At 39.3% G+C, this 72,089-nt stretch overlaps 1 pseudogene across 1 annotated transcript; it reads left to right on the top strand.

Moving 5' to 3' along the window:
• The first annotated feature begins 32,792 nt into the window (after window positions 1–32,792).
• LOC149265705 (phospholipase D alpha 1-like) lies at window positions 32,793–56,523 on the top strand (annotated as a pseudogene). The gene is made up of 4 exons (XR_016260093.1): window positions 32,793–32,941; window positions 53,506–53,605; window positions 53,827–55,713; window positions 55,966–56,523. The product of XR_016260093.1 is annotated as a phospholipase D alpha 1-like (transcript).
• Window positions 56,524–72,089: the final 15,566 nt, after the last annotated feature.

The following is a 72,089-nucleotide window of genomic DNA, read 5'->3' as shown; positions in this document are numbered from 1 at the left end:
GGGCTTCAACCTCCTCCACTTCAACTCCCACATCCTCATCGTCCATCCGGATGTCTTTAATGTCTTCCTCCTCTGGCTCCAAATTTATGGCCTTGCCTTTCTCTTGTGCGGTGGGTTTTGGTGGGTTTCTCCTTAGCAATGTGCACACCAGTATGGAAAATTTCTTGCCCTTTTTATCCTTGGTGGTCTCTTTGGTTGGGGTCGACTTTGGCCTTGGCGTTCTCAGTGATTTAGGGACTTTAGCGACCTTTGGAGTAGCTACTTCTTCCTCCATCTCAACTTCCGGCACTGACTCCTCTACTTTGGTGTCCAAGATTTTTTGGGTGCCAACATAATGCTTTCCAACAGTGATCGCGACGTCTCTAGTAAGTTTGCAAATGTTGTCGTCTCTTTCAAAGCCTCGAAGAATTCTTGGTTCATGTGTGCCTAAGAGCTCAACAGCTCAATTCTAAAAATGCCAAGTGTTTTTCTCTAGACAACCACTTGTAATTTATAGGGCATTTTGAATTCAAATCCGACTGTTTCCCCCAAATTCGGTTCATTAATGCTGCATTGGTGGCATATTTTCAAGGATCTGAGCCATAAATTTCGTCCTAAATGTTGGCAGCTTGCTCCATTTGGCCACACTTCTACCGTCAAATCATGAACAGTGACCTTAACAAACACTTTTCGGCCGACCTACGCGATTTCTCCCTGGGTAGTGCAGCTCCCTTCGCGCTGCCACGAACCCTGTGACACTTCCTTGCTTCACATAGTCCTCAAATCGCACAGTTCTCCAACCCGGGCAATGTAGTTTATAGTTCCACGCCTCCTTCCAGCTACCTGGAGCACTAAGACTATGCTACCTTCATCTAGTCACATGGCTGGATCACCGGTGTATGGCTTCAAGCGACTACCATTCACCTTTCCTAGTAAGGGATCTCCATTCAATTTGATTAGTTGTACCACTCCTCCATTGGTAATTTCCTTAATGACATAGGGCCCTAACCGGTGCATTTTGAATTTCCCTGGAAATTTATCAAATGTACTGTCATATAACAAAACCAGGTCATTTACCTTAAGGGTGCACAGCTTAATGTGTTGATCATGTCATGCTTTTTCGTGCTGCTTTTGAATCTATTGGTGAAATCTAGCGAGAAATCTCTCTTCCTCAAGCTCATCCAACTGTGCGAGCCTTTTCTCCAGGGCTTTGTGATCCGTCATACCCATGAGCATTGCTATGTGCAGACTAGGCACAATATACTCCATAGGCATTACCGCTTCAACACCATAGACAAGCCTAAAGGGGGTTTGTCCAGTCAACTTCTTGCATGTCGTTCGATAAGCCCATAGTACTCCAGGTATGTGTAGGTCCCAATCACTTCACTGAGCATTGAAAACCTTGGTCAACGCGTTCTCCAACACTTTATTGAATGCTTCCATTGTCCCGTTAGCCCGTGGGTGATAAGGCATGATCTTCTATGATATACCTAAAATTCCTCTGTCAGCGCTGTTATAGACATTTTTGTGCCTTGCAGCACCAAGCATGAAATGTCCATAAACCAAGGGCTCCTAAGTCCCTAAAAGTGTTGTTCCAACCCCTAAAGGAACAAGGTCAACAAATTACAGCTTCTCCCAGAAGTTCTCCACCAGAAACTGCTCAGAATCAGTCAAATCAGGATCATTTCAGCTGCTCCACTGGCTAGCTGCGTTGCATAGCACCTAAATACACTAGCTAGGTGCGTTGCAACACACCTAAATGCACTATCAGGGTGCGTTGAGCGAGAAATGACAAATGGCAGTGCCTTTCCGCGAGGTGGAAAGACAATGGAAGCTTCCAGAATCTTCTCCAATGTCACTTGCCTCACTGAATTCGACCAAGGATGAGTAAGAGGCTCTCAGTCTCCAAGTGGAAGCAAGAACTGACAGAGAGAAGACACTAGTCAAATCATAAGCTGACTCATCCTCCTTGCATACATCTATATATGGATCCCTCATCCCAGAGATCCGAAGGCTGGAATTTTGTACATTGCAAATAATTGTTGTTGGTTTTGAGATAGATATCAGAGTATTGGGTGATTTATGCTTTGTTGGAGGTGAAGAAGGGGCTTCTTTGCTGGGAGGTTGATGCTGGATCAGGAATCATCGGTTGTAACTCCTCCTGGATCTTCTTGTTATATCAATAAAAACTATTTGAGTTTCTCCTACATGCTTGTGTATCATTGTTGCTTGTTACATTTGTATGTTTAGCTTAAATCTGATCCTAAGCTTTTTATGAATATAGATCCATGTCTTTGTGTAGTTTTCTTCTTCTGTGATCTTACAGGAACTTGGTGAAGCTGGGCAAGTAAGGGAGCAGGTAGCTGGAAGCTGTCAAGGAAGAGAGGGATTGGATCAAAGGACTAGCGCAAGACACAGGTCGGTTCTTTCTATCCCCCTCTATCTTTAATTCATAAAGGAAATACAAAAGTAGTTTTCTCTGTTTGTTTCTAAGGCAGATGTCACACCTTAGTGGGATAGAGCAGTTCTAAATAGACACTTTTCCCGGTAACAAAATGGCAACTCCACTGGGGAATGATTGTCTAATTAGTTTGTTTGTGTATCTTTTTGTTGTTTGTTTCATAAGCTTATAAGTAGCATTCGAACTGCATTTGCCATAACAAATGCAAAGTAGACATCTGCTACTTCAATCCATTCACTGGATCTGTTTATGATTTGAATAGCTGATTCACAAATGATCTGATTGCCCTTTGTGATAGCTCTTAGACCCTCCTTAGATCTACCCTCTGATTGTGCATTACTGATTGCTTTTACTCGGCCAAAAACCAAAGACTAAACTGCAAACCATGACCCAGAACCCGGATAGAATTCTCGTTTCTGCCCCAGCGCAGGTACTGTGAAGAGTTCCCGCATTTCAGCGCAGTTCCCGAGAGGGAAACCTGCGCTGCAATCCAGTTTCTTTGTGTTACAGGTGCGCTGATCAGACTAGCCCTGTGCAGCTGAGGTTCTTGTGCTTCATTCTTTCCAGTTTTGTCTCTGATTTTTGCAGCCTGTGATCAGTGTATGTGTCTGTTTAAAAACCCCTTTTCCTTGTTGTAATTCCGCTTCCTTTGTACAAAAGAACTGTAGATGTTTTTATGTGTTTGTTGAGTCGTTTACAATTTTCCATTGCAAAAGTAAAATAGTCGTACTGTCGTCCTTTGATTTAGATCTGTCGCAATTGTCGATTTCGATCATAGGAGAAAGTTTGATTGCTGTTGATGGTCGACTATACTTTTACTTTTGCCTTTGGTCTGAATTTATGTTTTTCTAGTGTCAAAAACGAGTGTTTATTTCAAAATCGTAAAGCGTCGTAATCGTCTTTATCTTTTGATTTCGAAAAGAAGCTTGTTTGTGTTTGTCGCTTGAAAGCAAATTCAGATTTGTACATCAACTTTCTTTTTAGCATCAATATTAAGAAAGTCGAAAACAAATACATGCACATGTGCATTTGCATATTGACAGTCTGTTTGGCTTGATTTAGGAAAGTGCATTTACAGTGTGCTCTTTGCTCTTTGTGAAAAGATTGTGTCTTTCTTTTCCCCTAGTAGCTAGGATTTTCATTGCTGAAAAGAGATAAAAGTTTGCTTATCATCTTTAGATTGCATTTTAGGAATTACATCTACATCTCGTGGTGAACCCAAAAGGAAAACTTCATAAGAAAGATCAACTTAAAATAAATTCAATGAATCTAACAACGCTTTGGAACTTAACGCACAACATTTAGAGGTCTAGGCTAGAGACGTATTCCGGCGTCGTAAAGCCTGGTAACTGTTGTCCTCACTGATGGTTGGGTGATTCCTCCACTTTGAGACGATAAGTGCCAGTACGGACTTGTGCTCCCACGTACCGTCGAGTATATATTGGGAGACCCCTATAGGCTTAAATCCTTTATCCATAGGAAGTTGTGTCTGCCGCCCTATCGATCGCAATGCACTGAACACAGCATTCGGGAAGATTGACTGTCGTACCGTAAAAAGTATTCTGCAGTTTTGCGATTGGTTTGGTACTCCCTCTACCTAGATCTCCAGAGCAGTCCCTTTCGTTCCTTTTCAGACTCCTTAACGGAAAAGGTCCATCTAAGCACTTGTCACTTCAGGCTCATTAAAAATCGAAGGAGACTAGAGTCATCTTTTGTTTTTTCTCGACTCTTTAAAACTGAAAAAACAAGTTGTGTCAAAGCGTCTTAAAATTTATTTTAAACGGAATATTCATTACCCCTTTCCTACGTTGATCTTGGGTTGAGAAAATGGAGTCTACCAACCAAGGAATTCCCCTTGGTGGAAATCCTAGTCCCTTCTCCTCTTGGGGAGATGTTGGTGCACCCCATATGGCCACATTGTCACTTCCAGGACTGACAATTGGTTTGCCTATATGGCTCTTCTCAACCTCTGTCGTTCAGAACACCACTATTCCTGAACAGTCGAATCAGCAATTAGACGAGTCCAGAGTTGCCCACCAGCCTTCTACTTCCTCTAATTCTTCCTCTCCTCCTTCCTCTTCACTTGATGGAGTTGGTAAAGCTAAAAGCCAAGTTCCTAAGGAGAAGAAGGAAAAGAAGAAGAAAGAGAAGAAGAAGAAGGAGCCAAAGGCGAATGGGGGAAAACGAGTGTCGTCTAACGAAAATCCACACACTGCACCGACCAGGCCTAAATCGCCATGTGTCATTTGCAAAGGAGACCACTTTCACAGAGATTGTCCCTGCATCCCCGGATACTAAGGGACTGGTCTCCTCGTTTGCACAACCCAGTGTCGTCAACCTCTGATGATCATGTTGAAAGCACACCGTCAACTAGCGAAATTGAAGCCCGAGGACAAAAAGGGAAAGCTAGATTTCCCTGTAAACTGTGCGAAGGCAATCATGCCGTCCACCGTTGTCCCTTCTTAGACGAAGCTAAAAGAGTTTTGGATGATCGTCCGGTTTCACCGTTACGACTTCCTCTTGGATATAAAAAACTCTTGCCGAGTCCGTCACTAGTTGAGAATCCAGCTGGCCCGCTCAGGTGGTCGGCTGAAGCACCTATCATTGAAGATAAACCATCTGGATCCATACCAGACGAAAGTCAAAAGGTCGAGGCGGCAGTTGACCCGGTCTTGCCTTCAGAGGTTTCATCTTCAGATGATACAATCACTGAGGAGAACAAGGATGACACCGTCCAAATTCTCTTCATAAGCACAGACTCCAACGAACATGGGGGCAATTTACCCGTTCCTTTACCGTAGGAAGGAAGTTCGTCAGAGTCGTACCCGGCCGTCTATTCGGTCCCACCTCCAAGCAACCTAGTTGTCTCCTTCGACTGGAATCAACTAGGCAGACCCCGTTTACCAGCAAGCATACCATTCTGAATTATCGTTCAAATATATAGAATGGTTATGGCTGGTACCATCATAGATGAAGGGGCTTCTGTGAGTATCCTTTCCTCGACTGCTTGGAAAGCGCTTGGTTTGCCATCTCTTTTGCCTGAGATGAGAAATCTGACAGGCTTTGATAAAGGAACCAGTCGACCTTTAGGGATCCTTCCCGATGTGCCCATAACATTGAGAGGGAAAACCGTTCGCATGAACGTAATGGTAGTTCAAGGACCCCTAGATTACAATCTACTCCTTGGACGAGACTATATTTATTGCATGGGAGCCATTGTCTCCTCACTCTTTAGAGTAATGTATTTTCTGCACGAAGGAAGAGTGGTCAAGCTCGTGGACCAGCTTTCATTTCCCGGATCATACAGAGAAAATAGTCATATACCATCCCTGAATGGTCTTTTCACGCAAGAAATGTCTCAATCTCCAGTCCGTCCTCCCGATGAGCGCGAGTAATTCGGAGGGATATGACTGAAACCCAGGGGGCATGCATCCTGGTCTGCTTCGGCAGGAAAACTTCGGGTATAGAGTAGGTTTCCGCGGGAGAATATGCCTAGTCTGTACCCCCGTCCGTGAGTGGAAGAGGGGGTTATTCTAGTACATGATTCTCTTGTCAAAGTTATGTGAGTTGGCGAGCGCCGCCACTCGCCTTTGTTTATCTAGGTAGATATCGCTGAAGAATTGTTTTGTTTGCGTTGTGAATAGAACAATCTTTGGGTAACCTGTAAGAGGTAGGCCTCTCTCGGTAAAACAAATGTTTTAACGGACTAAAGAAGGGGTAACCTTGAAACTCTGTTTTATACCTGGGGGCATGCAAACCTTTTGGAATGCAAGCGAAGAGCGACTATTTATTTTTTTAAATTTTTAGGACCTCTAACCCTTTAAACCCATAGGATTGGTCGTTTCCTAACTTGCATAAAGAAAGGATGTGAGGCAAAACTCTAAAAGTTGCCATTTTTATATGAGACATTCTTATCATATGACTGGATTAATCGAGCAGTGTTTACCGCGAGGTTCAAGCTCGTTAAAAAATAAACTCGGACCGAGCAAATGTTTCCACCCGCATTTAAGCTCATTAAAAAATGAACTATTCCCCGGTAAATAACCACCGTGAATGTAGTACTTCAACCATTAAATCCTTGGTCGTGTTTGCACCGTCACCTCCACTTTTCCATTGGCCGATCATTCACCTCCATTTGATTGTTTACCCATTTTGAGGAATAGCTGCGAAGAGTGATTTCACTAGCCATCCTTGTGACACTGCCGTGATTGGAAAATTCCAAACCTTACCTGGAATCAGCTGCTACCCATTTTATCACTCGTTCCTCAAAAGACGAGTCTCCTTTAAGCTCTTTTCAACTGACTCGTAAAATATGAAAAGATTACAGAGTCCTTGGCCTTCCAGCTCGTTAAAGGGACAGGAAGGGCTATCCCTCCTCTAGATTTTAATCTTTTTGGACCTGAGGGATTATTGCACAAAAAGATCGAGCGCTTGTTTTCTTCGGCTCGTTAAAACTATCGAAAATTCATCCCTTCTATATTGTTTTATACTTTTTCGGACTTAAGGGATTAGATGACGAAAAAGGAATTTTGGAGTTACCTTTACGTACCTTTTCAGACTCTCTAAAAATGAAAAGGACCGAGTTATCTTTGTCGTTAAACTCGTTAAAAAGATTAATAGCGACAAACTTGTCTTTAGACGAGAACGAGTTTCACTATCGCTAGGCTCGTTAAAACATAGCGATGGGTTTGCCCGAAGGGCAAATTATAGAACAAGCATATGTTATCCTCCTCAAGCTTGACAAAAATAAAGAGGTACTGGTCAGCAATGACTGGGGAAAAATTGGGAAGAAAACTCAAAGAATATTTATTGGTAGCAAGTCGCTCTTGAACATGACACTTCCACTCCGTGTCCGAGTCGGGTTGGGTTGTTTCATTCACCGGTCACATCACCATGGTCACGCCATACCATCCACATTTGGGGTAAATGCTACCAATCCATCACATAAGTTTCGCCGACATGTTCAAGATAAGTCATCCAGAGAAGTCACCTGTGTCCCATCCACTACCATACATTATACTGCATTCTTTCATGACCGCCATCCTGAACCGTATATCATCAGATTGTTTTCACCTCCATCAAAATCATTTGCTCTGTTCCGTGTCATTGATGTGGGATTCATTAAGGCCCTCCTTTGACGGATCGCTTCTTGTCGACATCAGCTCATTATCCAAGAAGTTGATCTAGGAACACCCCATTCAGTACTTTGAAGCTTGCATGCCTTAATGGCAAGTTTCTCACTTCCGGCGACAGGTTTACATCAATGGCCTTCGACCGAAAGATTTTGCGTGGTGTTCGAGATCCTTACGGAGCCGGGGTATAAAATGGATCCTTTGTCTCTTCGAGTTCAAGAAAGAAATGTTAGGGTCCCCTCCTATCCCCCCTACGCCCCCCCTTTCCTTGAGGGTAATTATCATTATCGGTGATTCCTCTCGCGCCTGTTAACAGTTTACATCATTGACTGGTAATCAAGCGATGTCTTTCCATGTTCGACTTCAGAACATTTCTCACATGGATCGACTTGTACTTCGAGTGAAGATCGAACGAGATTGAAGACCCCGGATCTAGTTTCATCCATCCGGGCTGCGATATATATTCAGGAAAATAAAGACATTAAATGTACAGCATTGCAGCACAGATAATCATCCTATCAAAAGGATGATGGCTCTATCAGAATCATCAGTCTACACTTAGACGATTGTTTGTCCTATGTACATGAAAATGAATTTATAAAGTTGAGCATGGGAATGCCCGCCTCAGCTAGATCATGAAAAACAGTATGAAGATAATGTATTGTATTGTATCTTATTACAGGTCTCCTCCCAGCATTGAAAGAACTTCGGATCCTCATAATAAAGCATTTCACCCGATTAACGGCCTCATACTTTAGGGGGCAATTGTTATAGACATTTTTGTGCCTTGCAGCACCAAGCATGAAATGTCCATAAACCAAGGGCTCCTAAGTCCCTAAAAGTGTTATTCCAACCCCTAAAGGAACAAGGTCAACAAATTACAGCTTCTCCCAGAAGTTCTCCACCAGAAACTGCTCAGAATCAGTCAAATCAGGATCATTTCAGCTGCTCCACTAGCTAGTTGTGTTGCATAGCACCTAAATACACTAGATAGGTGCATTGCAACGCACCTAAATGCACTATCATGGTGCGTTGAGCGGGAAATGACAAATGGCAGTGCCATTCCGCAAGGTGGAAAGACAATGGAAGCTTCCAGAATCTTCTCCAATGACACTTGCCTCACTGAATTCGACCAAGGATGAGTAAGAGGCTCTCAGTCTCCAAGTGGAAGCAAGAACTGACAGAGAGAAGACACTAGTCAAATCATAAGCTGACTCATCCTCCTTGCATACATCTATATATGGATCCCTCATCCCAGAGATCCGGAGGCTGGAATTTTGTACATTGCAAAGAATTGTTGTTGGTTTTGAGATAGATATCATAGTATTGGGTGATTTATGCTTTGTTGGAGGTGAAGAAGGGGCTTCTTTGCTGGGAGGTTGATGCTGGATCAGGAATCATCGGTTGTAACTCCTCCTGGATCTTCTTGTTATATCAATAAAAACTATTTGAGTTTCTCCTACATGCTTGTGTATCATTGATGCTTGTTACATTTGTATGTTTAGCTTAAATCTGATCCTAAGCTTTTTATGAATATAGATCCATGTCTTTGTGTAGTTTTCTTCTTCTGTGATCTTACAGGAACTTGGTGAAGCTGGGCAAGTAAGGGAGCAGGTAGCTGGAAGCTGTCAAGGAAGAGAGGGATTGGATCAAAGGACTAGCACAAGACACAGGTCGGTTCTTTCTATCCCCCTCTATCTTTAATTCATAAAGGAAATACAAAAGTAGTTTTCTCTGTTTGTTTCTAAGGAAGCTGTCACACCTTAGTGGGATAGAGCAGTTCTAAATAGACACTTTTCCCGGTAACAAGCGCGTTGATCGTCTCATTCAGAAAGTGTGTACCACAATCACTAATCAAGATCTTTGGACAGCCAAATCGCATTAGTACATACTCAAAGAGGAACTTTGTAGCAGTCGTGCTTGTGCAACCCTTCACAGGCTGTGCCTCCACCCAACAAGTCAAATACTCCGTCGCGGTGATAATGTACCTTGCCCCTGTCTTTCCCTGGAGTTGAATGGGTCCCACAAAATCTATCGCCCATTTCTCGAAGGGTTGTAATGTCATCTGTGGATTCAGAGGCATCGCATCCCTCCACGATGGTCTGCCAATCCTTTGACACATATGACATGCCTTGTAATATGATTTTGAGTCCTGATGGAGGGTTGGCCACCACAACCCTGCGCGTAGAATCTTCTGCGTGGTCACTCTCCCTGCATAATGTCCTCTCGCGGTGCCCCCATGAGCATCCGTGAGGATGCTGCTTCTTTCAAACTCAGGTACATATTGTCGCAATATCTCATTAGACCCCATTTTGTATAGATGCCCAACAATGACATAGAAATCTATCACGCGCACCACTAACTCATTTTTCTGTTGAACGGTGTATCCCTCCGGGGAGGTTCCTATTGTTAGGAAGTGTATTATATTCTCAAAATGACCCTCTGCGACATGCACTACAAATAGTTGTGCGTCAGGTAATTGCTCCTCCAAATTAGTGGGCTCTTCCCCTGTTTCGATGCACGACAGATGGTCTGGTCTCACGTTCAGTCGTCCAGGCTTCACAATAACTTCAAAATCATATGCTTGGAACAGTAACAGCCACCTGCAGATTCTCCCCCCCGACACAAGCTTATTTACTAGGTACTTCAACACGGAGTGATCTGTATACATCTTAAAATGGCCACCCAGCAAGTAGTGTCTAAACTTCTGGAGCGTGTATACCATGGCTAATCCTTCACGCTCGGTGGTGGAATAGTTCTTCTCTACCTTAAATAACCTTCTACTTGCAAACACGATAGGATGGTCCAAGTCTCCTTCGCTAGCCTGTGTCAGTATTGCTCCCAATGTTATACATGACGCGTCGACATGTACATGAAACTCCTTCTAATCCAGGAAGACTAGGATCGGCGTAGTGACCATCTTTTCTTTCAATACATACAGGCTCTTCTTAGAGTGCTCATTCCAACAGAACGTGACATCCTTCTTTAACAACTTCTCCATAGGCACGATGATCTGGGCATAGCCTTTGATGAAATTTCGATAATAGCCTGTGTGTCTGAGGATAGCGCGCAACTATTTCACACTCCTTGGCGCTTCCAAATTTAGTATCACCATGATCTTCGTGGGGTCTACCATCAGTCCTTGTCTACAAACCACATGACACAGTAGGGTCCCAAAAGGAACACAGAATAGGCATTTCTTCAGATTGAGCACGATTTGGTATCTTCAACAGGTATCCATCATCAGGCGCAAACTTGCTACATGGTGTTTCAACAGCCCAAACATAGTCCAATCATCAAAGTATACTTCTAGTAACTTATGAATAAACTCCTTGAACACGGTAATGATTACGCACGAGAAAATCGCAGACGTATTCTTTAATCCAAATGGCATTACAGTGTACTGGAAACAACCCCACTCAATCGCGAAGGTTGTCTTGCTCTTATCCTCTAGCGCGATTTTGATCTGGTGGTACCCCAAGAACACATCAGTGAAGGAATATGCTTCTTGTCCACCTACATTGTCCAACACTTCATCAATGAATGGAGTCGGGAAAGGATCATGTACGCAAGCATTATTCAACTTTCTAAGATCCACACATATCCTTATTTCATCCTTCTGCTTCTTCTCCTGTACCACCATTGGGCTTACCTAGTCAAATTCTTCCACAAGCTCAATGATGCCTGCCGGGAGCATCTTGTCTATCTCTAAGCGGACCTTCTCCTTATACCTCGGATTGAGATGGTAAGGTATTTGCTTAACTGGCTTCATGTCGGGCTTCAACGTGATCTTCATAACACGTAGGTCCCTGATTATCCCTTTTAGATTTGTAAACTTGGTGGGGAATAAATCCTGGTATTTGCAAAGCAATTCAGCGACCTTATCCATCGTCGCATCATCCCATTAGTCTCCAATCTTCGCGAATTTGGGCTATTCCTCCATATCAATGTGTACTTGTTTTGTTTTCAGCGAAGCAATTATATCAGGATTCTCAATCTGCGGTTCTTCAACCTCGCGGTGGCCTTCTGTTTCAGGGATGTTAATATTTCACGGATCCTCATATTCTTCTTTAGTGGTTACATTATAGAATTCCAGCGCATCACTCAGCTGAGTAGCCCATTCAGGCTGAATCAGGTCCAAAGGATCTTGTGGTATCCTAAAGATTGTTGCTTTCACCTCTTCTAGTGCCTCATCAATACAGTCAAACCCGTCTTCAAAACTGAATGTCATTATGAATCCTTCGTGCAGAATATCCCATTCACCTGTACCATGGTAGAGCTCTGTTTCGACGTACTATTTCATCGGGACGACATCCAGGGTGTGACAGAACAAGTGCACCCATTTAGGCTGGGGCTTCTCTGCATAAGCCTGAGCCCATTTGGCCAAGTGCGCGCGTGAATCATCCTGCCCATCATACCTATCTGTCATTCAGACCATCGGCTTCCAAAAGCGTGTTCTCATCATCCTCCTACATTCATGCCAATCATTAATGCTTCCCTTGTGCATACCCCACCATCTTGCGGGCGTAGCACGCAGTGCCCAGTCCATTACCTGGAAACGCTGCTTTTCTGGTACCTCCCTCTCAAATGCATCCAAAAATATATCTACATCACTCAGGCCATCATAAGTAGGCAGATTTCTTACCTCTGACAACACGCAATGCAATGACCGAGTCATCATGTTACAGCTTAGTGTAGTTACTTCATGTAACCGATTCTGCTAGCGATCTAATTCTTCAATAGAGTTTGAGGTGCAGGAACTCTCGCGATCCCATGTAATTCGTCCATCCGCTGTTGGATTCACCCAATCTTGGTCTCGCACTGTTATCTTATAGATACAGTCCAAATCGTGATCACTCTCATAATCGTGGATTGGTTCAGTATAGCGTGATCCTTCAACAGGATCTAGGGGTACTATTACGTGTAGCGATTTCTTCTGAAAAATCATATTCTGCTTCTTTAGATTGATTACCTCATTCATATCAGTAGCCCAATCAATTCCTAGGAGCACAGGGTAGGGCTTGCTATCATCCACAATTTCTATTACCTCGAAGTTAGCCAGCGCGCTCACACCTTCAATATCTACATTCACCCTCTGCAGCCGCCCCATGGGGATGATCTTTTGCTGGTTCGCCATCCTTAGCTAAATCAGAGACCATTGCAGCGCAAGTCTCCCCATCCATTCCCAAGTCTGCTTCGGTAGGACGTTTGCATCTCACCCCAGGTCCAAAATAACATGATCCATTTCATACTCTCCTATCTGTGCGGTCAGCCTCATCTCCCATCCCCTCCTTGTTTTATGCTTACCAATCTTTCATACTACGCGCAGCTCACCCAGGGTGTTTTCGGCGCATCTATTTATAAGCTCTTGTACCCCCTTCACAACCTTGCTATCAGGCATTAACTTCATACAGGTTTCCAGGAAGGTTGTAAGCATAAAAGGGTCCATCTCCTGATCAGGCTTATCCTTTCTCCTTGAGGTGGAGGCCTCAACGAAGCTCTTTTTCGCTTCCATGAAGGTTTCATGTGTGCACTCCAAATCAAACTCAGCCTCCTTCACTGGAGCTTTGCGAACCCATGTATTGTCTTCAGGTTGTTTCCCCTTGTCATCTCCTGTTGTGATTCCACTCCAGAGCACTATATTCACATTCATATCCTCTTCACGTGGCTCAGATCTCATCATCTACATATTCTGAGTTGACTAAGGTGGTAGTGCCCCTTTGTCATGTATCCTTACTATCAGCGTAGGACAGTCTTCTGTTTCATGATCAAATAGAATACAATATTTTCACAATGGATGTGTTGGGTTAGTGCAATCGCGGGCATAGTGTCTTGGTCCTCTGCAATTGTAGCAGACCAGTTGTCCCCGACCTCTACCAGCTCCTCCTCTACCTCGACCTAATCCGCGCCCCTGAAAGCTTGTCCGTGCCATCCCCACGCTCTGGTCAGGGGGGCGCGTTTCTTCCTGAATCCTATAGGTGGGAGTTCTATCCATCACTAGTTCATAGCTTCTGCAATTACACTCTTCATGCCCTACCGAACTACAGAAGTTGCAGAACAGTTGTGGCGGTGTCTGTACAAAATTCTACAGTAAATGACAGTTATCCGTGGCGTGTTTTCCTACTACCTGACATATAGCGCACCACAATGCAGGCCCCGTGCTTGGTCCTTCCTGAGCTTCTGACCTCAAAGTCATCGGTCCTCCTCCTGCAATATAGTTCGCAAAGACCGAGCAATGGTCTTTGTCATTCCCTTGACCCTTGCTTTTTAGGCACCATACCTCTTTGCACACCTCTGGTTGAACTATTATATCTTGCTTCAAGCTTTGCATCTCAAGGCAAAGATTTTTCAACTGCACTTGGATCTGCTGAACCCCCAGATTTGGATCTTGCATCGGTGTTTCATGCAGTCTCATTACAATCTCCAAGGCCTCTTCCTGAGTTGTTATCTTCTGTTGTGACAGCGTAACCCTTAGGTGTGGTAGGAGCAAAGACACAAACCACTCGCGATGTTGTCTGTCTGTTAAGTTCATGTTAGTTTCGCGGATTTTACACTTCAACCTCTGATCTAATTCCCAAGGTGTCTCACCTAGTTGCATCACGATTTCCTTGAACCCCAGAATCGAATGTGCCTCATATTTAGGCCTACTGAATTCTCTATTTAGTGATGTCTGGATGCCTCCTACTCCAACATTCGGGTTATCATTAGAGTACTTGATATACCAGGTTAGAGCGCGATCCTGCAGAGCACTAACCAAAGTCGCCTCCTTCATGTGATCATCTGTAATGCCCTGAGCTTCCCATACGGCTTTCACGATGAACCAGAACTGGTCCAGGTCCTCATTTCCAAGCCTTTGAACAAAGGCAGCTTCATTGAATTTTCTATACTAAACTACGGTGGAGGTGGAGGTGGTACGGGCGAAGTCACAGGCAATGTTGGTGAAGTTGGAGGGGGGGTGGGTGGAGGTGGAAATCGTGGGAATCCTTGTCATGTTAACTGAATTGCACTTCGTGGAGAAGCTTGTGCTACTCCTTCTTTGTCACCTCATGAAGGCGAAACCAATGGACTATATTTAGGACCCTTTCTTGCTTCGTTTCTGTAAGTTTTTCTGCTTCGCGTAGCTCCAGACATCAAGGTAGCTGCATAACCGGATTTTCACACAATAACATTTTAATCCAGGTATTCAAATATTCAAAGTACTTACCTCGCGGTCCTTTGAAAAAGTGTCGCTCCGCCTCGTTGTTGTTGACTGAGGTATCAACCACAAATTCAGTTACAAATCCTCATATGACGTAATCGAGCCAATGATCGACAGCACGGGCGATCTTATCCTTGGATGCTTCCAATTTTTGTACCAGCTTCGGGGTCCAAACAATAGGAACGTCAAGTTTCCACCTTCCTTGGCTATCTGCTAGCTTCGTGATCCACTCGTATAGCTCAACTGGAAAGGAACATAAGAAGATCTCATGGATCTCTGTATATAGGTACCTATCCATCCATTTTTCCTTTGTCAGTCGCGGGTTTCTGTTTTCCTTTGCCGCGAATTCGTGGATCTTCCTATCCAACCAATCTCCAATCTCTTTCTTAGTTGGATTCTAGTGATATGACATCACACATCTCTTATGCAGATTTTGGTCCTGGTAATGAAACCATTTATTGGCTTGGGGGGGCCTGACCTTGGTTCAGCATTAGTTAGCCAAACAAATCCCTACACTACTGGCTGTTTCAGCATCAACCCGCAGAGTGTGGACCGAGGTCTCACTCGAAGTAGTATGGGGGGATGTTGGAACCAAGTTTTTGCACCTTGAGATTGTTGTGATGTCGGTTTATTCCTTCTATTCCTGCCTTCACGCATGTCACTTAGCTCTAGGGCTTGCCTGACTAACCCTTTATTCCGCCCTTCAGTACCTATGTGAGAAGGTACGATTGACCTTCGCGCAGCCCCAGCCTGTAACTCAGGTACTTTTGCACTACTATGGCAGCGTACCGTGAAGATTCCCAAACTAGTCTAAGTGTCTTACTTATCGTATTAAAGAATCATAGTTAGCACTGTGTAAACAAATGTTCTTACTTGCGTTCACTTAACCAACGTAATTGCATACATTCTCACATCATATAAGCATTATAAATGAAATTCATACACAACATGTCAAGATGCAGTAACCGGAAGCAAAGGCACAGAATGGCAGAATAATTTCCTTTATTGATTTTTTTAAGTAGTTACAGACTCTATCTGCCTTGCGCACACAGCTGCAGGGGTATGTGCACTCAGTTGCGGGCTTCCACCCTAGGCTTCTGCACACTCAGCTGCAAAGCCTCTACCTATGCTACAACCCGAAACTTAGACTTCTTACTTCAGATCTATGACTATATGACTCAAAAAAATTACTCTAAACTACTTAGAGCTTAACTCTTTTTATACAATCCCATGGTCCGTGGACCATGGGTAGATCTCTTACAGCTGACTTTACTTTACAAAAATAAGGGCAGACAACCCTTTATGACTCATGACACCTTCACGTTCCGCGACCACAAAATGCGGAGTCTTTACAAGTTTATTATAAAATTTGACCCAAAACATGGGCTTTTAACCCCAAAACTGTCCTTGGGGGATCCCGTTCCCAACATATGTGAGTGGGTATGCTATGGGAGCAGAGTTGGTGCAAGGAGGAATGTCTTTATGCTAATATTATGAAGTATTTCATGGGTGATTCTCAACCACCCTACCTATGACAAGTAGCTCTATGTCATAGTGCAAGATTTCAAAAAGTGAAAGAACTATCTAATGGGAAAGGAGATAATAATCCACACACATCAATATTTGTTATAGTACCTAAAGCCTAGAGTAAGTTATTAAAAAACCAAGCATTACAAGTTGATGTGGTTTCTACAACAATTTCGCTTAGTGACCAAGTACAAGAAGGGTAGTATAAACAAGTTGGATGACATGCTTTCAAGGCCACCCAGATCAAACATCATAGCTTTGGGAACTCAGAAACACATGGAGCCTTTCACCCATGATGAACATGGAGAGTTATACACAGACGATGAGGATTTTGAGGAGGTGATTCAAAAGTTGTAGAGCCAAAATTGTGTGCACAATGGTGACAGCATAGTTGACTACCATCTCCAAAATGGGTTACTCTATAGGCTAGAAAAGCTATGTTTTCATAAAGGTGAGTTATTGAAAATAAGGAGAGAGGCTCACACCTCCAAGTTTTCAGGGCATTTTGGAATAGGGAAGATAGTTGCCAACTTACAAAGGTATGCTTACTGGTCAAAGATGTAATAAGATGTAGCTAGGCTCATCAGAGGATGTATGTGTTGCCATACCAGCAAGCTCAGTAATAGGAAATAAGGTCTATACCATCTCTTATCTATACCCACTTGTCCTTGGAAAATAAGTTCCATTGAATTTGTGGTAGGTTTACCAACAACCAGGAAAGGACATGACTACCTATTCATGGTAGTTGACAAGTTGATCAACATGTGCGTTCTTATGCCCTATAAAATGACCACTAGCAAGAAATAAGTAGCAAACTTGTTCTTTTGATAGATTGGGGTGCACTTTGGAATCCCGAGGAGCATCGTTTCAGACAAGGACACGATTTTTTAGTGCCTTTTGGATTACATTGTAGGAGAAGATGGAAATGACTTTGAAGAGGTTTATAGCATTCCATCCACAAACAAATGGGAAAATAGAAGTTGTCAATAGGACTTTCGTGTAACTTTTGAGGGGTTACAATCAAAAGCATTTGAAGACTTGATATGAAAATCTAGTGTGTGTGTGTGTGTGTTACTAAGAAATTCACAATTCTACTCGTAAGATTCCATTTGAAACTTGTTTTAGATATTTTCCACCTTCCCCTTTGGATATTGCATATGGTGAGCAAGGAGTGAGGGGAAATATTACAAGGAATGCCTTAAGGGGAAAAATGAAAAAGATTACGCACATCCATCTATAGGTGCAGAAGATTCTACAAAAGTCACAAGAAAAGTACAAGGCCATACTGTTGACGTGGCAAATTTTCGCTATGCCAACAAAGGGAACCAACCTGATCGCAGACCCTGATTAGATCTGCTTTCGTTTGGAATGGCTAGTTCCGACGGGTTTTAAAGGACCCCGTAAACTATTATAGGTGTTGAAAGATTTCTCCCCGGAGGAAGACTTCCATTAAATCAACAAAAGAAACAACTAACCTATATGTATTAGATCCTATCTATACTAATTCTAACTACTTATGCTAGTCCTAACTATTCTAATCTATCCTGCAGGAGCATAACAAAAAGAGATTAAACATCATATATAGATTCCAAGTCCAAATGAATCAATTACTGATGAACAAGGTTGTATTAAAGCTCAATTGCAAACTAATTACTCATACAGAAATATGCATTCCTTTTATACAAATAAAACTTGCAATTGATGTTTAACAAAGTTTCGAATCAACAACCGCTCATGAGTTAACCATGATAACAAATTATATTCGAATAACCAAGACTAGTCACAAACTGTAAGTTATCACTATGAAAAACACACACACGCACACACACACACACATATATATATATCTATGCCAGCAACAACTCCCTGATTTTAAACCTAAAACAAAAGGAAAATGAATCTACAAAAGGCTTCTTCTTGATTCAAACAGTCTTCTTTATTAGCAAAATAAATGAACCCTGTTCTGTCCCAAAAAAAAAAGTCCCCCTCCCATCTCTGGAGGTAATATTTATGCAGAAAAAGACTGACCCTCCGTCTTCCCCCCGACTTTCCACATTCCTCCCCTTTTCAGTATACAAATCAAAATATACAGAAGTAGAACAGTCGGTGAAACCGCTGACATGTCGAGGTCACATTTGCTGGAGCATTCTATTTCCTGTGGGGAATGAATGGATGCCAATGGAAAGGAGAATGACTGCGTGTCATCTCTTCATGATGAAACTCGGGAAAACATTGCTTTCGGAATACATAGGTAACGCATGGAAACCCGACCGTGAACGCCTAAGGCCAGATCTTAAATAGAGTACACCTACATATATATATATATATATATATTCTTCGGATCCACTCATGCATCTTTTACCCAGAGCCATTCTTGATGCTTATGCATCCACTCTTCGACCTCACTTGCCTTCACTTGGTCCTCACCTGCAGAAATAATCAACATCAGCTATGCTTATGAAAATATGATAGAAATGCCTAAAAACACAAATCTTGCCCTCAATAAAACTTTTATAAAATCAAAAGGAACAAGTGTGAAAGAATCGGCCCCTGGTTCAGCCAAGGTTGTGATGCAATCAAGTCGCAATCGCACATCGCAGTGGGCAGTCACATGCAACATCACCCCTGGTCCCGCCGATTGCGATTTGCGATTGGCCGAACCTGAAAATATATGTGTTGCGTTTAATAATCCCAGTGGGTCCGCCATATCACATCGCACTTTATGTATAAACGTTGGGTTTCGCCGATTGCGATTTGCGATTGGGGAGCAGACCCAAAATCATATGTGTTATGCTTAATAGTTATGTCGGGTTCGTTATATCGCATCGTGCCTTATGTATAAGCCTTGGGTTCCGCCGATTGCGATTTGCGATGGAGGAGCGGACAAGCGATTGCGATAAGTGATGTAACAGCGGACCCAAAAGGATATGGACGTGGTTAATTGCAATTGAAGTCCGGAAGGTCATCGCTTATTGGATACAAAAGAGGAATGCGTAGTGCAACCGCGGAAATTGAGAGATTGCGATAGCGATAAAGGCAGGCATCAAGAAATGTATAAAGACCGGAAAAGCGTGGAAAAGGTAAGTTAAATACGCTTGCAAAGTATTACTATTAGAAAATCATTATAATAGAAATAAAGGCACGATAGAAGGTTTATGAGGGTTGAAAAAGTCCCAATGAAAGATATGAATGAAGGGTTGGACTGGGTTATAAATGAATCATGCCACAGCGATTTATTCAAGGGGGCTCTTAACCATTAAGAGTTGAAGATTTGACTCGGCAGAGAGTTAAAATCCCTGGGATAAAAACAGATCAATCAGAGACTTATCATTCAGAGAAATGAAAGATCAAACTTCAAGGGGACCCATTCAGATTTTCCACTAGAGCAGGTTTTAATAGGGTGGTGGTTGTGGCCACAACAAATGGCGAACCATTGGGCGAACCAGTTATCTTTGTTACCAAATAAACTTTGATCCGTAGAACATCAGGGTGTAAATATAAACTTGAAATGTAAATTGTATAGATGGACAGGCATGGGTTCCACTTCAGCATTAATTTCTTTAGGCGGGATAAAGACAAATAACTTCTACTTACTGATAGGGTTTTGACAAGCATTCTCCAATGGTCATATTATGGGATTTATTTACCCTCCTTTACCTATTTTCTCTTTCAAAATACTTTCGAGGCCATCACTAGTTTGTCAATACCTCTTTAGGTGTGTACCTCAGCTCTTTATCGTGCATCAAGCTTGATGAATATATGTAGATATGCTTATATGCACTTTATGTAAGAAATTTTAGTGCTATAGTTTCGTATGATTGAATGGAGTGCAGTCATGGATCATGCCATATTTTTAAACCGCTTAAGAAAGGTTGGGCTTGCTGCGTCAACTGGTACTCTGAGCCCAACAACAGTCCCTACTCCAACCAGCATCCCAAACAACCTGTCCTTCCAGATTGGCACAAGGACTCGACATTTCATTTTCTTTTAAATAAGTCCTTCCAATTTCAAGCACAAGGACTAGAGCACAATTGGATTTGCCACAGGATAAATGACAGTGAGCTTAGCCTATGAAAGGAGGTTGGCTTGTGGATGACAGATATTGGAAATTTTAGTGTGGTGGATGGAACCAATGGAGAATAACTGCAAGCCTCATAGGCAAGTATAGGCTAGGTCTAGGTGGGATTTTTAAAATGCAGCATTCCGCCATGCCAATCCAATCTGTAGTTACACATTTTTCATTTTATAAAGATGTCCCTACATGTTTTGGGTATCTAGGTTATCAACAAAGCCTTCCTAGTTCCCAACATGTGCTAATCAGTGGCTTTGACTCGAATTTCACCACTGATTTTCCAAGTTCTCATAGGCTCACCAAAGGCTCGCTTGATTTGCAAGGTAATAATGAATTCAGGCTCTGTAGACTCATCAACAGGTTAATGAGGGAAGTAAAAAGCTAAAGGTAGTGAATGAGGGAAATCGGAAGAGGGTTATAAAAGGTGAAAACGAGACTGAAAGACCAAAATCAATTGACTAAAAGGGACTGAAATTCAAAACAACAGGAAGATAAACTTTGTGTAGAACAAAAACAGACATGATGAAAATATAACTAAGCTAACAACAAAATAAAATGAATCCTAACCTACTCAAGAGGTAACCACCATGTGGTGGCTACTGGAAGTATCTCTTAAGATGTTGGCCATTAACAGGGAGTTTTTCGGTTTCTCCCTGTAAAGTTTTCAATCTGTAGGTTCCCTGGCCAATTTTTTCCTCAACTTGGAACGGGCCCAACCATAAGTATTGGAATTTCGTGTGCTTACCTTTTGGCTCACTCAACTTTTCCCATTTCAAGACAAGCTCTCCGACTTGGTAATCTTTATCTCCTCCCAGATGGAAATCAAACCATCTCTTCACGATCATTTGGTGATTCTTGAACTTCTTTATGGCATTATCTCTCAATTCCTCCAACCTCACCAGTTGGTTGATCCTTTTTTGAAGTAAGGCTGAAGGGGTCCCTCTTGAGGCTTGGGAGAGTTGTAATGCTCAGGGAAGGGTAGCATTGGGAGGAAAGATGGCTTCCTGTCCATAGATGAGGAAGTATGGGGAGTTTCCTAATGCTACTTTTGGGGTGACCCTATCAGCCCAAAGGGCGTTTGTTAGGGCGTTGTGCCATTTCCTCTGGTTGTCGGCGACAGATTTATGAATTATGCAGATGAGGTTTTTATTTGAGGACTCTGCAGCTCCATTTCCCTGGGGGTAATAGTTTGATGCGTACCTTATGCGAATTGATTTATCGATAGCAAATTCAGTCAATTTTAGTGATGAAAAGTAAGAATCATTATCAAATATGAGAGCATCAAGGATGCCAAACTTGTTTATAAAAAAATTCTCAATAAAAGATATTACCTCATCTTTGTTAACCTTCTGAAGCGAGATGGCTTCGGTCCATCTAGTGAAATAGTCAGCTGCCATGAGTATATACTTATGCTACTGTGAAGAGTTCGGAGTGATCTCACCTATGACATCTAGGCCTCATTGCTGGAACGGGTGGTAAATCATAATGGGCCTGAGGGGAACGACTGGCTTTCTTTCTCCCCCTGCGGTAGTTTGACACACCCTGCACTTCCGAGCGTAGGCATGCGAGTTTCTGAACATTATGGGCCAATAATACCCAGCTCTTAATATTTTGTGGGCAGTGGTCTCTCTGCCATAGTGACCACCTGCTGGGCTGTCGTGCATTTCTTTCAAGACATGATCAACATCATCCTTTTCCAAACACCTCAGCCAAACTCCATCATAATTTTTTTTGTATAATGTGTCATTGACCAAGTGATACTGATTAGATTTTAATTTGAGCACTCTCCTTCACGATGCATCCATGTGCTCAGGACATGATCCTCTTGTTAGATAAAAGTGTATGTTGTAATACCACGACTCAAGGTCCAAAGGGACTTCAAGTGCTTCGTGCTCACTCATCAACATTTCGTTAATCCATCCGGGCTCCTCCCTATATTCTACTTGTGCATCCCACGTGCTTTGCGCTTCTGGTTCTTTCGACACCCCTTCTTTATCTGCCAAATCTTCCGCTGCAAGCTTACACAATCCCCACCCTCGAACTATCTTTGCCAGCTTAATCTCGAGGTCCTATTCTTGAAGAGCGGTTATCCAATTCCCTCTTCGTTCACCCATTTCTTTTTGCACAAAGAGGGCTCTTACAGCATGGTGAGGAATGATTACTTTAGTCCTGGCCTTTAATAAATAAGGGCGGAAATGTTTTACAGCTTTAAAAACCGCACAACCTTGTTTCTCCATGTCTGGGTAGTTCAGTTCTACTCCCTGAAGATTAGAGCTCATAGAAGAAATAGCAACTTCATTTCCATCATCATTTTTTTGGGTGAGGATAGCGGCATATGAAACATCAAAAGCAAAAGTGTACAAAAGGAATTCCTTGTCAAAATTGGGGCTAACCAACGCAAGAACTTCTGCGATGGCCTCCTTAATTCGCTGAAACAAATTCTTAGCTTCATCGCTCCACCTATACGCAGCGTCTTTCTTCATCATTAGCTGAATAGGATGCACTATTTCTGCGAAACCTGAAACAAATTTCCTAATGAAATTAAATTTCTCGAAAAAGGATTGCATTTCCATTTTATTTGTAGGGGGTTGTATTCTCATGATGGTCTCTATTTTTTCAGGATCGATAATAATCCCTTCTTTAGAGAGGATATGACTCAGTAGTTTCCCTTCTGTAACTGCAAAAACGCTCTTCTTGGGATTCAACGATATTTTGTACCTTCGGCATCTTTCAAAAATCTATTTCAGGTGATAAATATGATCTCTTTTGCGATACGAATACACAGTAATGTCATCCATGTAAACCACTATTGATCTGTTAATCAATCCTTGGAAAGCTATGTCCATAGCCCTCTGAAATGTGGCGCCCGCATTAATAAGTCCAAATGGCATTTTATGATATGCGTAAGTGCCCCATTTAGTGTTGAAGGTTGTCTTAAGCTAATCTCCATCTGATACCAATACTTGATTATATACCGAAAACCCATCCAATAGGGACAACATTTTAGACCCAGAAATGCACTAAAGAATGTGTTCCATAGAAGGGACAGGATAGTTATCTTTTTGCGATGCTTTGTTCAGGTTTCCGAAATCGATACATAACCTGATGTCTCCATTTTTCTTTCTTACTGGCATGAGATTGGCTACCCAATGGGTGTGCCTGACAGGAAAAATGATTTTAGTGTCCAGCATTTTGTTTAATTCTTTCTTCACCAACGTTTCCAGGCTAGGATGCATCTTACGAAGCTTTTGTTGGTAGGGCTTAACATCCTTTTCCAAAGGAATTACATGCTGCATAACGCTGGTATCGAAGGTTTTTAAGTCGCCATATGTCCATGCAAAGACATCCTTGTACTCCTTAAATAGCTTAACAAATGCAGATTTTTCTTATGGAGAGCATCCTAGACCCAAATTAACATTTTTTGGGTCTTCTTCGGTTCCAAGGTTGACCGACTCATACTTCATGGATGAGCTATGCGTTTTGTAGTTAGTCAACTTCTTAAATTTATCATGCAGGTCATAAAAATGCTCCATCTTGACAACTAACTTGGGGATTATATTGGGCTGATCATTTTCCTCATCTTCACTCTCATTCATAAGTTTGTCACGCTCTTTTTCATCAATGACTACATTTTTGAATGTTTTGTTGCAATACAAGAACTCAAGGATTTGCTCATCACCTTCGAACACCTGCCAATTCGAGATGTTATCAGGCACATATGGTTTGAAAATCAATTCAACATAATATTTATTCTTGTTTAATCTAAGATTAGGCAAAAGTTTCGCAGCCATACCAACCATCAAATCAATGTTTTGGTTTTGCCCTCGAGGTATGTATGTGATATTAAAAGAATCAAAACTGTCAATTAAGTTTCATACCTCATGTTGGTATCTTACCAGGTGTGGCGAATTGTAGTGTATCCTTTTCCTTACCTGGTCCACAATTATCTGTGAGTCACCAAAAAGTTTAAGATTTTTTACCTTCATATCAATGGCTTTTTTAGGCCCTGTAGCAAGCCTTCATATTCTACCATGTTGCTGGTGCACGCGAACTCCAATTGACTGGCCATCAGATGTTGGTTCCCTTGTGGGTCAATGAGAATTCTCCCAGCAACTACACCTTCAAGGCAGTTAGAGCCATCAAAGTAGAGTCTCCAAAATATAGAATCTAATGATACATAAAATGACTTTCTTCCTGCGAAATTAGTTCTATTATCTACTATATTACAGGGTGGCTCATCAATTGGACTACGGGGGAGGGCTTCCAACTGTGCGTTTGTCGTAGTTTCTTCAACTATCTCTGCACAGAATTCTCCAAAATAGGTTTTGGTGGCACAAATGTCGAAACTATAATTCCCAAGGATAGAGTTAGTAAAAATTACAGATTCATTAGGGTCGTTTAGTTCCATCACCACATACTTCATGTATCTTTTCGATCAACTCTCAGCATATCACCTTTTCCCTTCTGAGGCAACAAGAGATGGGACCAATCAGTTGAGAAATATCCATTCAATTTTGCTGACCAGTCCCTACTAAGCAACATTCCATATGCCTCGGGTATGTCGACTACCACTATGTCAATGACTTGTGTGTATTGTGGTTTGGTAGCCATCTGAATCAGCACATCTTTCAATTCTCCAATTACTTTTAAATTTGTTCTGTCCAGTTGCATAATTTGAGTTCCAATTTTCTCGGGTATTGCATGGTCTTTTAGAAACAGCGTAAGGCATAATAGTGGACGAGGCACTGGAATCTACCAGGCAATTGTATACGTTCATTTTGAAGATTTCAAATTGTGATGAGGAAAGGTGGAGTCATGGATTTTGATTTCCTTCCTATCATGGATGTACTAACATCTTGGGGGATTCAATTCATTTTTGATAGAGTGGCTTCCATGGCCAATAGCGTTTGGGATGTACTGGGGGTACTAATAGGTCTGGACGCCGACTTCTTGGTTTGGCTACTCGGAATGGTGGGGTATTTGCAATTCCATTCATTCACAGCTTTCAAGAGCAGATCTCTTTGCTGCGTTAACTTTAACAAATTGAAGTATGTGATATTAGCTAGAGATTTCTTAAGATCATCCACAATGTTGTAATCAATGTTATAAACAGGGTAGGGCAGAGTAAACATATCGGTTTTTCCATTCTTAGGTGGGAGTTTACCATTTTGAGTCACCTTCGTTGCATTCAGAGATGTATTATCTTTCTCTGGATAGTTTATGACTGGAGTACTCTTGGAATCACCACTAGGTCTACTCTTCTCAACAGGAACTTTGGGAGCGGATGCCTTCAAAGGGAAAACATCTTTCTTTGTCTGGTTTATAGGCTTCATCATGCCCGCAAGTGGACCTTTGCTTCCTGTGTGGATTTCATTAGTGTGGATTTCTGTCGTACTATCTCCTTTGTCGTCATCATTCTCATTTGTATAGAAGTCCCACAGTACATTGATTTGAGATTCCTTGTCCAAGGGATCTTCTACTTGGTATTCTTCCTCATTTTCTTGTTCTAGCTCCAGCTCCACTATAGGTTCTTCTTTGGTAAGGAGTGATCCAATAAGAGCTAGCTCTTCCATATTTAAAATCCCTTCATTGGGTGGAGTAGGCAGCGCAAGTTGGCCATGACCACCTTCTATCTTCTTACGATAGAAAGGTTTGAAGGATTTTCTGTTGTTATAATCTCCTCCATTCCCATTTGTACTCTCTCCAAAATTCCTTTTCATATCGATGACTATGTTCGTCAATTTCTTAATGATCCGATGCAAACCTTCCACATCTGTGGTATCATTTTCTTTGATCTCAGCCACTTTGTCATCACTCCCATTATTCTTCTTGGATGACTGATAGGCTTTGTTTTCTTCAGTTGTATGATGACATGTTGTGAGATTGATCATTTCATGCTCGACTTTTACTGCTTCATCGATAGCACCTTGTAAGGTTTGTGTGTTACTCCTCTTGACCCACATTGCAATAGGGACAGGGAGAGCAGTGATGTAGGATTCCATGAGCACCTCATAGTAGGTCTAGCGTTAGTCGGGATTCTGTTGACCAAAGTGTTGAACCAGATGTTAAAATCCATGACCTTTTCTTTGGACTCCATTTTTAAATGGGATAGTTCTAAAACTAAGGCCGTAGGCATCTTATCATCGCTAAACTTGTCTAAGAAGGCCTGCTGAAAGGCACCCCATGAGGTGATCGATCCTATTCTCAAGCTAAAGTACCATGTGGAGGCCGCACCAATCAGAGTAAAAGGGAATAAGCAACATACTACATCTTCATCAAGTACCCCTAACATGTGCATGGCTAAGAAGAAAGAGTGAATATGGTTATCAACAGTGCCTCCCTGCTCAAGGTCGAATTTAGGCAATACTCTTTATGTGTTCTTGGGTAAGGCATGCTGCTACCCAGTTACCGCTATGGCATCTTGTGCAAGCCAGGGAGGGAGTGCTCTCGGAGGAGGTGGGGGTTGATTCCCTAGAGGAGGCAGTAGAGGCGGATTCCCACCTGAAGGGGGCGGTGGAGGCAGATTCCCACCTGGAGGGGGAACGTTAGCCATATTATGGATATGGAGGTTCTAGTTGAAGGTTTCTTTGAGGCGTTCTTTGTTAGGATTTTCAAATCAGGCCAGGGATTACCTTTAGAGGGGGGATCCTCAGGAATTTCCTCCCAAGGAGTGTTGATACTTTGCAAAGACTCTAGCATAATATCTTCAAGAGAAGGGGCTACCAATGTCTCTTCGCTTATGGGAAAGACCCTTGGCTTTCTTTTAGTTGTCAGAGGTAAAGAGTGAAAGATGGGGAGATGAGAGAGGGAACAAGCATAAGACCAAGTAAGTACTCTAACTGGTTGTTCCTGAGTGACAGGATACTCCCACAGTCTCTCTTCTTTGGGTGACCCAAACACGGGACCTAGAGGGATCTCTGCTTCTTCGAAATGAGGCACTTCCAAATGGGCAGAATGATATTTTTGACCTTTATGATCCATACATTAATATTTTCAAATCCATGCGCGACATTTATAGATGAAATCATGAAAAGTTGTGGATGGCAGTTCAGGCCCTCCTTCTAGCACCAATTTTGTTGACACGACGAATTTTCGCTATGCCAACAAAGGGAACCAACCCGATTGCAGACCCCGATTAGATCTGCTTTCGTTTGGAATGGCTAGTTCCGATGGGTTTTAAAGGACCCGTAAACTGTTATAGGTGTTGAAAGATTGCTCCCCGGAGGAAGAATTCCATTAAATCAACAAAAGAAACAGCTAACCTATATGTATCAGATCCTATCTATATTGATTCTAACTAATTATGCTAGTCCTAACTATTCTAATCTATCCTACATGAGCATAACAAAAAGAGATTAAACATCATATATAGATTCCAAGTCCAAATGAATCAATTACTAAGTTCACTGATGAACAAGGTTGTATTAAAGCTCAATTGCAAACTAATTACTCATACAGAAATACACATTCCTTTTATACAAATAAAACTTGCAACTGATGTTTAACAAGGTTTCGAATCAACAACTGCTCATGAGTTAACCATGATAACAAATTATATTAGAATAACCAAGACTAGTCACAAACTGTATGTTGTCACTATGCAAAACATATATATATGCCAGCAACAACAGCCTGATTATAAACCTAAAACAAAAGGAAAATGAATCTACAAAAGGCTTCTTCTTGATTCAAACAGTCTTCTTTATTAGCAAAATAAATCAACCTTGTTCTGTCCCAAAAAAAATTCCCCCTCCCATCTTTGGAGGTAATATTTATGCAGAAAAACATTGACCCTCCATCTTCCCCCTGACTTTCCACCTTCCTCTCCTTTTCAATATACAAATCAAAATATATAGACGTAGAACGGTCGGTGAAACCGTTGACACGTCGAGGTCACATTTGTTAGAGCGTTCTATTTCCTGGGGGGAATGAATGGATGCCGATGGAAAGGAGAATGACTGCGTGTCATCTCTTCATGATGAAACCTGGGACAACATCACTTTAGGAATACACAGGTAACGCATGGAAGCCCGACTGTGAACGCCTAAGGCCGGATCTTAAATAGAGTACACATGCATATATATATTCTTCAGATCGTCTCATTCATCTTTTACCCGGAGCCATTCTTGATGCTTACGCATCCGCTCTTCGACCTCTTTCCTTCTCTTGGTCCTCGTCTGCAGAAATAATCAACATCAGCTATGCTTATGAAAATATGATAGAAATGCCTAAAAACACAAATATTGCCCTCAATAAAGCTTTTATAAAATCAAAAGGAACAAGTGTGAAAGAATTGGCCCCTGGTTCAGCCAAGGTTACGATGCAATCAAGTCGCAATCGCACATCGCCACAGGCAGTCACATGCAACATCACCCTGGTCCCGCTGATTGCGATTTGCGGTTGGATGGACCCAAAAATATATGTGTTGCGTTTAATAATCTCGGTGGGTTCGCTATATTGCACTGCGCTTTATGTATAAACGTTGGGTTTCGCCGATTGGGATTTGTTATTGGGGAGTAGACCCGAAATCATATGTGTTATGCTTAATAGTCCCGTCGGGTCCGTTGTATCGCATCGAGCCTTATGTATAAGCCCTGGGTTCCGTCGATTGCGATTTGTGATGGAGGAGCGGACAAGCGATTGCGATAAGCGATGTAACAGTGGACTCGAAAGGATATGAACGTGGTTAATTACATTTGAATTCTAGAAGGTCATCACTTATCAGATGAAAAAGAGGAATGCGTAGTGTAACTGTGGAAATTGAGAGATTGTGAGAGCGATAAAGGCAGGCATCGAGAAATGTATAAGGACCGAAAAAGTGCAGAAAAGGTAAGTTAAATATGCTTGCAAAGTATTTCTATTACAAAAGCGTTATAATAGAAATAAAGGCACGATAGAAGGTTTATGAGGGTTGAAAAATTCCTGATGAAAGATATGAATGAAGGGCTAGACTGGGTTATAAATGAATCACGCCGCAGAGATTTATTTAGGGGGTGTCTTAACCATTAAGAGTTGAAGATTTGACTCGGCAGAGAGCTAAAATCCCTCGGATAAAAACAGATCATTCGGAGAAATGAAAGATCAAACTTCTAGGGGACCCATTCAAATTTACCACTAGAGCAGGTTTTGATAGGGTGGTGGTTGTGGCCACAACACATACATGATCAGCACATAACAGAGAAGTCATTCAAAGTGGGAGACAATTATGGTTGTAGTTGAGCAAGGAGAGGCTAAGGAACCTAGTAAGAAAATCAAGGCTTTAGGATGTGGTCACTTTGAGACACTGAAAAAGGTGGTAGATAATGCCTATAGACTTAGTCTACCCCCATATATGCACATTTACTTAGTGGTAGATGTAGAAAATCTAAAACATTATGAACCTTCTATGTTGAATTAGGAAGACGAACAAGTCCTACCTTTTGTAAGGGATTTAACAGCATATGCTTAGGTGGAGTTGATAGAGGAAAAATTTTGCATAAGAGGTATATATTTACAAGACAAAAGTCGCATGATCTTTGGCAAATTGGGTTAAAAGGACAACTTCCAAGCAAATCTAAATGATACTCTAGGGAGAAAGTAGAGAAAAAATTTCATCACCTCATTCAATAAAAGCTTTTGGGGAAACAAACCATCCTAAAATGGGGAGATGTGATCCAAATTGGAGTATTATATTAGTTTCCATCTATCTTCATGCTTTTGGAGTGGGAAAATGGGAGGAATTAGCTCACGAGACCATTTTCATTGGTGGGTCCCGGCTTGGAAAATTGGGATTTTAGACCTTCTAGAGGTAGTTTGTTGCATTTCCTAAAATATATGGGGTAAACAAACTCTTGATTTTGTTATACCCCCTAGTTCTATTCTAAAGTTAGATACATTTCCAATAGCTCAAGAAAGACCCCAAACAAATTTTATATGCAAAATTATGCCATCTGAAAGTTGAGCTTTTTGTTTTTTCCACCATGATTCGAGAGGATGCCACATCATCCTAATTACTCATATAAAATGGGATAACCATGTGAATATGAAGAAGAATAATTTAGAAGGTTAATATTGTAACTCTAGTTAAGAATTGGAGAGTTAAGCTTAACCACTAGTAGCCTATCAGGTTATGTCATAATTGGGCTGCTAGGAGGAAAAGGGGTTCAATTCTATTCTAGTGCATTTTGTTCCATAGTTGAAAAAGGTAGCTAAGAGTGGATAAAGAGAGGGAAGAACAAAGATGGTTTGTGTTATGTAGCAACCCACAAGCCATAGCTCTCACTCCTTTGTATTTGCACCTTTTCCATTTAGAGAAATAGAGAACAAAGCAGCCTCACCTTCTAGCTAGGTTTTCTCCTAAAAGGTTTTCCAAGTCATAACTTGTGTTATATAGTTTGTGAGTGATCGTTTTTATCTATTCTCTATTTTTCACATTTTATATTTTGCATGCATAAGCATAACATAGTAACTTAATAATCCAGAAACCTAAGAAACAATTAACCCTCATAGTATAGATTTCGGATTTCATTAATTTTTTATTAGATTTGTTCTGACAAATTGTCTAGTGGAATATCCATGGAAATTTATGGATTAGGTTGGGTCAAATAAATTTCATGGGTGAGTTTCACAAAAAGATACCATTATCTTAGGATTCTTGGCTGAAGGGTTGTTTCAAGAGAGTGATGTAAGTAGGAGCCCACTATAAATACTCGTTGAATAAGGAGGTATTATCTTGCCACATAAGGGTTTTCAAATGTATCCATTAGGCGAAATTTTGTGATTATTGGTTGGAATAGGTATACATGAAGCTACCATTGGGGGAGCTTCTAAGATTATGTGGGTGACAAATGTACTAGTCTAAAGTGATCTACATGTCTGCACAAGGAAAGAGCTTCATGAAGGGATCCCATAACCATTGTTTAACAGTGTAATTGTGAATGTAAGCTACTCAATCTAAAGTGGAAGCCTTTTTCTATTTTTTTTCTCTAGGGTTCTTGCTATTAATCTTGATAAAATGGAAAACATTGTCTCCAAAAACACCTATAATTGTAGATTTTCTAAGAAGACATCCATGTAGATTCAAAACATATGGGATTACATTTAATGCAATAAAGGTGTTTTCTTCTTGTACAAAATACTCTTAGAGGCTCAATTGAAAGTCCATGTAGAAGATAGAGTGATCATAGTGTAATTGAATGACTTAGATTATGTGTTTAGTAGTTCTTCATGAGTACTTTATAGCTTGAAGTATGTAGCCAATAATTGGAATGTGGATGATGTGTAGGCATTGAGAGCTCAACTATTAGAGATTGGATTGCACTTATGGAAATGTTAGTGAAATGGAAATGTGCAATAAAACCATAAACTAGAATCCACTTGCTTATGAAAAAGAGAATACATTGGGTGGACAAAGGTCTAGATTTAGTCTCTCCTCAAGAACATTGGTGGGAAGCTATCTGAGTTTGGTTCACATAGCGAATAGTAATAAGAGAAGAAAGGATGGGCATCATTCATTATTCACTAAATGGGAGCTTGGGAAAGGTGCATGGAGGTTACCAAGTGAAAAATGGTGACAAGGGATATGATAAGCACCCAATGGAGTTAATAATCTATAGTGTCAATGTCAACTACAAAGTTAGATAATGTTGATGATTATATTGTTTGCAATAATGATAACCTCTTAGCCTTCACCATAAATTGTAATATAAAATTTGATTTTTAAATGATTAGTTAATTGTAACAATTAAAAAAACACTATAGATTTAAATTCTTAAATGAAATTAACTAACAGAGATTGAAATAAATTGGTTTTTCAAAATCAAATTCATATATTATGGTATTAGGAAACAACTTTAAAGATTACCAAATCGGATGAAGTAATATAAGGTGAAAGGAATTTTCAGCCAACAAATCCTATGATCCTTGGCAAAGGCAGTGTTAAAAAAATGAAAAAAGTGGATTAAGGGAAAAAAATATTTAAAAAAAAAGGGGAGGGAGAACTAAATAATGGGTTCCTGATGACTATGACTAAAAGGATAAAGAAAAATTATTTTAAAAAAAAGGAGGAGAATTAAATTATCTGGTGCTGATGACTGTGGCTAGCATTAAGAGAAATCTTTTATTTGAAAGGTATATATTCAAAGAAAAAGGGAGGTGGGAACTGATAATCGGTTGGAAGGAAAGAATCAGCTGCCTAGGAATGTGACTTAAAGATGAAAAAATGGAATAAAGAAAAGGGCCGACCAGGAAAAAAGAAAGATGAAAACCAAAATTTAAAGGACAGGAGAGTTGAAACTTAATGACAGGAAGCAGAAAATGGAAGAATAAAGTAAAAGCAGGTGAGTGATGTAAAGCAGACCGGTGATGTTTTGTAAATATACATATATATGTCAATGGATCAGCATTCATCATTGCTGTTCAATGGCACAAGTATTATTGAGAAACTGTTAAGAGTTTCCATTGGGGTTCAGACATCTTTAAGATTGTGAGATGGAGTTCTCTTATCTGGCATTTGCATTGAACACATTATTCATCCTTGGCAGTTCATTTATAATCATATGCTGGATTCGCTGGATGCTCAGAAGGTTCAAGAGGTGCCTCTTTCTTCCTTCCCCATCCAAAACTCAGAATGGTATGCTGTGTCCATAATGCTTCACATTTTGATTGAATTGTTTTTCATCATGATTGTGTTTTGTTTCAAAGGTATTTTAAATTTCACATTTTGATTGAATTGTTTTTCATCATGATTGTGTTTTGTTTCAAAGGTATTTTAAATTTTGAGTGAGACCATCTGATTTGTTAAGAGTTTTTTTATTTTTACATAATTTTAGGTGGTGTGGTTTTTTAATAACGATGATGTGTTAGTTTGTATTATTGGATAATAGTAAGTGTGATAACTGTTTTCATTGCTAATTTATAATAAGTTATCAGCAATGCTCATTTAACAACTAAATTATGATAAATTTTTCACAAAAATTCATAATATATCTCACATTAAAATAGATTTAAAATAATAGATATATAACTGAGTTATATGGATAGTAGCAAGTGATAACTGTCTTCATTGTTAATTTGTGATAAGTTATCAACGATGCTCATTTGACAACTAAATTATGATCAATTTTCCACAAAAATTCATAATATATCTCATATTAAAATAGATTTAAAAAAATATATATATATATATATATATATATAAAACTGAGTTAGGATAGGTTATAATATTATTTTAAAAAAATCAAATCAATATTATACCTATCATATTAAGAAATTAAAACTTTTTGGAGATACTAAAAAAAAAAAATTATAAAACATGTTTACGTTAAAATCTTTGGTTGGTAGTTTATTCATTGGGGAATTATAATATTAATATGAAGAGTTGTTTTTAGTGCGATTTTTTAGACTTTCATGTGACAAATCTGCAGGAAAATTTTGAGGTGAAATCTTGATTTGTGTTATTTAAACTGGTTTTTTGACTGTATATATGGATTCAGCATCCTGAAAAATCCTTAGGGCACTTGAATTGTGCAGGGATTACCAATCAAAATTGTGATTTCAATAATTTCTATCAGATTTTAGAGAAATTAGAGAGAGAAAATCCACAAAAACAATTAAAAAAATCGCACTAAAAACAACTAGTTAGTATGACCCATTCATCTAAAACTTACAATAATAACCTTCAAAATCAATCACATATTACACGTACAAAATCAACCCAGAATATATATATATATATAATAAACTAAATCCATTATAAAACAAACTACAATGGTTTATTTGCCATCATTTCTGCAAAATCCAACTAAATTAAATCCATGGGAAGAAGGGAAGAAGCCACATGTTTCTGTTTTCCATATTTTCTAGAAAATCACTTCTTTTCCTAACATAATATGGCATGAAAAACGGCGGGCAACTGGTCATTCCTGCCTTAATAATATAATTTTTAATGTTTTCCTACTTTAATAATATAATTTTTAATAAAATAAATAAATTTAAAATATCAAAAATACTAATATAAATAAAGCTGACAAATGAAAAAATACCGTGACAATTATATTAAAGCTTACAAATGAAAAAATGCAGTGACAACAGAAACTGACGGCGAGGGCGAGATACATTGGCAGCCAGCAACCCTCACAGTGGCAATGCCAAAGTGCAGAATGGTTTATCAATGGTGTAAGCCCAGTAGGAGAAAGATCACTTTTTATCTACAATATTAGATGATATGACTGTTTGAATAGTGTTTTATGGTATAAACGGATTTAGCGTTATCAAAAATGTCAAGGGCATTCAAAATCTTGAATGCTGACATTTCTAGAATTTCTATCTAACTTTTATTAAAATCATGTCAGAATTTTTACTATTTTTTGGATTATACAAGCAATATGAAAGCAATTCCCATCACCAACTCAGGCCTCTAGAATTTTGGTGTTTCGAATCAATTTGCAGCCATCTCATCCGTGTCTCGAGCTTCCGCTTCTCAATTCTTGTCATGTTCTAGTTGCTATAACAATTAAATAAAAACACCAATAACAAGAGGGTCATGGAACTTTGTTCAAAGGTACTATCAATGAGTATTCTCTTACAGGGCCAGCATTTAATGCTTTGTATTCTGAATTTGATAGGGTTAACTTAATATTATTTTTTCTAAAGTAGGTTGAGATTAAGCTATAGCTAGCTGGTCTATTTATATGAGATGTTTGGACATTTATTGGGATAGTTTAATTGCCCTAGAGTGGCTTTTATTTTTAACTCCTCCCATAAGATTTGAAGTTCAAATCTAGTGAAAACTAAATCTCACTCAAACCAACTAATCTATATCTAATTATTTCTTAAATTTAGTTATTGTTAAATCAACCTTTTATATTGAAATAATGTCCAAACAATCAAGCAATGGTGAATTCTAATTTCTTTTCATATATATATATATATATATATATATTCAACATCTAATTACCCATTATAAATTTGTGTAGATGATTGGGTCCAAATGCATTTAGCCTAATATGGAAAAGGTGTCTAGCTCAATATGGAAAAGATGCTGTAATGTAATGTTATGTAAACATTATAAATGAAATAAAATTGGAGACATCAAATTATTTAAAATTAAATTAAAAAACTATAACAAACTAATGTTTATAAATATTGTTACAGTATTGAGATCATAAAGTGAATTTACTCTTTGGTGGTATTTTGCTATAAGAATCATGGTTTTGTCAATAATGTGATAATATATAACTAGCCTACATCCATTTTAATTCTGGATCTATTAAAAAAAATTAGGTGCAAATTTTTCATCAATTTTACACTCAAAAAAAATTTGCATCTTGAAAGATTTATTCTCTCCACATTTAATAAATTTAAAATTAAAATAAATCTAAACTATTTTATATACCAAAGAAAATTAAACATAAATAAAATAACTTTAAAAAAACCATCCCTGCCAGGAATAAAATAAAATAACCTATATTTATTCATATAAACTGACTCATTATATTTATTTATATAAACTAACCCATTCTCATCATTTCCCTGCGCAGAGATTCGGGGTGCTCAGAAATTCAGGGTTCTTAGCACTCTCGCCACCCGTGCTCTAAGAATCTCTAATGATGACCACCTTGATCAAGAGAAATCTCATCTTATTGAGGTTTTTGAAAATAATGGGTATAGCAGATCCCATAGCCTTAAGGCCTTTCGCAAAGCTAGCAAAGAACGGAGGGTTAAACCTGCCCTTTCTGATCCTATCTCTAAGGTTCATCTCCCGTATATCCAAGGTACCACCAATAGGATTGCCCATATTATTAAGAAGAATAATGTCTCTTCTTCCTTCAAACCTCTCCATACCATTAAAAATTCTCTTAGGTTAGTTAAGGACCCTGTTGACCCGAAGGACTCAAAAGGGGTCTACCTTATTCCTTGCTCCTATGGTATCCCCTACATTGGAGAAACTGGAAGATCCATTAAGCAGAGGATCAGTGAGCATGCGACTGACATTAGACACAATCGTTCCTGCACATCAGCCCTTGCGGGACATGCTGAGAAATCAAAGCATCATGTATGCATTGAAGAATCTAAGGTCATTGCTAAGATTGGTCATTTCCACCACAAGAAGCTCAGAGAAGCGATTGAGATTGAGAGGTGATCCAGGTGGATCTTTAGACACCTTGGCATGGAAATGCTCAAAAATAAAAAGTGACCAGAATAATGTCGAACCAGGACCAGATCGAAGAGCTCATCTTCCTGATCGTGGAGGTGTGAATGGTTCGTCAATCCAAGCCTAGATGAAAAAGTTATCGCGAACGAAGTTCAGCTTGATCCTTAAGAAAATGAGGTTTTTCCATAAAAATTGGACTTTAAGCCTTAAGAGGCAAATCACAATCAACATAGTCCAAAGGGCAGAATTAAGGCAGGGCTTTAGGACCCCCGATCAGCGATCTTCGATATCAGAGTCGGGGGCATGATAGATGCAATATAGGAGTTGTATCGTTATGCGATCGACGCTTTACAGTTATGCAATCGGCACTTTACAGTTATGCGATCGGTGATGAACAGGACTTTAGACTCTGCGATTAGCAATCGCCGATATCAGCGATTGGAGCGATCATCGATCGGCGTCGACAAATACCATGTATCAGCGAAGGACCCCGGGCCGCAGCAATAGCGATATAGCAACGCAATCTCAGTCGTCCGATTCGGAACCAATCAACGGTCCAGATCTAATCAGCGATCGGCGCCTTGCGATCCCGACTTGCGATATATCCTGGACCCGATAAATTTATAAGTCCGATTTTATAAATTTTGAAATCCGAACTGTCGGATTTTTCAATGATTTTCAGTGTTTTTCCAGGTTTTCGTCATATCGTTGTAAAACGATAAAAGGCCTATTTTTAACGGTTGTTGCACCCGTCGATTGTTCTATACAAACGGATTCTATTACAAGCCAACAGACCTCCGATTTAGATGCGGCCTTGTCCCAAAAACGTGTTATAAAACACGATGGGTAACAGAGATGCGGGGGCGGTGTGCCAGAGGAAAAAGGCCGGAGAGACAGTGCCAGAAGAGCCCGAGAGCCTGTGTTGGGGAATGCTAGAGAGCTTGAGTGCCAGAGACCTCAATGAGGAGGTTGCGTCGATGGAGAGCCGCAGAACGAGAGGGCCAGGCATTGCACAGAGATAGCTAGAGCACTGCAGAGAGCTACAACGAAGCATGATAGCTAGAGAGTGCTTGAAATTCTGGAAAATTCGCAGAGCTGCAGATAAACCCAAGTGATATAGGGCCAGATAGCCATAGAGCTACAGAACGAGAAGACTCGAGTGATTCTCTCTTTATGATCGGTTCTGTTACTGTTGATCGATTATTCTCTTTGATTGATTCTTGTGATCGATTCATCTGTTGATTAATGATCCCTTGATGGATTCTTCTGTGATCACTTATTCCACTTGCATATTGATGCTGTGAGATCAGTGTTTCCGCAAGCCTCAGCACTTTGACAGTTGCTTCAGCACAGCGCTCCTTCACATGGCCATTCATAGTGAGATCATGACAGATTGAGAGCGAACTGTGTCTGTGCAATGATGATGTGAACAGATGTTCACTGTGGATCGTTTTTATCCACTTCTTCATTCATATCTTTAGATGGACCGTGGTTGGTGTGAGGTATATGATTTATTCATATATTTCTTCTTTTACATTATGCTGCAGATCCTAGATTGATATTGATGCAGGATCTTCTTTATTTTCATGTTGTCATGATTCCTTGCTTCGTGTTATGTGGAATATTCATATGATGTACTTTATGCTTTGAGATCCCTTATTGAATGTTTCTGGGATACTCTTGTTGTCGTTGTGCATGTGTTTTGCTTTGACATCCCTTTTTGTGCCATGTTGGCGGGATGCGCACCATGCATGTTTGGTGTCATACTGATAGGAGTTTTGATTGAGAGTTCTAGTTGTGGAATATCTCTTAGAGCCACTCATGCGTGAGGGCCTTCTTCCTTGTATGATCGAGACAGCGAACCCTTGTGTACATCACTTTTATTGACAGCACCTAATGCAGCGGCCTACACCACCTTGATTGGGGCCTGGAGACATAGTCCCTCCTGGACGAACTCCGTTAACAACGGCTTATGTTTTTTCATGCGCTGATGATTATTATGTTCCTCTTCTTTTCCGTATGCAAATGTGTTCCTTAATGTTTTTTTAAAAAGCAATTTTAACACATCACAAAAGTAAAAGGTCATGGTAAGGTCCTTCTTCACACCTGAACCTGGATCAAGAGGCATGCCAAAAACCTTAATAGGGAAGATGGCTGGAAATTAAGTAAAAGTTGGATCTGAGCTCTCGCCTCTTAACTTTTCTGCCCTCTCCTCCCCCTTTCGTTACTTCGCTTCTGGTGTTTTCCTCCTCAAAATTTTTTTGTTGTCCTCTCTTCTTTACTTTCCTCCTTTCCATGAAGTGAGCTTTCCTCCCGCGTTTAATCCTTAGTAGAGTTTTGATAAAATTTTAGTTCTTAATTTTGAGGTTTTAAAATATACATAATTCAAATATTTGTCTTAACCAAATATTCTAAAAACAATATTCTAAAAATGAATGGCATCAACCTACATTGCTATTTATAACGTAAAAGGTTACAGCACATTACACTCAACCACACTCATTCATTGATTTAATATTATTATATATATTTAAACCACATTAATTTTATGGAATTGGTATGCTAGATTATCAACGGAAATCCAAAAAGTTGATATATATAATAAATACATCTTCTCATCAAGATTAGTGAACCATAAACTCATTCCAATTAATAATAAGTGCATGCAAAAGGTATATTGTTTTAAACAATGAAGTTGATTCTTTATCATTCATTAGATATTCCCTTTTTTCTTTTTTTTCCAGCGGCACGCTATAGAAGTCAGGGTTTTTGGAAATATAAGGGTGGTTTTTTCTCTTTTCTTTGTTACAACAATTTTGGCTATGTTGGGAAGATGATCGGCATCTAAAACGTGTATTATATTTTTAGGTAGTATAAATGAAAGGTGGATCTAGAATGTAACTCTTATTAATACGAGAGATATTGTATTTTATTTATTTATTTTATTTTATTTATTTATTTTAGTTTGGGTAGGATGATTATGTATATGAGAGATATAATATTTTATTTATTTATTTATTTATTTATTTTAGTGTGTAGAATGATTATATTGGAAGAAGCCATTAATATAATATGTTAAAAAAAATAAAAATTAATAAAAGATGTGTATTTTTTTTTAAGTATATGGTTATAAGATTAGTAAACAATAAACCTATTTCCAGTAATAATACTAAGTATGTATATAAGGTATATAGCTATTTGATAAGTGCATCCATGAAATATATAAGTGCATGTAATAATTACTTAATAAATTTAATCATATTAAATGTTTGTTGTTTTCTTTTTGGTTTCCAATGTTCCTTGGAGAGCATGGCTCACAATCATGTCCCTATCTTGAGCATTGGCATTCATGAAAGATTTTCAGTGGTCTTGCCCGAAGGGGCCTTGATGGGGCCCCTCCTTGACCTTGAGCCCTGAGCCTTGATGGGGCCCCTCATGCATCGTTAAGTAGGATGGGCCCCACCTTGAGGGGGTCTTCTGAAATGGGTCCCCCTTCACCCCACCTTCCAACCATCCACCAATGGGGCCCCACCTTGAGCCTTCGGCCCACCTTGATGGGACACCCATCCTTGATTAGGCCCCACCTTGAGGGGGTCTCCTGAAACAGGTCCCCCTTCACAACCCCTTCCAAAGAAGGGGTTATTAACCCCTCCGAAATTGACCAAAACCCCCATGATAAACCCCCCTCATCAATAAGTGAGATGGTGTGAATGTGATTGTAGGTGTGAGTGTGAGCAAAGGGTCCCCTCATAAATGGGACCAAAAAGACGAAGGGTCCCCTCATATATTTTTGTACCTCGCTAGGATACCATCAAGATTAGGGAAGTCAGGTTCAGGTCATCTGGACCTAAGCTTAACAAAAACTGATGGAACACCCGCTAAGGCACAAAGCCCTGGTTGGCTAACCCGGGCACCCAGCCACATGTAATTGAACTATGCCTGTTGGGAGGATAAGCCCCTCATTAATGATAGCCCACCTTGACTCAGTGCCATTAGTGATTCCAGGGCAAGGCATAGGGGTGTTGAGGCCCTTTTTAAAGGTGTGGCATACTATTATTTGCACCCTAATGACTTAAGCGCTCATTATTGCTTCAAGCTCAATATTGCACTGCATTGAGTGAGCCGCATACGAGTATAACCAATTTCATTCCTGAGATGGCGTCAAACCTAGGAACACCATGCCTTGTTGGAACCAAGATGAACCATCACTTTTCGGACCTCGCTTCTGAACGTATGTGCCTCGCTTCTGAACCATCTCTGAACGTATGAGGTTGGGAGCAAGGCTGCCTTGCTGATTGGTTATGGGGTTACCACCCATTAAGTGGGCCCTCAAGGGCTACCAGGTTTTCTCTCCCAGCACATTGCTAGGGTGTCCCAGATTCACGGATGATGTTAGGGAGCCAGGGTACTGCCTTGCCTCAATCAATGTGGTGCCACCCGTCTGGTGACGAACGAGTGGGCCTGAGGGGGCAGACATGACTCGCAACCCCATTGCTGGGGTGTCCATCATTTGGTTAGGGTGCAAGGGCTCCTTGCCTGAGTTACATGGGTGCCACTTCATTAGGTGGTCCCTCAGGGGGAACCCAGGGCTAATCACCAAGTTCGAAGTCTAGAAAATAAAAACATATTCATAATTATTTGAACATATTTTCTATCTTAAATAATTCATCTCTATAAATTTATAACCCTTTTATTTATAAAAGAGATTTAAATATAAATAAAGGTTAAATGCATATAAGTATTGGGTACACATGTTTGCATAAGGCTAGGGTGTAAAATAAACATGTACAATGATTTTCACAACAAATGGAAAAGGTATAGTATAAAGATCAGCATAATAAGTAATAAAAGAGGTATAGTATAAAGATTAAAATAATAAGTAATAAAAGAATCTAGAAAAAGGAGAGTTAGCTAGATGTACTTGAATTAATTTCTCCCAACACAACCGAGCTTGGAAACCATGACGATAAGAACAAGGTGGTCTAAGATATTTTGATCAAGCAATTTGGCTATGAGGAAGGTTACCCCTACTATAAGCTTAGGGTTTACAAGTGGTGGCAAAATTCCTTTCGTAAATGGACGTTATGACACTGAGTTTGAGGGTTTAAATGGAGACATGCCAGTAGTTATGGAGTGTGGGTCAACATGCCATTGTGGTTCAAGCTGCAGAAATTATCGCAATAGGGTTTCGAAATCAAGGTCATTATCAATAGGTACTTAGGAAGGGATGGGTTTACATTCTATGGAGCCAATTACAAGGGGATTCACACAAAAGCAAAATTGCTTAGAAAAACCATCCCATTTAAGGCGTGGTTAGCATGTTAAAGTTAATGGAGATATGTATTCTAGGAGAGAGTCAGTTCATTAGTTATGTGTGAGATTTAGATTAGGAATTTGTTCCTATTTTCTAGGTGGTTGTTCTAACCTCCCTATTTGATTGTAAACTATTTATTCATGGAGATTAATGATGAATGTGTAAAGCGTTCTGCCAGAGGCAGTCTCAAAGTGAAGCCCTCACCTGAGAGCTTCTCAGTTTGATGAATAAAGTCTCTGTCTTCAATTTCTAACATGGTATCAGAGCTTCATGGTTGAGTAAAGTAAAACCAGAGTGCTTTGGTGATTAGGTGAGTGCTTGGAGCAAGATTGTGGCCCTGAGTAGTGCAAAGAAGGCCTCGTGAGGAGACGGAGCACAGAGGAAGTATAGAGAAAATCTTTCTCTACTTGATCAACGCTCTTTTTGTCTGAAGAAACGCGCTTTCAGGTGTTAACCAACGCCATTCTTGGAGAGAAAGTCACGATGTTTGGCTTTCACTTAAAGAAATTTCTTTCAACGCAAATCCTGGAAAGGAAGTCGCGTTACTCTGTTGACCAAACCATTGACTGTCGTGGCCGTGGAGAGTTGACATTGTGTGTTGTTGTTCAAGTGAATCAGTGGTGACCTGAGAGCAGCGGATTTGGTGCAGTGAGCATAGAGACGTGATCTGCTACAAAGGAAGCGTGGATCTGGAACGAAGGGGCCAAGGGGGCCTGCATATCTGAGGATTGTGCGTGCTGGTGTAGTGGATCTAGTGTACTTCAATCAAAGTGGGTGTTGTGAGCTTTCGATCAATCAGTGCATTATAATGTTGCAGGGTTCAATGACGAGCTGCATTTGAGGGCGAATAGGCAAACTATTACGATGAGGGGTCGGAGATCGTGTGTAGTGGTTGCAGCTTGGTGTATCCGTCTGTGTGCTCTAGAGGTTGTTGGGAGGCCGAGTGGAGGAGCAATGGAGTTGGTGACCGCGTGGTTGCAACGAAGGGACTGGAACTGACTGGCTTCGTGAAGCCAGAGCAAACTGTTGGTGCTTTTTCATGCATAGCGGAAGTGGTTGATGATCCACAAGAGGCAGTGAGCGTAGAGCGACAATCGAGGCCCTTCCTATGCCAATTCGATTGCAAAGGTGGCTTGTTGCTGCAGTAGGGAATTAAAATTATAGCATGTGTAACAGCCTACGCCAATTCGATTGCAAAGGTGGCTTGTTGCTGAAGTAATCGTTGACTGGCCTGACATTGTCCGAGCTGGAGGCCAACGCAGTGGATACAAATTTTTTTGGGTTATAACATTTTAAAAAAATTGTTGGGCGCATTTGATAGAGATTTGTTATATATGTAAAAAAAAGGAATCATATTTTTAAAAAAAGGAGGGGGACCTTGTTTTTTTTTTTGGCATCCAATTAAAGGAGTTTTTCATTTATTAAGAGAGCACCCATTTTTTTTGAGATTGCTCCTTGGATCTAGAGATAGATCCGTTTTTTAATCGTTGGAGGTCGAATTTTTTATTTCTTGAGGGAGACTTGTCAAGATGAATAACCATATGGCAGAGGCATATCTAAACGAGAGCAATAAGCTCGACGGATCCAATTACTCGAATTGGAAATTTAAGTTGCAGATCTTGTTAGAGGGGACAAACGCATGAATGATTGCAAGTGGTGATGAGTTGAAGTTGACCCTAGCTACAGGAGGAACAACAGCAACAATCCAGGACTAGGAAAATAGGGAGAACAAAACAAAAGTGATGTTAAAATTGTTAGTGAAACATTGTATTATCCCTCATATCTGTGAATTTAAATCATCAAACGACATTTGGAAAACCCTAAAGGACCTGTACAAGATCAAAAACACAAATCGCCTGTTGTTTTTGAAAAGCAAGATTCTCTCCATCAAAATGGAGGAGAATGAATCAGTGCTACGCTCATCTCTCAAATCAAGGAGCTTAGAGATAAGTTGGGCGACATAGGAGAGACAGTGTCAAACACTGATCTGGTCATAATCACCCCTCACATCTGTGAATGTAAATCATCAAACGACATTTGGAAAACCCTAAAGGACCTGTACAAGATCAAAAACACAAATCGCCTGTTGTTTTTGAAAAGCAAGATTCTCTCCATCAAAATGGAGGAGAATGAATCAGTGGCTACGCTCATCTCTCAAATCAAGGAGCTTAGAGATAAGTTGGGCGACATAGGAGAGACAGTGTCAAACACTGATCTGGTCATAATCACCATGAATGGTATGAATGATGACTATCAGATGTTTATCACAGGCTTGAATGTGAGAGAGAAAGCCCCCAATTTCAAAGAATTGACAAGAATCCTGATGCAAGAGGAAGAGAAGCAGATGACTCTGAAACCCCAGAGTTAAGATCTTCCTCTAATGGCAAAAAGGAAGCCCTTAAGAGGGAAGGAAAATGCAGGATAGAAAGGCAGAAGTACACCACAAAGAAAACCACCTCAAGGTATGTCCTCAAACAAAAGTGATTCAAGACCCAAATGTTTTTATCGTGGTAAAGTTGGTCACATAGCTAAAAAATGTCAGAAGAAGAAGTTTGATGAAGGTCATTATAGACATAAGAAGCATGCAGGACACTTTGTTGATGAAGATCATAATCAGAATCTCAGAGTGTTTGTATCTGATTCTGGGTTCTTTGCTAAGGATGATGAAGCAGAAACTTGGTTTGTGGACTCGAGAGATTCCACTCACATGACAGGTAATAGACATTAGTTTGAGAATTTTAAAGAAACCAGCAGTGGTGCAAATATCTACTTTGGTGATGATAGAGGGTACCAGATCAAAGGGTATGGTAATGTTCCTGTCGTTTTTCCTCATGGAAATATTAGATATATTCAAAATGTTATGTATGTACCTGGAATAAAAAAGAATCTAATCTTTGCTTCTATGATAACAAATCAGAACCTTAAGGTAGAGTTTTTTAAGTCTTATTATGTTATTAAAGATTTTTTGGATCGTATGAAGCCAATTGCATTAGGTATTCGAGTGGGAGGATTGTATAAGCTGAATGTAAGAAGCACACCACACCAAGCCTTGACCTCATCAGTTATGACTGCAGAAGACTTATGGCATCAAAGATTTGGTCATATCAATTTCAATGACCTACTGCTACTTCAGAAACGAGGTATGGTCAATGGTCTTCATGTTTTAAAGAATGTTCATGTTGATTGTGAAGCATGTGCTCTTGGGAAGATGCATAGGGATGAGTTTCCTGCAAATGTAGATAGAAAGAAGAGAGATATACTAGAGCTTGTGCACACTGATTTGTGTGGGCCGATGCAAACAAGGTCATTAGGAGGTGCCTATTATTTCCTATTATTTGTTGATGATTGCACGAGATTTACTTGGGTATATTTTCTCAGAAAGAAGAGTCATACTTTTGAATATTTTAAAGAGTTCAGAAGCATGATTGAAAAACAGATAGGAAAATTCATCAAAATTCTCCACTCGGATCAAGGGGGAGAATATAAGAAGGGTGGTTTCATCAAATATTGCAAGGACCATGGGATAGTTCAGCAGTTCACAGTACCCCACACTCCTCAACAAAACGAGGTTGCAGAGAGGAAGAACAGAACCTTTATGGAGTGTGCTCGAAGCATGTTAAAAGGTAAGAACCTATCTAATGGCTTTTGGGCAAAAGCAATAAATATTACAGTATATTTGAAGAATAGGATTCCAACAAAAATCCTTGATTTTAAAACTCCATTCGAAGCTTTATTAGGTTTTAAGCTTGCAGTTAATCATTTAAGAGTTTTTGGCTCCAAAGCTTTTGCTCATGTTCTAAAACAGGATAGGAAGAATCTGGATTCAAAGGCCATTAAATGCATTTTTTTTGGGTACTGCACAGAGTTTAAAGCTTATAAATTGTTTAATCCCTCTACTCATAAAGTGTTTTCAAGTACAGATGTGGTATTCCATGAGCAGGTTGATGATGGAAACCATGAAAGAAAAAATGAAGAATGCCACATGCCTTTGTTGGTGGAAGATAAAAGTGATGATAGTGACAACCATGCGTAGCAGCAACAACAAAAACAACAACAAAAAAAGGACGATGTGGATGGTACAGATGCAAGTAGCAGGCCAAGTCCACCAAGGGATGATCAGAACAGATTTGAAGCCAGTCCACCACTCAGGAGATCAGGTAGGCAAATTCAGTTGCTAGCAAGATATAGGGATCATGCTCTTATAACTAGTATGTTAAATGTTGTTGAACCCTCTAATTATAAAGAAGCAAGTCAATATAGTGAATGGAGGGTAGCCATGGAAGAGGAATATGAGTCAATACTAAAAAACAAAACCTGGGATCTAGTTGAACTACCTGAAGGAAAACAACCCATAGGTTGCAAATGGTTATACAAGCCTAAATTTAAAGCAGATGGTACTATAGATAAATATAAAACTAGGCTAGTTGCAAAGGGGTACTCGCAGAAAGAAGGCATTGACTATGAGGAAACCTTCACCCCTGTAGCTAAATTAAACACAATTAGAATGTTAATTGCTTTAGCTACCAAACATCATTGGATGATACACCAGCTAGATGTGAAATTTGCATTCTTAAATGGGGAATTAAAAGAAGAAGTGTATTTAATGCAACCTGAAGGGTTTGTTAAATAGGGGGAGGAACATTTAGTCTGTAGATTGAAGAAAGCATTATATGGACTAAAACAGGCACCCAGGTCGTGGTATGATAAAATTGATTCATTTTTCCTACAACATAGTTATAAAAGAAGCAAGAATGACCCTAATCTGTATATTGTGTTTGATGAAAAGGGGCAAATTGTTTTGATTTCTTTATATGTAGATGATCTTATCATTACAGGAAATGTTGATGAACTCATTAAAGAAATCAAAGAGCAGATGTCACAGGTTTTTGAGATGAAAGACCTCGGAGAGTTACACTATTGTTTGGGTCTTGAAGTCTAGAGGGATTCTAGCCAGACTTTTCTATCTCAAGGAAAGTATGTCAGGAGTTTATTGAAAATTTTTAGAATGGATCAGTGCAAAGCAACATCAGTGTCTTTATCAAAGAATACCAAACTTCAAAATATTGATGATTCTAAGGAGGTCGATGCAACATTGTATAGACAACTGGTTGGGAGTCTAATTTACTTGACTACAACTAGGTCAGATTTGGCTTTTGCAGTCAATGTATTGAGCCAATTCATGTCAAAGCCTCTTGAGAATCATTGGGTTGCAGCAAAAGGCGTCTTAAGGTATCTTCAAGGAACCTTAGACTTTGGTATTAAATATATTGATTCGTTTGATGTTAGATTGATAGGTTTCTCATACTCAGATTGGGCCAGAAATATAGATGACTGACGATTCATAACAGGTTATGCTTTCAGCATTGGGTCTGGGGTCATTGCATGGAGCAGCAAGAAGCAAAACACTATATCATTGTCTTCAACAGAAGAAGAGTATCAAGCAATGTGTGCAACAACATGTGAGGCAGTTTGGTTGAGGAGACTTCTCCAGGATGTTGGAGAAGAACAAAAATATGAAACTGTTATCAGATGTGATAACCAGAGCTCAATCAAACTTGCAAATAATCCAGTGTTTCATAAAAACACAAAGCATATTGATACACAATTTCACTTTGTTAGGGAGAAGGTTCAGTCAAAGGAAATCCATATTGAATATTGTAATACTTGTGACAATGTTGTAGATATTTTTACTAAGCCTCTTGGAAGAATTAAATTTGAGTTATTTAGGGAGATGTTAGGAGTGCTAGTGAACCCTTTCTCCATTAAGGAGGAGTGTTAAATTTAATGGAGAAATGTATTCCAGGAGAGAGTCAATTAATTAGTTAGGTGTGAGACTTAGATTAGGAATTTGTTCCTATTTTCTAGGTGGTTGTTCTAACCTCCCTATTTGCTTGTAAACTATTTATTCATGGAGATTAATGATGAATGTGTAGAGTGTTATGCCAGAGGCACTCTCCAGGTGAAGCCCTTCCCTGAGAGCTGCTTAGTTTGATTAATAAAGTCTATGTCTTCAGTTTTTAACATAGCACGCCTTACCAAAAGTGACATAGGAAATTAATGTTGCAGACTTATCTATTTTTTACTTGTTTTACCCTCAACTAATATGCAACACATAGATCAATGGTAGGTAACTTCTAGAAATGGATCAAATTGCCATATTATGTTACAAAGGGGTTTTAGAGATTATGTTCATGTTTTAATAAATATTTTAGAAGTAATAATTTTATGGATTTTATGATTAGTTTTGTAATTATTTTCACTTTTACTTGGAAAGGTTTATAGGCCCTAAGGGTTAGAACCTTGCTTTGATATCATATGTAAAGGCCCAAACTTCAAACATAATTAAGTACAAATTATATACATAAAATTAAATCATTAGTTGATAAATAAAAAGAAGATTTTATTAATAATCGCATAATCCATCATTGTAGACCGTAATGAGAACATATATGCGAGATGAAAATTTGATTCACTTACAACCTGTGGAGATCAAACTGACATGCACCACTCTCTGATCCAGCAAATAATAGGCTTAGTTGCACTATGTCTTTCTACAATTGGTCAACCCCAATCCCTCAACCAACTACCTCGTCAGTGAATCCCTCCTATCTTAGAATTCTCCCAGGAAAAGAATGTCTCACATCTTCCTTCTCATCAATTAAATAAAACAACTTGTTCCAAAAATGGAAGGAAAATCTTCACGCACATAATCCATGTGTCGTCATGTAACTTTTATTTTTCTTTTAAGTTTTTCCTTGTCTTTTTCCATAAATTTACTCTTACTTATTTCACTCTTTTAATTTTTATTAATAAATTAGTTTCTTTTATTTATTTATTATGACCTTCACTTTATTATTTTATTTATTTATTTATTATTATTATTATATTATTAATTCCATAATTTTGGAATTACATTAATGATTAAAAAATATGAGGGGATTACAGTGAAATGTTTCAACAGAATCAAGAGATGAAAATAAAGGTTAACAGGGGAATGAAACAAAATGATAAGAAAATATCTAGGTAGAGGCCATTATGATGGAAATAAGATTAAAAAGGTTAATTCATAAACAATGAATAGGAGACTTAATGATATTAAAATTTGTCTAAGGGGAACCAGCTTAAGGCCCTAGGAGCAGTGGGATCTAGGGGTTTTACTAGTGAGATGATGAATTTAACAACTTTCCACTTGACTTCCTAAGTTTATATTCATCCTCACGATTAAAATTATAGGATGATTTTCTATTTCAAATGTTTCTCTGATTATTCGAGAAGAGTAAAAGGAAATGGAAGTCAAATTTTTGGTTTTATCAAAACAAATGAGATGTGTAGAATTCTGAGAGTGTTTGAAGTTACATCTGATTTAGAGATTTGATTATGAAAATTGTCAACAATATGCTCTTTAACATGGGTTTGAAATGATCTTCCACTTTGGCTTATGTATGACTTTCCATGGGAGTAGGGGATTTGATAAACTCTTGGGCCCAACATAGGGTCAAATTTGTCTTTAGCAGGCCTAAATAATTGCTTAAGGGTTTTAAGGGGTTTAAATAGATTTATATTGGTTTTAATCAAAACCTTTGAAATAAGATTAGTGAACCCTTGGATATAGGGAAGAGACACTATGGTCAGGGGAAAGGAGAAGAATAAATGTTTTTGGATTTGGAATGGAGGGTCAATCGAAAGGCGCTATGGATTTGAGAGATTGAGTAAGCATTGGCTACATGGGCCTTGGTTAGGTGGGTTTTTGTGAAAATTTCATCTATCACAACAACTAGAAATTGTTTTCCTAATTGTTAATTTATTTGCAATTTGCTACGAAAAATACCAAATAACTCACATTGTGATTTTCATAAATAAACTATAGAAGAAAATAGTGTTGGAATTTGAGAAAATACTAGCACACACACACATAATAAAGATAACACCGTTATTTTTGGACAAAGTCCCCAAAAAAACCAATGTGGGAAAACCAGTGCAGCAATGAGGGTTTTATTTTATTATGCAACAGTGAAATCTGAGTACAATCTATAGATGCCCAACTAGCAATCCAAACAACAAGAAAATCTGGGAAAAACTATTTGAAGGAATTACCCTTCCTCCATATGGAACCCCGACACGAATTTTCTTTAGAAACTTGTCCTTCTGGACTCTTTGTGTCAGCCTCTACGCTGCTCTGCGCAGACCCTATGATGTCTAGCCTCTGAACTGCCTTTGATGTAGTCGTTCCGCCTGTCTTTGCTGAGGAAATTGCTTTTATGGTACTCTAGACCCTCTGCCCGACCCCTAGAACTAAAATTGAATTTCTCTCCAACAAAATCGAATTACTTCTGAAGCAACTGTGCATTCCTTTGTGCTACCTCATTGGGAATAACTCAACCCCTTGTTGTTGCCTCTCCGGACCTAGAAAAAATTCCTATGGATCACTGTCTCTGCCCCTTAGCGACCCTGCTTCGATCTCTAGCTCTCCAGCAACTGTTGCTTCTCTCTGGAAATTGATCTGCCAAAAATATCGAACTACAGTAGTGTCTTCTCCAAGTGCCCATCGACTTCCTCTTATAATTCATTGTTGGAGCACCAACGACCAAAATTAAAACTTAATCAATGGCTAGGATCATCTTGGAGTTTGAAACATTATTTCATTATATACATAATTTAATAACTATAATAAATTTGAATATTTTTGGAAAAAAAAATTATTTAAATTATTTAAATTAATAATAGACACAATATTCAATGCAATTTAGCCCAAAGTTAATCAGGGCATTTTAGTTCTAAATAAGTCAAATGATAAATCAAATGTGAGTTTAAGGTGAAATATGATATGTAACATTCACATTTTTTTTTTGCAAAATATGATAAAATAACTTATTTTTAAGTTAATTAAAATTCTAAAATTAAATTTTATAAGTTTTATATAGCTTGAGTGGGCCTAATGGTTAAGAGCATGTGTTTCCTCCTAAGAGGTCACAGGTTCAAAAACCAAAGGGAGGTAGAGTATGTATGCCTTCGTAGACTTAGCAGTCAAATCGTCGAGATGGGTCTCATACACCAATTTGGTATGTGGCTTGACTGTGACCTTAAAAATAGATATTATTAACAAGTTATTTTTAAGTTAGCTAAAATTCTAAGATTAAATTTTATCGATAAAATTTTATAAAAATAAAATTTGAATTTCGAAATAATTTCAAACAAATTCAAAATTCAAAATATTATATTGGAAAAAAACACAAATTCCTTTAACTCTTCCTTTAACTCTTCCATATTCTACACTTAAAAAAAATCAGTACGCCACTAAAACAAATGAAATCATTACACTTAATTAAATCATTGATATATTAAAACTAGACCTTTAAATGTTTAATATAATATAAAATAGCAAAATAATAAAATATAATATTATATTACAATCAAATAATACTATCATACTATAGTATAGATGACATCATCCATTGTAATGCCACATCTTTGTATATTAAAACCTTTTAAAATATATTAAATAATAACCCACGAAATATTCGCCAAGTATATAGCCCACGAAATATTGGACGTCCAGGGCAAGGAAGGGTACGAGAGTATAACACAGCAACAGTAAAACCATTTAAAGCACATTAAATAATGCGTAGTTTAATGAGGGGAGGAGTTGGTTAGAGAGTTATGGAAATTAAAGTTATATTTAGAGGAAATTTGGTAAATATTTTTTAAATTTAAGTTATAGTTGTTAAATTTCAAAATTTTAGGTGTTTTAGAAATTGTTAATGGTGTTGAATCTATTTCTACCATCAAATGATACAAAGTGATGCCTTATTTTTCAATTAAATGAAAAGCAATTTTTTTTAATTAAAAACATCGTTCTCGGTCTATTCTTTATTTAATGAAATGATATGCTTTTCTATCTAATTATTGTTTTCTTGTTTTTAGTATTTGTAATGGAAATTGTTTGTAATTATTGATTTTATATAGTAAAAAATTAAAAATACTGTAAATTCAACATTGTATAATTCTTTCTGGGAAATTTTGATTTTGATTGAATTTTAATTATTAAAAAATAAATATGCATAATTAATTAATTTTTAAAATTAATGAGTAAATAAATAAAAATTATTTAAATAATAATAATTTATATAGTAAAATGTTATTTTTATTTTTTATATGAAAAATAAAATAAATGTTTTTTAAAAGATAATTTTTTAATAAAAATTATGTAAAAAGAAGTAAAATAGATGTTAATAAAGAAATTTCATACTTTTAAAACTAGATTGAATTTAGGCTGGATAGAAGTTTGTAGTAGGATAGTATGATGCTATCACCAATGTTAAATAGTAAAAACAATTTCTAATAAGATGTTATCATCAAGATGTGATAAGGTTTTGTGAGTAATTTAGTTTATCCCAAAATTAGTTTCGATTCTCAATTTTTCTGCTATGAAATTTGAATTTGAATCATGATAAAGACTAAACCCCTAAAACTCTCTCATGAAATTTGAACTCAAATCATAATAAGAACTAAGCCCCTAAGAATTTGAACTTAAAAGATTGCTAAAATTAAGCTTTCTATAAATCAATTGATTTACATTTACAAATAACAAATTTATACACTTTCAAAATATAATATACCATTTTCAATTTCTTGTTTAAAAGAAGAAAAGTCATGGTCTAAAAATTGAAAAAAAGAAAAGAGAATGATATGCTTAAAGGCTCTATCACCAGGATTGTATGGGAAAATAATGGGAATTTAGGCGGGATTTTGATAAAATCAAGTTCTACCACTATGGAAATTCTTACAGGATTTTGATCAAATCTGGCGGATTTTGTAAATCTAAATTACAACTATCCAGCTTCAAAATTTGGGGCGCTCTGATATATTTGATACCACTGAATTCAATTCCACCATCAAAATACTATTCAAACAATCCTATAACAAAATATTTCCAATAATTTATGACAGTCCAAACAAATTTACACTGTCCAAGCAAATTTACAGCATCTTCTGAGCAAATTTACCGCTCCGTAGACAACGCCCTCGAAAATAGTTCTGCTCGTAAACCATTTAGCATTTATCCACTTACAAAGACGACCTCACTTTTTTCTTACAGATTACAACATCTTTCTAGAATGTCGATTTCTTTCAACGTGCACATTATCTGTCTATGGACTTGTTGGTTGTCGGTACTGAATGTTATCCACAACTAACAGCGCCATGCAATAATTGCAATTTTGTTAGCAGAGAATCCAGTGTACAGCTGGAAACCGCTAATATGGGTCAAAACCATTCATAAAAGACGGATAATAAAGGTATCCGAGTGTAGATCACCTTAAATCTTTTGGAAATCATCACCCATTGTCTCTTAGTTCCCCACATGGTGCCCACACTTTTGAGAGGACGCCCATTTCAACTTTTCCCAGAAGAGATAAGGCTTCTCACAAATAGGACATCAATACTCAACTTTGTCCTCAATGTTTTGGAATCAATTATTGTATTGTGGTCCACCATTGAAGTTCTGACTTTATGTCTGTGAACAGCAGCAGTAACCTCCATGTAATTTTCAAGAAAAACATGTTCCATTGAACAGTGGTCTAAAAACCTGCTGGTCTTCAAATTCCCTGTACTCTTATAAATTTGCGTAGCTTGAAACATCTCCATAGTTAGTGCATTGCATTACTTTTGTGATTTACAGATTTCTAATACAGGTCTCCAATGGCATCCCAAGTAGTTCATGGTACTCTTACTGCCACTATATTTGAAGCTAGGCACCTCAGTCATGGAGGCTTACCCAGGTTGCTGAGAAAGGTAATGATGTCAACCACCTTTGATTATGGATCTTGTATTTGATGTTTACTGAACAGTAGTACATCTTGTTGAGAATTTTCCAAGATCCTGGTTTTGGTTCTTGATTCTTGTTTCTCTACAAGGTGAGTACCTTGCTGAAGCCCAGGTTTGATCTTTTGTTTAAGAATGCATATCATTTTGTAAAAACTTTGAAGTAGAACTGATGAATTTTTGTTGAGCAGGTGGGGGAGGAAGTTAAGGAGCTTCTCCATCAAGATGAGCACAGTGGATTATATGCCACCATAGATATTGGTATTGCTAGAATTGCAAGAACCAGAGTTCTGTCCCGTGAACCTACAAACCCAATTTGGAACGAAACTTTTCACATACTCTGCGCCTACACGTCGCCTTCTCTGGTTATCAGCGTTAAGAAGGGATTGGAAATCTCTGCACAAGTGGTTGGAAGAGCCAAGATCCCAATCTCAGAAATCCTCAGCGGCAAGGTCATCGAGGGCTGGTATGACTTATATAATGAAGACTTTTCCGAACAGCTGAAGAAATCTCAGATCCATGCCCGCCTTCAGTTCAAACAAGTCTCAGAAGATCCATACTGGGGTTCCGGGATTCGAGATCGAGACTTCCCAGGAGTCCAGCATGTGTATTTCAAGCAGAGGAAAGGATGCAGAGTCAATCTGTATCAGAATTCTCACTTATCAGAAAACTATCGTCCCAGGATCGAGCTAGGTCATGGTGAGGAGCGCGCCTTATACAGGCCTCCGAGACTGTGGGAGGAAGTGTACCAGTACATTGATGGAGCCGAGCAATTTATATACATTGCTGGATGGTCTGTAAATACCAAGATTACGCTTGTGAGGGACAAGGAAAGGATGATCCCTGGTGCAGAAACTGTGACATTGGGTGAACTTTTGAAGAAGAAAGCGGATCAGGGAGTAAGAGTTCTGGTCCTCATCTGGGAGGATAGAACGGCCGTGGAGCTTCTCAGAAATCAGGGACTCATGCAAACCCACTGTGACGAGACATTTGAATATTTCAAGGGCACCAATGTCTACTGTTTTCAATGTCCCAGACACGCAGACCGTTCGTTGAGTGCATTCCAAACCGTGGAGATTGCAGCAGAGTTTACCCATCACCAGAAGACTGTGTGCTTGGATGCCCGCGTCCATGGCTCTGAGAATCGCGAGGTCGTGAGCTTCGTTGGAGGAATCGATCTCTGCGATGGAAGGTATGATAACGAGATCCATCCATTGTTTAGGACTCTTGATACTGTTTACAGGGATGATTTTCATCAGAACAATTACAAGGGAACGGATCTTCGGCACGGAGGCCCTAGGGAGCCATGGCATGACGCTCATTCTAAGATCCAGGGCCCTGCTGCTTACGATGTGGTCACCAATTTTACTCAGCGCTGGACAAAACAGGCCGATCCCACACTGCTCCTAAATCTTGAGGAGTTACCAGGCCTATTGCCGCCTGGAACAAATTTTGAAGGTCCGGAGACCTGGAATGTTCAGATCTTTAGGTCTATAGACGATGCTTCAGTGGTCGGATTCCCTGCAAATCCCTCCGAAGCGCCCGAGCTGGGTTTGATTACTGTAAAGGATCAAGTAATAGACAAAAGCATCCAGTGCGCCTACATCGAAGCCATTCGCCGAGCCAGGGACTTCATTTACATACAGAACCAGTACTTCTTTGGCAGTTGCGCTTCTTGGGACCGAGATCAGGACTGCGAATGCCTGCATCTGATACCAATTGAGATTGCGCTAAAGGTAGTGAGCAAGATCAGAGCCGGGAGCGGTTCGCCGTGTATGTGCTGACCCCAATGTGGCCGGAGGGAATACCGGAGGGCGATACTGTGCAGGCAATCCTGCACTGGTTCAGGAACACCGCGCGCATGATGTATAAGATGATCGGCGAAGCACTCAGGGAGGAGGGCCTGGACCATGAGTACCGCCCGACTGATTATTTGAATTTCTTCTGCGTGGGGAACAGGGAGGTGAAGCTCCCGGGCGAATATGAACCTCCAGAAAGACCAGAAGAAGGGACCGATTACTGGAATGCGCAGATTCACAGGAGAACCATGATCTATGTCCATGCCAAGCTCATGATAGGTAGGCACTCTATTTCATTTTCTTGGTTTAGGGTTTCTTCGGGTTTTTCATTTTCTTTGTTTAGGGTATGGAACCCGAAAAGTTTCAGGGCTTTTTGGAGTTTATGAGCTGGAAAATGTCTGGTAATTTATCAATTCAAGTTTACTTGAACTATCTTAACAGACCCGCTATATTTACATTTAATATTTTTGAATGCGCCTGATTCTCTTACTCATGCCGGAAAATGTTGTTGTTTTCTATTATGCTATGCAGTGGATGATGAATATATTATCATAGGATCAGCCAACCTGAACCAGCGATCCATGGACGGAGCCAGAGACACAGAAATAGCCCAGGGCTGTTACCAGCCAGAGCACATCAACCAGCAGGGTCGCCGAGCTCGAGGGGAGATATTCGGATACCGAATGTCTCTGTGGTACGAACATTTTGCGCATAAGAATGGAGGCCTGCGGCGTGAATATCTTCATCCAGAGAGTGTTGAATGCGTGAGGATGGTGCGCCGGATCTCCGAGAAAATTTGGGAGTCATTTGTTCGGGAGGAGACTGTGGAGGATCTGCCGGGCCATCTGATGCCATTCCCTATGCGGGTGTTGGAGGACGGTTCAATGGATGAGGATGAGGATACTGTGTTCCCTGACACAAAAGCTTCTGTGAAAGGCCACAAAATTGATGTGCTTCCTCCCATCCTCACAACCTGATAACTTAGCCATTACACCTTGGATGCTTATTATGCGTAGCATGCTATTTTCAGACTTGTTCCCTCGCATCCTGTGAGATGTTAATAATAAAATTATTGTCTGTTTCTCTGAACAGGGATTAAATGATAGTGGGTGATCTTTAGACCGCGAGCTCTTGTGGATAGTCATTAAAAATACGCCATTCCTTAATGGTGGTAGTGTAAAAACTTTATCCGTTATAATTTCAAACAGTACGAAATTAATATTAAATTTAATATTATAAATCTTATTAATAATTTTTAATATTATCAACTTTAATATTATTGAATGGTCGTTTCTGTGATTTATATCAAAAAAATTTAAAACAGGTTTTTGGGATAATTATATTAGAATTTATTTATGGAACCAACACAATGAACTATACTTGTGGGTTTAAAACCCCTCAACAAATAAATTCGGATGTGATTGTCGCTGAAAATTTGTTTCAAAAACTTTAATATTATAAATTATATATATTAAATACCTTATATTATAAATTTAATATAATAAACCTTAATAATAAACTTAATATTATAAACCTTGATATTAAACTCAACATTATAAATCCCAAATGTTATAAACCCCAAAGCAATCACATTAGTAAATATGGTTGCATAATTTTATAATATCATATTGGAGAAATTGTAATGTAATGTAACATTGTGATAATATTCGTAATATTAAACCCAATATTTTATTATATTATAAACTCAATATGATAAACTCTAATATTAAAACTAATATTATAAACTTAAAAATTAAAAACCCCAAACATTATAAACCCTAGCACAATCACATTAGTAAATATGGTTTGTACTTGGAAAGTGAAGGGCCTGCCTGAGCGCTCTACAACCTAGGGTTTTCTGCTCGCCCCTGCAACAGCGCAGTCTAAACCCTCCCTGCTTCTATTCTCCGTCAGCCTTCCTCCTTGCGACAGCAGCTGCTGGCATAGACCGCACTGCAATGGCTGACCCTCAGGGGGGGGCTTCAAAGCCTTCCCCCTCAGCCAAGAGAGATAATCAAGCGAAGGAACCGACAAAGCCTTCCGGTCCAGAACAAGTAAACACGGATACAAGAGATTTCCCAATGCAAGATACGACAAACGCTCCCACTGATCAGTCAGACAGGCGTAGTGAAGTACAAGAAGGAAAGATTGGGCAACAGGAAACGCCCAAGGTTACATCAACGACATGCAAACCCATAGCAGCTGAACGACCCAAGATAGAACTTCCCAGCCAAAGAATCAATGGTCAAATCCAGTACATGAAGGACCATGTGCTCATTGGAAAATTTATTGGATACTGGCCGACTGAAAAAGCTTTGCAAGGATGGATCTCTGCCAAATGGAAACCCAAGGGACATGTCACCCTGCAGCTAGGACCAAAAGGGTTTTTCACTGCGATTTTCATTTGCATCGAAGACCAGAATAGGGTTATGGATGAAGGTCCCTACTTCTTCAACTCCGTCGGTCTGTATTTAAGGGAATGGGTAGAGAGATTTAACCCTGACAAGGAGGATTTCAGCTGGGCACTAATTTGGATTCGGATGTACTCGCTCCCGTTGGAATATTAGGACGAAGAGTCGTTGAGAGACATTGGCAAGGGGCTGGGGGAGTTTATAAAAATTGCTGAGGAAATGAATTTGCGCAGATACACATCCTATGCCCGTATTTGTGTCTTCATGCGCCTGGACAAAGCCCTTTTGGACTCAGTAAGTCTCTACCATGATGACTTTGAATGGATCCAACCCTTAGATTTTGAACATGTACCCTTTCGTTGTCGCAAGTGTCATGCCCATGGGCATCTTTTTTGGGACTGCCCTCTAAATGCTAAACCCTAAACCTCTGACCCCTCAAACAAGTCGGCTCATGATGGCTTTACCAAGGTCGCAAAACGAAAAAGATCGCATAAAAAACCCTCCTCCGAGAAAAATCCCATGTAGGACGCTGCCTCCATTCCCTCCACAAGCAATAGCTTTGAGGTTCTTGCTAAAACTTCAGAAGACCCACCTCAGAGCATTTTGCCAATCCCACCGCTGATCATCACGACCTCTCCCCCCCCTCTGTCTGGCTCTTCTCCCACTCCCCTGCCCCTGAGTGACAACATCGGGATTCCTGAGGCGGCTCGAAAGGACCCTGATTGGAAACCTAATGGAATGGATGTTGACGGTATCCCCAGCCAGACCCTGCACTTAGCAATCACCTTAGCAGAAAGCAGTCAGACGCAACATATGGAAGAAGAACGGAAAGCATTGATTTGGGAGGACTTGACATCTTCGAGCTTGAACAAGCATGCAGAAGGAAAGACTACGACAAGATTCAAGAGCATCAGCTCAATACCCTGGAAGTCATCATCTCCAGGGCTTACCAGCAACAACAACTAGGCATACAACCGGGCAGTCAATGGGATGGCAGCGTCTTTCCTAAAGACTCCAAAAAACGTGGAAGAAAGACAAATCTTCAAAGAACTATTGCAATAGGGAAAATCCTGGTAGACTCAGGTAGATACACTAAGTTGACAAAGTACTACAAGCCTACCACAAATAGTGAATCATGAAGCTCACTTCATGGAATCTAAGAGGGCTCAATAGCCCCGGAAAACTCAGAATGATAAAAAACATGATAAAGTAGGAGCAACCCCAGATCTTCTTTATGCAGGAAACGAAATGTAATAGTAACACACTTGGAAACATCCTCTCTAGAGCATGGCCAGGTTGTCACTCGGTTGCAGTGGATGCTTCGGGTGCCTCCGGGGGACTAGCAATTGCTTGGAACACGCAAGCTATAACGCTCTCAGACTTTCATGCCTCCCATCACATTATACAGGCTACTTTTCATATAATTGGCACCAACATTCATGGCCATCTCTCCAATGTCTACTTCCCACAGGAAGCAGGCAACAAAATTGCTCTTTTAGACACAATAGAAGCGCTCAACTTCAATAGACTCCATCCTCTTTGGATCATTGGAGGAGACTTCAACATGATCACCAAGCTGGAGGAAAAGCAGGGAGGCTGAGCCAAGCTGGAACAGGAAAATGGCCACTTTAAAGATTTTATCCAAAACAATATGCTAATTGATCTGCAATTCTGCAATGGAATGCACACCTGGAGCAATCGCAGGGTTGGGTGACATCAAATTGCTTCCAAACTAGACAGATTCCTCATTTCAGATAACTTGGGGGCGACATTTCGGCATCAATTCTTCCATTTTCAGTCTCAAATCATTGGCCTATCTCTCTCCAATGGCAAAGACCAGGCAACTCTACTAGGCGTCCTTTCCGCTTCGAAGCTTTTTGGTTCACCCCCCTGCCTTCAATGACCTCATCAGATCCACTTGGACCAACTTCCCTTCGCCAGAGGGATCAAAAATGTTTCAGTTTCAACAGAAACTCAAATTCTTGAAATCCCAAATCAAGCTTTGGTATCAAGAGACTTTTGGCAACATCTTCCAGGCTCAGCAAGATCTAAATAAAGAAATGAGAGAACTCCAGCAACAGATAATCACAGAGGGCTACAAGGAAGAGACTTTGGAATAGGAAAAGCACATTCACAATCAATTGGAGGAGAGAAGAAAGCAGGAAGAAATTCTCTGGAAGCAAAAACCTAGAATTAGATGGCTGAAAGAAGGAGAAAGGAACACTAAATTCTTCCACATAACTACAATACAGAGAAGAATGCACAACACCATCTCTTTCATACAGAAGTGAGGGGGGGAAAGAGTGGAAAACCATGCAAAGATCGAACAGGAGTTTATCAATCACTTCCAGGAGGTCCATCAAGAACCCCAAATTGATAGACGGCCTGCTATAGAAAAGATCACTCAAAATGTGCCGAAAATTATCACAGAAGAACACAACCAACTTCTTCTTTGACCAGTAATGCCTCAGGAGGTGGATTTGGCTATGAACCAGCTCAAGGAGGGCAAAGCTCCTGGTCTAGATGGCTTCACTACTACCTTCTTCCACTCTTTCTGGGATCTTATCAAAGAGGAGGTGTGGCTAGTGGTGGAGGAATCACGCACTCTTCATTGGCTTCTGCCGTCTCTAAACTCAACTTTCATCACCCTCATCCCAAAAGAAGAGAATACCAGTACTCCGGACAAATTCCGTCCAATCGCACTATGCAATGTTATTTACAAGGTGATATCCAAAGTCATTGCTAATAGGTTGAAGCTGCTTTTGCCCTTGCTCATATCGCCTGAACAATCTGGATACGTAGAAGGAAGACAAATATTGGACGGTATTATCCTCACTCATGAAATCATACACTCCCTCAAGCACTCCAAACAGGCGGGTATGATTCTCAAGATTGACCTCTCTAAAGCTTTTGATAAGTTAAGCTGGACCTATATTCAAAAAATGCTAACAGCCTTTGGTTTTTCCCCAATGTGGGTTCGATGGATTCTGAGTTTAATTTCCACAACATTTTCCTCTATCCTCATAAATGGCATACCCTCTCGACCTTTCAGCCCCTCTAGAGCCATCAGACAAGGAGATCCACTTTCCCCATTCATTTTTGTTCTAATGGCGGAAGGTCTGGGTCATCATATCAAACATGCCCTCCTCTCCCAGCATCTCAAGGGTCTATCCATACACAAATCTCCAGCCATCACTCATCAACAGTTCGTGGATGACAACATGTTGTTTGGGTACGCTTCTGTTCAGGAAGCCTCCCTTTTTAAATCCCTTCTGAATGATTTCTCTGATGCTTCAGGGACGAGCATAAATACGACCAAATTGCAGATCTTCTTTTTTCACACCCCCCCTGTTACTCAGCATGCTATTACCCGCATTCTGGGCTTCTCCATAGCCTCCTTACCTTCCAAATACCTTGGAGCTCCCTTAATAGATTCTGCCATCAAGCACGCCTCTTGGCGTATGCTCCTTGAGAAACTTGAATCTCGTCTCACTTTATGGACTCAAAGAACTCTGAACATAGCTCGCAGATTAGTGCTAATCAAAGCTGTGCTATAGGCTATGCCTCTCTACCTTTTCTCAATCTTGGCAACGCCTAAATGGGTCCTTAAAAAAATAAAAGCTCCACAGTGCAATTTTCTTTGGGGTGCAACTAGCACAAATCACAAATGGGCCTTGGAAAAATGGACGACAGCATGCAAGCCCAAAGAAAAAGGGGGTATATGATTGAGAGATCCTCATCACAACAATGTTATCATGGGTGCAAAAATATGGTGGCAATGGCTCTCTGCTCCCAATAAGCCATGGGCAGCCATCTGGACAACCAAATATGCCAATCACAGACCAACGGAGGAGCTAATCAGATTCACTCCAACTGAAAAGGGATCACTAATATGGAACGCTGCCAGACAACACTTCTTGTTGATCCAACAACACAACTTTTGGGAAATAAGGAACGACAACACTGCTCGGTTCTGGACGGATGCCTGGAACCAACTACCAAAGCTCAACGACATCTATAGACCGCCTCCTTGCCAAGAGTGGGAGGAGCAACAAAAGGAATCCGTCCAGCAACAATGGATTCCGGAGACAGAACAGGGGTACAGACAATGGAAGCAGATCGACAGGCTAATCAGGAATGTAGATAACCAGACTAAGGAGGTCATGGAGAGTGAGCTCCAGAATCGATGCATTAGATCATCCGAAGGCAGAGATATTTTAAGACGGGGATATACCTCAAAAGGTTCCTTCACCACCAAAGAGGCTTATAAAATTATATGCAATGATCCAATGCCCCTGGATCCTATCTGGGGCAGAATCTGGTCACCGGGTACTTGGCCCAAAGTATCCCTATTCCTCTGGCTTGTTGGGCACCGGAAAATCCTCACTTGGGACAATATTAGGAAAAGAAACTTTCACGGGCCCTCCATATGTCCCAATTGTAATTCTCAGGAGGAATCGCTCCAACACCTCTTGGACTCTTGCACTCTTGCCAATCAACTGTGGGAGAAGGCTAGCTTCCGTTGTCAAAAAAGATGCAGAGTGTTCGAAGATATAATCAACTCTATTCGCCATTGGCACCAGAACCCTTATAAAAGCGAACTACTCAACCAATTATGGAGATTGATTCCCGACCTTCTCCTCTAGACAATATGGAAAGAACGAAACAAGCGCATATTCAAAGATCAAAGCACTCCTGTAGAAATCATTTGGGGTAACTTTTGTCTCAATCTTAAAGAGACCTTGGCGCTTCAAACTTGGCACACAGAAGATTTTCCCACTCTTGCAAATGAGAAATCCATCTGGGAAAATTGGAACATACAACTCCCACAAGGTACTCACAATCACAGATCTTCAGAAGGCAACAACATCAGAAAGCACTTATGGACCCCCCCTCCAAAGTATACTTTCAAACTCAACTTTGATGGAGCTTCAAAGGGCAATCCCAGCAAAGCAGGATTTGGTGGCATATTTAGAGATCATGAGGGTTTGCCTCTCGTAATCTACTTCGGAAACATTGGCTGGGACATGAGAAACTCGACTGAACTGGAGGGTCTCTGGCAAGGATTACTCCTTTCCCAGCGTCATGGCTTCCAACCTCTGGAGATCGAAGGTGATTCCCTAATCCTCATCAACCTGGCCAATCAACTCCTCAATGGGGCACATGCGCATAAAATTGCCAACAGTTAGAGACTTGAAGCCAGAGTGCATGCAATAGAACAATCGCTTCACACCAATCGTGCCATCATATTCAATCACATTAAATGGGAAGGAAACAAGGTCGCTGATCTACTTGCCAATTTGGCGGTGGAAACTGGGCACACTCTTCTCACTGGAGCTCTAGACATAATTTAGAATCATGATCAAAATCAGGAGTGCAAAATACTGGTCCAAAGGGATGCAGCTCTCTCGGATGCGGGTATATAGATAGGCGTTAAATATGACGAGACAGGGGTGGGGCGAGATGGGGCGACACTTGCCTACCCAGGACAAGCCGGATATTTGGCTTCTGATCAACGGATCTTTGCATTTGAGAAGAGCAAGGTTCATTGGCATTGTTTTAAGTAGTTCTGGATGTCATGCCCCAGCACGCTCCAGCATACCTCAGACTTCGGCTCTCTTGAATGCAACAATAATGGTGGATTGCAGATCGATAACCAGCAACATGCGATTGCAATAAGATCGCATTACAATTTTGGCGGATCTTAGAATGGGGAGACCTAAGGGCAAGGCCTTAACTAATAGCGATATGCGATATGCGATCAGATCACATCGCTATTTTGCATCGGTGGAAACCAAGGGGCGGAGCCTCCACACTTTCTCATGTGCGATGCGATGACGCGGCCCCGAAGGCAGATTGCAGAATGGGGAGATCTAAGGGCAATGCCTTTACTTATAGTGATATGCGATTGCGATCAGATTGCATCGCAATATTGCATCGGCAGAAACCAAGGGGCTGAGCCTCCACACTTTCACATGTGCAATGCGATGACGCGGACCCAATGGCGGATCGCAGAATGGGGAGACATAAAGGCAATGCCTTTACTTTTAGCGATATGTGATTGCGATCAGATCGCATCGCAATATCGCATCGGCGGAAACCAAGGGGCGGAGCCTCCACACTTTCACAAGTGCGATGCGATGACGCGGACCTGACGACGGATCACAGAATGGGCAGACCAAAGGGCAATGCCTTTACTTCTAGCGATATGCGATTGCCTGATGATAGTACAAGGCCGGTTGTGGCCGCCCATGTGTTCATTATCTGGTTTTTTGGTTTTTGCTAGTGTTGCCCGGTTTATGGCTTCTTATATGGACTAATCGTCAAGGAACTATCTTACTGTTTTTTTGTGGGGTCTGGACTTGAGAAGTGATACCATTTTTGAAGTTTCTGCTCTCACTGGACTGGTCTCCCCAATGTTGGGGCAGTCCAGGTTTTATTGATACTCTACGCTACCTTGTTCAAGGCCTTGTTCTCTTTGTATCTTTCTGTACATATTAATAAATTACTTTTACTTAGAAAAAATAATATGGTTCGTACTTAAACATATATCAAACACATACACAACTACTTAAAAATAATTTTAAAGATTGAAAATTATCTTCCATAATATCAAATTCAATTAAACTTTTAAATTGATAAAAATTTATCATAACCATAGGGTTAAAAATAATTATAAAACAAAAAAAAATATCTTTCTTACTCTCCAAATTCAACTAAACTTTAAAATATATATATTCTTTCGTAACGTCAACATAAATTTGGATATAAATATATAAAAGTAAGATCATGTTCCGGATTTTTTTCCGTCATTATGTTCCTGATATTTGATGAGGAGTCATCAAACTTAACATCCGATAAAGTTGTGTGGAATTATTGCGAACACGTCCTTGCCCCCGAAACAAGTGGTGTATTGTCAACCAAAGTGGGAATCGCATAATGCCACTGACAACGGACAACTCAACAATGAAGTCTCGGACGTGAAGCGTACCGTCATATTTTAATTTAAAGGAAATGATGGCAAAATAGAAAATATATTGAAGAAAATAGTTATTTCGAAAAACTAATCGTATTGGTGACACTGATTTGAAGGGGTGAAAATTACATAATGATTAACCGTATGTATTTTTTTTAAGAGGTTATAAGTTTAAAATTAAAAAGGTAAAATATGTATGTTTTTAAAGATTTAACAGTGGTCTCTTGTTTCACAAACAAGAAGATTTTATATATCAATTTGGTGTTTGAATGTGACTTTAAAACAACAATAACACCACCACCACCACGAAATGTATATTTATCCATCTACCATAAATTAAAATAAAATGATGAGAAAAATACAAAACATACCCTTCACATGTTTTTGATAAATTATTTAAATAAAAAAATTTTAATTTATAAATATATTTAAAATTAACAAGATATATATATATAAATGATGACTATTTTCTTTTAAACTTGTTGTTTGGTTGACCCTTGTCTCGATGTTAGCAAGAATGGTTGGTCAAAATTTTACCAAACATATACCCAAATATGTTCTTTACATTCTCAAATTTGACTAGACTAATATCATTTCTAATGAGATTTATTATCAATTATGGAATTTTGACAGTTCAAAAATATTATTCATGTTTTCTTATATGACATGTGTTTTAGACTGTGTTTTAGACTATGGAAATATATTAAAGACATACTTAATAATCAAAATGTAAATATATAAGAGTGATCAATTCAATTCTGGTATTTTATATTATGGAACCAAAAGGCTTTATTTCACTTCTATCAAGTTTAAAAAAAAATTGTTATAAAGTTCAAGAAAAATATTTTTCATCTTAACATAAGCAAGTTTTCTAATAAGGCTCAAACTTTTCTTCTGGGAAAGGCATTTTGAATGCTAAGAAATGTTTTCTTATTTTAGATTTATGACATTGAGGGAAAGCTTATGCTGTTTCCATATTTTGTTTCCAATAAATGAAAAGTTCATTAGTTAATTTTTAGTTGAATGGAAGGAATTGTTATTTAATTACTAAATAAATAAAATTAACTAATTGTTTATTTAATTAACTAATTATAGGTCCTTAAATATAGAATTTTTATTAAACTAGGAATTTAAGTTGAAAAACTAACTAACTAATTTGATTATTCTCATTTATTATTGTTTCATATAATAATATAGGTCTTTGAAGATTTAAATAAAAAAGACCATCGATGAATTCTTAGTTGAATGCAAGCCATCACGAAATAATTTAAACTAACTAATTAACTTATTGAATTAACTTATTTTAGGTCCCTTTCCTTATCTCTTGGTCCTGTCCGATCACCCAATCTAATGTAGCTATTTCCTGGTCAATTATAGCTGTTTCATGGTCAATTATAGTCGTTTCCTTGTGAAATATAGCTGTTAGATAACTTGCTCTCTCTATTTATATTGCAGCCATGATTTGGTTCTTCAACTTGTCCTAACGATGAATCACATTGGTTGGTTCGAAACGCATCAGCAAATGAATTATGATGTGATTTCTATCGAAAACTCCTCTCAAAAAAGTATTATTATTGAAGTATAATGACAATATAAGTGGGCATGTTTCATTAATCAAAGAAGGAAAAAATAGGCCATTCCTACTACCTTCAAAATTAGAGATTTCAAAGTGAAATCCTTTATCCATTTGAATGAAATTGTTTCACATTTTGATAGTTTCAAAATGAGACAACTCCACTGTCATAATGTTGAAAAATGCAGCAAGAAATTATCAATTTGGTTTTGCCTTAATTAAATTGAGGAAATTCAAAATTCCACATGAGCAGGCCACTTGGAGGAGTTAACTGAGGTGACATGGCTCTTGCCACTCAGTTAAGAACACTTAATTTGAGTTAATGAGTTGAAGTTTAGTTTGCTTGAGTTGATTCCTAAAAAATAGGAGTCTAGCTCAGTTAATTTGAGTTAGGGGCATGAAGTTTAGTTGTGTGCAGTGATTCCTAAATTTTAGGAGCCTAGGTTGAGTTAATTTTAGTTGTAGCAATTTAATTCAGTTAAATTGAGTTATGGTCAGTTAAACTAGTTCTAATTGTTGGAGGAACTAATCAAAGGTCAAGTTGTGGAAGTGTGATTTCAACCACACTTAGCGATCATCCAAATAACTGGTCAATCAGCCTAAATTAACTCATGCATGCTGAGAATTTGAGTTATCCAATTGATATGGAGATTCCAAGGTAGTGTACTATCAGTTGTAGACTATTCCAATGTGTACAGGTGGTGCATGCAGTCAAAGGAAGAGCCTAGAGGAATTGCACAATCTAATTAAGGGAATTTCCTAATTAATAGGGGCCTAATTCCTCAAGGAATGACGCAAGGAAATAGGATCTTGGAGGGCTTGAAAATTGGCTAAGTGTTGGCCAGAGTCAATCGGTCAGTCAGTTAGAGAGATAGATTATACACTAGCAAGTTGTGCTCAGGCTTGAGCAAGCATATGTATTCATCTCTATTATTTAATTAATGCAATACAGATAGGGAGGGGTTTTGAGCAGTTTCTTCCCCCTAGATAAATATTTGTGCATATGTGATGTTTCCTTTTTCATGTCAAAAATTTTTGTTCTAGATTATGAATTAATATCCACAGAGCAGTAGAGTAGCTTCGAGTCTTGTGATTTAGTAAATTTCATGACCAATTTCGAATCTACATCATAAATTTATATATGGTATCGGAGTTGGATTCACAATAGAACAAGAAATTTGAAGTTGGGTCTCATAGGTTTGAATTTGGAGATTAGTGTTGTAAGTTTTATTCAGGAGTGAGAAGATGGCTTTCAATGGACTAAGGCTAGAGTATGCCTTGGAAGGCACCTCTAATTTTGTTGCATGGAAGGACCGCATGGAGGAAGTATTGGATAACAATGGGTTGCTAGAATACATCAAGACAGATGTGGCAAAACCACAAAATCTGATGCCCAGAACCTTGCTCAATGGAAGAAATTTGTATCCAAGGTGAAGGGAATCATCTTTGAGGGAGTATTGGATCATATTGTCTCGAATATCCATGGAAAAGAAACTTCATTTGCGATGTGGAAAGCACTAACAGAATTGTTCGAGAATAGTAGTGACCACAGGAAGCTGGAGCTCAAGGATAAACTTGAAAGTATCAAGATGCAAAAAAATGACATAGTTATGCAATAAATGAACAAGTTTACACAATGTCATGATGAACTTGGCAGGGTTTGTGTTAATGTCCCTGAAGAAGGCTTGGTAGCTCTATCCCTTCTGGGCCTTCCCAAGAGTTGGCATAGCTATTAAGATTCAGTGAATGGGAGGGAGAAACTACCAAGTTGGGAGTGTCTATGGTCTGACTTAGTGCAAGAGGAAATAAGGGATAATACCAGAGATGGGACTTCATCCAAAAGAAGAGGAAGAGGACTTTGCATTAGTTAGCAAAGGAATGAAGGCCAAGGGGAAGAAGTCCCAAGGTGAGGCTAATTCCGGCCAAGAGGGCAAGAAGAAAGACTTGTCCAAAATCAAGTGTTTCAATTGTCATGAATTTGGGCACTATGCCATGAAGTCTTCACACAAGAAGGAAGGTGCAATGCTACCAGGATCGATACAGTAACCTTTCAGAGGGAGTTAGGATCTCCTCTCAGACTCAAGGATGACATTTTCGTTCCAAGACTAAAGAAAAATCTCATCTTTGTAGCAGTGTTGGAAGACTGTGGTTATGATGTGATCTTCAGCAAAGGAAAGGCATTCCTGAGACACATAGCCATAGGGTAGGTGAAACAAATTGGTTGTCGAGTCAAGAAATTGTATGCACTTGAGGTATAATATGCATGCAAATCCTTGATGAGCAAGGCAAAGGTTAGAGACATGGTAGTTGAGAGGGAGCGTGATTTACCTCTTAAAGTGGAGCCTTAGAAGTAGCGTTGGGAAGTTGTGGAGCAGCCACAAATGGAGAAGCAGACAGGAGGCAGAGTGGGGACATCCACTCAAGCAAAGAAATCTAGTAGGGGGACAATTTGAGCCAAGTGGAAAGAGGGAGCACAAGAAACCATACCTATAGATGTGAGGCGAGGTGATGTAAATCCCTAGCCCAAGAGTTGCAAAAATTTTGGCACGGTCCATTGAGGCATTCTCCCCATGGATCATTACATTGATATGGGGGCCCATAGTATTCAGTAGCATGAGGATCAGTGTTAGTCAGATACTGAGGAGTGCATAGGGGTGTTCACAGAAAAATAAGAGGCTCAATAGTAGAGTTAACGACAACATAATTTCCCCAGTAGATAGTTGTAGACACAGTTGATTCAATGTTTTTCTTGGATGCTTCTCAGTTGCAGATGTTGCAGTAGCAACATCAACAATGAGATTTGTTGCATGTAGTACATTCCACAGGTGAAGGATAGGGGTGGTTGATAATCCTTTTCTTGCTAAGAGGGAGTGTTGAAAAATGAAACAAAAATTTCTCTCAATTTGTTTTTTTTTCCTTAATTAAATTGAGGAAATTCGAAATTCCACACTAGCAGACAACTTAGAGGAGTTAATTGAGGTGACATGGCTCTTGTCACTCAATTAAGAACACTCAATTCAAGTTAATGAGTTAAATTTCAGTTTGCGTTAGTGGATTCCTAAAAAATAGGAGTGTAGCTCAGTTTATTCGAGTTAGGGGCATGAAGTTCAGTTGTGTGCAGTGTTTCCTAAATTTTAGGAGCCCAATTTGAGTTAATTTCAGCTGTAGAAATTTAATTTAGTTAAATTTAGTTATGGTCAGTTAAACTAGTTCTAACTATTGGAGGAACTAGTGGAACGCCAAGTCGTGGAAGTGTGACTTCAATCACACTCAGTGATCATCTAGATAACTTATCAATCAACCTAAATTAGCTCATGCATGCTAAGAATTTGAGTTACCCAATTTATATGGAAATTCCAAGGTAGTGTACTATCAGTTGTAGACTATTCCAATGTGTACAAGTAGTGAATGCAGTCAAAGGAAGAACATAGAGGAATTGTGCAATCTAATTGAGGGAATTTCCTAATTAATAGTGGCCTAATCCCTCAAGGAACGATGCAAGGAAATAGGAACTTGGAGGGCTTGAAAATTGGCTAAATGTTGGTCAGAGTCAGTCAGTCAGGTAGAGAGATAGACTATACACTTGCAGGTTGTGCTCAGGCTTGAGAAAACATATGTATACATCTTTATTCTTTGATTAATGCAATACAGATAGGAAGGGGTTTTGAGCAGTTTTTTTCCCCTAGATAAATCCTTGTGCAAATGTGATGTTTCCTTTTGCATGCCAATGATTTGTGTTCTAGATTGTGAATTAATGTCCGCAACGTATTAAAGTAGCTTTGAGTCTTATGTTAGTAAATTTCATGAGAAGTTTCGAATCTACATCATAAATTTCTATACATAAGGGCTTTGATCCACTTGGATTATTTTCTACACATATGATTTTTGTTGGGTGTTCTTTAAGCTTTAGTAGCAGTTGGAAGAAGGACTGGGAAACAATCGGAATTTAAAAGAAGAACAACATTAGGATAATCATCTTCATGATGATACTTTGATTAGTATAAATGAAAGATAAAAATTAATGGGGACAACCTATAGCAAGTATTGCCCATAGTTCCCCTAGTAATTCTTATAAAATATCTTCAATATCTAGAATCAAGAAAAATAAAACATATCTCAAAAGAAAAATCTAATATAGAAAATGTTGGTGGTGGAGTAGGTGAAGACCCTCCAAGAAATTTGATTGAAAAATATCACATCGTTTATGTTGGTTCAAAAAGAAAGAGGAAAGAAAAGGGAAAATCTATTAAAGCATCCTAAGAAGAACTGGTTGATTCTCAAAATATGGAAAATGATGTTGTTATTGATGTCTCGAGTTGGGATGAGAAACAAATACTGGAAAACAAAATGCTTCTTTAAGAGCTTTCTAGTCAGGACCCTATTATTTTTTAAGAAGAATCAATAACATTACATAGTGTAGAATTTGACAAGCATTCAAAGAAGTTGCAAATAGAATTCATTAATGTTAAACATAAAAAACTGGCTTGACATTGGAATTCAAACATCAATATTACAGAGGTCAAAGCTTCCCAAGTTTTAAAGCTACATCAGGTTACATGGATGCTTTGAAGTATTCAATAAATTAGCAATAAAGGGAAATTATTACTTTCAAAAATAGAATAAAAGACCTTGACATTGGTTTATGTCTTAGACCTCTATTTGTTGAACCATTAAGTACGTAAAGACCCACTAAAGATTTTTTTGAACCAAGTACAAAAATGAAAGGAGAATCAAGTATATTAGTAGACATAAGGAAATGTGTGCCTAAAAACATTAACTAAAGACCTATTGTAATCCTACAATCATGGGAGTTAGCAGCAAATTCACTTACTATCGCCTTTAAAATTACTTCTTGTAAAAAAAGTCTATAACAATATTGTAGAAATTTTGAATAATATGACACTTATTCACAGAGATTATCCTGATTAGACACTAATGCGGAATACATGCATAATACATAACCTCCTCTACGTTGATCATCAATTTTGTGGAATTAAAAACAATGAAACATCAATCGCATGCGCACATTAACACAGTATGTAACCCGGGGAAAGCATACAGCTGAAAACCCCACACTATCTGTATATTATAATGATTGAGAACATGTAACAATACATAGTACAATACTCCTCACAAGTACTCAGTACTATCTCCACCTGTTACACACAAACTAGCTCAGATCTGAATCAATCACAGGTTCAAATCTCCTCCGCTGCTTGCCCACTGCGCAATCCTGCATGAGGATAATCACTCTGTGAAATCGAATTCCTTTGGTTATACTACACAAGCCTCATGGGCAATCTCCATCCATGCATGTGCAAATCTCATGCACAACTATAGTCACAACTGATAGCAATCTCAACCTTTAACACCTGTCTCCACTGAACTGTACATGCACTGAGTTAACTGATGTATTCTTTAGTTGCTTTATGAGTTAATAATTAATTCACACAACTCATCACTAGTGTATTCTTTAGTTAGACTAAAATACAACTAGTTCAACCAAGTCAAACTGAACACAACTCCATCAACTCCACAATCAACTCCACCAAACTCAACCACATGAGTTCTAACTGAAGTCCTGCATGCAATAGCTCAACTGACTCACAAGAAAAGCGTATTTCCTTCTGACAGCTACATGTGCCACATCTGTAGCTCAAACTGAAGTGCTCCAAGAGGATAAGATAATGTTTAT

Source organism: Pinus tabuliformis, chromosome 6 (genome assembly GCF_031772625.1).
Source record: "Pinus tabuliformis cultivar Carrire ecotype Pingquan chromosome 6, CPIR1, whole genome shotgun sequence".
NCBI classification, from domain to species: Eukaryota; Viridiplantae; Streptophyta; class Pinopsida; order Pinales; family Pinaceae; genus Pinus; species Pinus tabuliformis.
This window is presented reverse-complemented; position numbering and strand designations above follow the sequence as displayed.